Source organism: Silene latifolia, chromosome 9, assembly GCF_048544455.1.
Source record: "Silene latifolia isolate original U9 population chromosome 9, ASM4854445v1, whole genome shotgun sequence".
In the NCBI taxonomy this organism is placed as follows: domain Eukaryota; kingdom Viridiplantae; phylum Streptophyta; class Magnoliopsida; order Caryophyllales; family Caryophyllaceae; genus Silene; species Silene latifolia.
In genome coordinates, this window is record NC_133534.1 from 35,457,669 (window position 1) to 35,529,757 (window position 72,089).

Genomic DNA, 72,089 nt, shown 5'->3' on the forward strand with positions numbered 1-72,089 from the left:
TTCAATGTCTCTCCCTTGCTTATGTGGTACGTCTTTCATAAATTATAGAATAAAACGGTTTAAATTTTGAGACCGCTCTTTTATGCAAAAAGTCATTCATTTATTGATATTAATAAATAAATGATTTTTTTTTATGTAAAGGGACGGTCTCACTGTGAGACCGTCTTCACACAATAATGGTTAAAGAGTTCAGACCTAATTCAAGTGCAATTAAGCTCTTCAAGACGGTCTAGTCTTATGATAATAATAATAATCAGTCCGCTAACTTGAATAGCTACTCTATTGAATTCTCGTATAGCTGTCTCATGTTAATATTAACACGAGACGATCTCATACGAGAATTATATCAAACATTGAGGCCGGTTTTCTGTTATCTCGTTTCAGGCAGATAATATTTCAGAGAGCAAAAGAGGAGCAGCCTTCGGCATTCTAGCAGGGGTTAGCTCTGCTGCATTTGTATGTGGTACTGTTTCCGCCAGGTTTCTTTCCACTGCTCAAACATTCCAGGTACTCCTTTATTCGGACCAACAATCATCTCATTGTAATAACGAAACTACAGGCTAACTATTACTCTTAAGTCATAACCCATAATTACTGCTCGAATAATCTTTGCAGGTTGCAACACTTTCAGCCATGGCCGCCACTGTTTATATGAGAATATTCCTAAAAGAGACGCCCCAACAAACTGACAATTCAACTCAGCCCCTCTTGAAATCCGAGCCTGGCAAATCCCAGGAGAATGAATCGTCAAATAACATTCAAGTTTTCAAGCATATCCCTTCCATCCAAGATATCAGAAACTTGCTTGAAAGCAGGTCATTTATTTACCACCTAATTTCCATTAATTTTCGACTTGACAAAAGTCAAAATCCATATTGACTGTTTAAAGTTTCTCTGTATGCAGCAAAACATTCTCAAGAGTGGCTGTCATAGTTTTATTCAATAGCCTAGCAGGTGGAGGCCTTCATGCATCTTTGATGGTACTCCCAGTCTCCCACAATTTACACCGTCATTCAACACCTAGTAGCTCTACCAGTTACGGAGTAGTACTCTAGACGCAGCTTTTACTTCGACACACACACATGTACACAAAACAGCTATGTCCAACAATTAAGCCAAGGCAGAGTATAAATCCTTTCCACAAAATAGCCACGACTGAACAACACAGCATAATCATTTCTAACAGACCAAATCACCAAAGATGCTCCATTGCAAGTAACATAATCATGCTACCGGCTAACATAAAACTTTTCCACAAAATAGCCGTTTCCAACACTTGCAGCAAGACAGAACAGCAGAGAGCATACTCAGTTCTAACAGGCCAAAACACCAAAAATGCTCCATTGCAAGTAACATAACCACGCTACCAGCTGATATAGTACAATTGAATCCCACATTCCCTTTGTGAACAATTTAATAAGTTCTCTAACATAACACATAATCATGCTACCGGCCAATATAGTACAATTTGAATCCCACATTCCCTTTGCAAGTAACAATAATCATGCTACCGGTTACTATCAGTAGAATTTAGTAGAAGCCGACGGCAAAAATATGATGCATACAGTGTCAACACTATCTTCTTTTCATTATACTTGAAGCTAACAAAAATCGGTCTGAAACTGTGAAGTTTTTTCCACTTAATGCAGTATTTCTTAAAAGCACAATTTCACTTCAGCAAAGATGAGTATGCATACTTGATGCTTATTATTGGTATCGCTGGGATGGTCTCGCAGGTATAAGCCTAACTAAATGTTCACATGTTGAATATACAATAATTTCTCTCAAGTAAAACACAAACATGTCCATATTTTGCAGCTGATTCTCATGCCTGTTCTGTTGCCCCTACTGGGCGAAGACATTTTGCTAAGAATTGGACTGTTGGCAGCATGCACAAGTGTTTGTACCTCTGTCTTTCTCTATTCATTCCCGTTACTCGGGGAAAAAAACACTTCATTGTTTGCAAAAGATGCCACATTTACACAATTATGCTAATCCTTGCCACTAAACCTTGCAGATGACTCTCAACAGTATCGCTTGGGATACATGGGTAATTACTCTACACAGCCAAATGTCTAGTAATCATGAAAATTATTACTTCAACCTTAAATTTAGAAAACAATGTTAGTGACACCAGCTTTTTTATATGAATTTTTTGAGCAGGTCATATATGCTGCATCTGGGTTTCAAGTAGTTGTCACATTTACATACCCATGTGTTAGTAACTATCTCAACTTTACTTGCATTCATCTCTTTTATGTTTGCTAACAAATAATGGTAATTCTTAACAAAGCAGTTGCGTAGCATTGCTTCCAAACAAGTCGGGGCTGATGAGCAGGTAAGCAGCTAATCATCCTGCTTCGCAAAACTCGTATCATCTTGATAATTTCTCAATTTTCTAGTGCTTATGAATCAAATACCCTTTATGCCTTTATCACTTTTCCCTGTTTAATGAGTATCTAAAAATGCAACCTATAAATCTATCATAATGAATCACCCTAATTTCTAAAGGAGCCAAAAGTTCACTAGTCTTTGACTTTGGAATATAATGGAATAAAGCAAAATGACTTGGTATATTATATGATCTTATATGGTGAAATAGCAGTTGATCGATTCAATTCTTGGCGCAATTTTCATTACGGGCTAGGTAATGTTGTTGTTGCTACTTTTTTAGGGCAAAGCGCAAGGGTGCATTTCAGGAATAGAATCATTAGCAAATATCATCTCACCATTGATTTTCAGTCCTCTAACTGGTAAGTTAAGCACACACTCTTTGATCCCTAAAGAAGGAAGAGTAAACTTACTTAGCTTATCTCTTTGCCAGCCATTTTCTTATCAAAGACGGCGCCGTTTTATTTTCCGGGTTTCAGTCTGTTGTGCACTGCATTATGCATGGTAAGGATCCCTAGATTCCCATATTTCAAAAGTCCATAAACAAAAATAATTTGCTTTTATAATCAATAGCCATAAAGAAATCACAAAAGAGAGCTATTTAATGCAGGTAATTGCTTTCATTCTAAGTTTGATGATAAAGGCAACTCCTGACATTCCAACCCACAAGGCCAACAACAAATGTATAGAAGCCTAGATGGTCCTAGACAGCTCAACCATGAGTTTGAAAGATTGAAGCAGGAACGACATCTACATTCAGTTCTCTTCCCTTGGACGGCATCCCCAAGATTGTAGTATCGTGTTTATAGTAAGATGTACTGCTTGATTTCGCTGCAGCCGATCACCCAAAACCAACCATGAAAACCTTCTTCAGGAATGGTTAGGACTAAAACAAAGTTAGACCTTACAGGCTTCTAATGAATCCCAAAAAAGTGTAAATGACTTCTCTAAAACCGTGTAATCAACTTCTCTTCTATAAGCTTTGGGATTGAAGCAAGGGCAGTTTTATAAAGGCCCATAGTATAGCTCACAGCTGGATCTGTAGCATATAATTACCTATTTCAGACCTTCTTCTGCTAGCATCTCTTGTCTATAGTTGTCAGACGTTGTGGCCAAAGACTCAAAGTAACAAGAATGAAAAAAGTTAAGTTCCCTGTTTGCATTCTACAGCAGAAAAACTGACAAAGAACACATTCAGATACAGTTCTAATCTATTCTGGGCTTCTGTCGACAAAGAAAATTCCTAACCTCACAATCGCTTTTTCGTCAGCAGCAAAGATCTAGCTTAAGATACGCATTAAAATGACTAGCTTTCGAGAGATTGCCCAATGCGGCATTAATTTGCCAGATGACCAGTAGAAGGGGGATATACAAAGTAACAAGGAGGTTCATAAATAAGATGCTGTTCATCTCAATCATCTAACTAACTAGACAAATTGTCATTGTAAATTACCACATGAGTACACGTATCGTGAGACTAGTTCCTACCATATATTTTACCATTTACAATCATCTAAAATACTTCCTGATCAGACAACTGACTACTTAATAGTTAATATATATACTAACTTCTACCAGTCTCTGATGACTGATTGAAATGTCGACGTATATCTTAGCTCTAAGAGGCAATGAGGCAGAGGGAGAAAAGCTAAGCACACATCATGCACACAAGGTGCTAAACAAATTTATATTTTTCAAATATAAAAAATTCCCATTATAGGTTTTCATGGTGGCTTATAATGACACAAAAGGAACGGATAATAACAGACCCGTGAGAAAAATGGAAACTGTATAGTAGTATGCCACTAGTTTAAAAAGGTGCACTTGAGGCGTGCCTAGGTACAAGGCAGACACAGGCTTCAGTCAAATTACCGCAGGGTGCCTGAAGCGCACGAGGCACACACAAGGCACGCAATTATGTACAGCATGACAAGGTGTCTTGGCTATCAACTAGAATGCTAGAAATGCAACTACATTGACAGAATGTTGCGAGCCCAATCAACTAGAATTCATGCAACAAGAAGTTGGCCCAAGTTAATATTCTAAAACCCAGTAGAGACAACTTAGAACTTCAAGAATGCTATTTCTAGACATTGACTGTTCCAACTAAAGTAGTCATTATTGAACTGCAATGATGGGGTAGGTAATCCAAAGAAGAATTGTGATTAAGAGTTTAAGGACAATAAACATGCATCATAAATGCAGAGATATAGATACATAGATACAGGATGTACAAACTATGATTAAACTTAGATTTATATACAGACCTCCATTTCCTTAGATACCAAAGAAGCTATCATCACCATCATAATCATCCCCGTACTCAAAGTTAATTCCTGCTCCATCCCCTCCATATTTGAAACTTGAATTGAGGTAGCATTTCATGCCATCAAATAGATTAAGATTATCAACTAACTTGTGATATGCATTGCAGCCACAGCACTGAAAGTAGACATAAAATTACACATGTCAATGTGATTTCAGAATAAGGAAAAAGAAATCATATACTAATAAATGATTTAGTTGTATATGACTTTTGAAGAAAAAAAAACAAGCTTAATTAAACAAATATTCGAATCTACATGAGTGAAACACGTGGATCTTTGTTAGCTAAATGAATGAAGCATAGTAATTAAAGCAGCTGAAAGGGTGATAACAAAACTTAACAAATTGGAAAACCCATAGACATGAAGAAGGCTGAAGCCGGTATGAAGAGAAAAACAGAAAAGGATTCACTCATATCAAATGATATTCATGACCAGAAGCAACAGATGGTTGGAAGTTCATGAAAATAGCTGCAACAGGTTGAAACAAAATTGACTATTTCTAAAGTTCTTGTTAAGTTGTTTCAGAACGACAATTTGTCAAGCATAAAATATCAACAAATGTCAAGACATACAACAAGAAATGACCACATTACCTGAACAAATACTGTACCATCAGTATAAGCATGCGGATTGATGGCACGGGTTGTTCGCTGGCTACAAATGTTACAGGTAAATGCAATAAGCATTCTTCGTCTAGGTGATTTGGTGAACAGAGACCATGGGAAAGTAGATATCTTTGCTGTACTTGATTCCGCATCCCCAGCAGATTCAGGTGGGCCCTCCATTCCAGAACCGGTTGTCCATCCTCTGCCAGTGACAGCACTCAGGACCAAGCCCATTGCCATATCCTGAAGGAAATTTAAGATACATAAATAGACTATAGATAATGATGTAAGCATATAGGAGAATCTATCAAGTCCATCCATCCATAGTCCAACAGCAAAAGAACTCATAGTTTCGAAATTAAATTTCCAATAATTACTCTTTACATCTCTTTTGTATTTCCTCATGATGTAGAATAGTTACATTTTCTCATGAAGTATAATACGAAAATATCAGTTTTGATAAACCAAAGTAACTCCAGCTTTAAACAAAACATTCACATAAACCAAAGTAACCCCTTCTTTTACACTCTGGTTAAAGATCAAATCTTTAAAAAAGCCTAAAGTGCTAATCTCAACCGCAAACAAATTATCCATTTCATTTTAAGAAACTACCTTCTCAATACAATACTCTTAACTTCACCCAACCTCGTCAAACTCAATTCTCATTCACTCATTTTCCAAACAATCCAAATGATCAAACACAACCACATGTTTAAAACAACCAAAAAGAGACTTCTCCCACCTAAGTTGACATTCACTGACTTTTAGATGTTAAATAATTATAGACTAATTTTGATGGGCCATTTGAGTCTTTTCCTTTCATTTCATTCTTTCTGCTCATTATCTTACCTATTACTGACGCTTTTAAGCGAAACTCATGTCAGCCGACCCCAAGTTATTGAGATTAACTACACCAACTAACGAAATAATCAAATTTCTATCTTTAACTGCATATCAAGAAAAAAAAGGATTCCAAAAAAAATAAACTAATACTCCGTCCGTCTCATTCATTTGTTTACCTTTGATTATAATACTTCTCACAGAAAATATTAAAAGGTAAACAAATGAACAGACGGATTAACTAAAACAGGGATCATACGAATAAGAAACAAATAATAGTATACCTTAGACAAAGGGGAGAGAAAACGAGGGTGATTATCAACAAGAGGAACAATTCTCATGTCATCGGAATTCGATCGGATCTCAGAATCATCATTTCCAGCTGAATAAAAATACTCAATTTGATTAAAATTCACAAATTTTCGCGAAAAATTGAATACAACAAAAAAACGAATTAGTGAGTAAATTACCTTTGGAATTGGAAGCAAGAAGAGGACGAATAAGAGGTTTAGAAGAAGGTCTCTTGGGAGAGAAGATAGAGAGAGGTGAGATTGAAGGTTTGATGGTTGAAGTTGTAGAGGAGATGGTTAGGGCTTCCATGATCGTAGTTTTAGGGGAGAGAGTGCACAAGCTAATTGATGGTGCGTAATGCAAATGGACAATGTTGACAAATATCATTTCTACAGCAGATTAATTTTAGCATAAGTAGAATGCAAAAACAGATTATAGATGACAGATTTTATCAGAAGGTTTGATTAGCATATTATAATTAGCAGAATTAATTTGAGCGTTTGGTAATTCGCAGATTACGATTAGAAAATTTTTACTTTTCTTTGTAAAATGGAGAAAAATTTTCTATTTTACAATATGCTAACCAATATGCTGCTAACAGCATATTGACCCCAAATATGCTATTTTAATATGTTGTTTACCAAACACTAAAATTAGCATATTAATTGGTCAAACATGCTAAAACCCTTGAATATGCTAAAAATTGACCAATATGTTGTTTACCAAACAGCGCCTAAATTATTACACGAGACAGTTTCACCTTATGGGATGGTTTTTATTATGTAAAGATAACTTATTTATTACCAGCATTAAATGAATAATTTTTATTTTTATTTTGTAAAATTGGACTGGCTCATGTCATCTTATTCTATAACTAAAAGTTGAAAACGCGTTTGTTTGGAACACCCTAGAGCAGGGGCGGATCTAGGCAATGGGCTATATGGGCTTCAGCCCTACATAAATTTTGGTTAAGTAGAATTTACTTTGTTAAAATGTCAATGTTCTAGAGTGTCACAGGTGGTCAGATGGAAGTTTAAAGGAGTTTGTTAATTTAGGAGGGCGTGGGTTCAAACCCCCCTTACAACACTTTTTGTGATTTTTTTATACTCCATATTTTGTATTGTAGTAAAGGTGTTAATTGGACCTAAATACGTAACAATGCAAGTATGGTTACATTGGGCTGCAAATACTTTATTTTCACGCTTTATAATAAATTTCGAATCATATTTTAGTGAATCTTAAACATGTTTAAAGTAAAACTCTATTTCATAGTAACCCAAATATATATCGTTAAGTTGGGAAGTTAGTTTTTCTTGGTATTTTATAATTTGTAAGTAGCATATACTCCGTATAAGTGATCGTATGTACGATACAAAACATGCTCATAAGCTGAAAATACCTTATATTTATGTAAAAAATTGCTCCGCATAGGAACTAAAAAAAAAAAAAGCTTGTCGGGTTTTAGTAAAATTTAGCCCTATGTAAATTCAAATCCTGGCTCCGCCCCTGCCCTAGAGGTAGACCTGACAAAATTAATCCGGTCTCGATTGACCGAACTCGATGGGGCTGATTCGAAACTCGAAATTAACCCGAACTACATCACCCGAATATGACTCGAAACCCGAATTGACCCGACCGGACCAGAAAATAACCCAAGCCTTCTTGACCCGTAACAGACCCGATCCGAAACCGCTCAACCTGAAAATGACCCGACAAAACATAACTCTAATTAACCAAAAAAAGGCTTGAAATGACTTTTTCTCTCTTAATCATTTACCCGAAAATGCCCAACCCGAAATAACTCAACCTGCTTGACCCGAAACAGACCCGACCAACAAACCCGAAACAGACTTATAACGCGACGCGACCCAAACTAACACGAAAATGTGAAAAAGCCGAAATGTCCCAACCCGAACTAGCCCAACCCACCCCAACCCGATTGACTCGTTTGCCAGGTCTACTCGGATCTTGAAAGTAGACCTGGCAAAATCAACCCGGCCCGAAAAGGTTGACCCGAGTCCCGAAATCGACCCGAACTGCCGCACCCCAAGCTCGAATCGACCCGACCCGAAAATGACCCGAGCTTTCATGGACTCGGAACACACCCGACCCGAAATGCCCCACCCAAAACCACTCGATTCGAAAATGACCCGACAAAATATAACTCTAATTGACCCCCCAAAAGACTTGAAATGCCCTTTTCTCTCATAACCATTGACCCGAAAATGACCCAACCTAAAATAACCCGATTCGCTTGACCCGAAACAGACCCGACCAACAAACTCAAAACAGACCTGGAATTCGAAATGACCCGGCCCGACCCGAGCTAACCCGAAAATTTGAGAAACTCGAAATGGCCCGACCCGAACCCAACCCGTTAACTCGATTTGCCAGATTTACTTGAAAGTAGAGTTTGGTTCATATGGCTTACATAGTTGTTTCATGTTAATGTCTTGGACAGTTCTAATCAATAAATAACTGTGGAGGTACAAGATGTGGGTACTGGACTACTTGTGAGAAATTATGTGGTTTATGGATTGTTAGGGGGAAAATTTACAATTTTTACCAAAAGACACGTGGCAGATACTGAGTGGAGAAGGGCAAGTGTGATGAGATTGGTGACTTGGCAAAATCAGGACCACAAAACAAAAAGCAAACAAACACACTTAAGAAAAGATAAACGTCAGTCAAAAGAGGAAAAAGTCAGGGAAGTTGTTTCCTTAAAAATAGGTAACCGTCCCAGGAAGCTCGCAACGGGCGTTCAGGGCCCTGAAAAGAGGAAACCCTAGGAAGTCAACTATAAAGGCAGAAGAGCACGCAGCAGCAAGGGGATCGACTGGGAATTACTTCCACATAGCTTACTAGAGAAAATACTATAATACTTCCTTACTTGCGAATCACTTTCGATTATAGTGCAATTATTGGCGGGATTCCGACTCCCCCCGCGGTTGTTCCCACAACGGGTTTTCCGCGTCACCAAAATTCTCTCGTGTCACACTTTTTCTTTCGTTACTTTCTGTCTTTACTTATCAAATTCGTTATTCGCTTAAAACCATAGACGATCACTTTGACCTCACACATTGATATATAACCGGTAAAATTTACCCAAAACAATTTGGTGCCCACCGTGGGGCCTCAGTGATCAATCTCTCATAAAGTCGAAATTAAGCAATCCGTCCGTCATCATGTCTGGAGCCAGCGCAAGTTCGTCCAGCACCCAGGGGGTATCTTCTCAATCTTCTGGAGGAAGACCTCTTCCAGCGAGCACGGGATCAGTCACCGCACCGTCAGCAGCCAGTCAGATGGCCCCGGTCAGCGCCTCCCCGAGAGCCATGCCGCCACCTTTCAAGCCACCCCAAGCGCCTAAGGCGTCAGCAGCACCCGGTGTTACGAGATCTAGCAGGGAAAGCAGCCCCAGCAGGACCCAGATTCAGGAGACTGCATCAGGAGGAGTCCCGAAAAAGTCAAAAGCCTCATCACCTGACCCAATGCGAGTGGTGTTGGAAGGGATGGATACCCTGCACCGAGCCATCGAAAGCCTGAGGAAGGACAACCAAGACCTCAGGAACCAGATTGCCACAGTAACAAGGACCTCGTCAGCCGCGCTGCCTCCACCTTCTGAGGCCCCAGTTTCGGTCACCAGCGCGGGCCCCAGACAGATTCCATCGGAGCTGATCACCAGATTGGATCTTGAAGGAGTACCACCCAGAGGAGCCATCGAGCCCAGCGGATTAGGATTCCTGTCTTTTGATCGACCGTTCAGCTTGCAGCCAACACCAGGTAGTGTTTTGTCTAATAGTCAGCCAGGAACTAACTCGCAATCTTTTGCAGGAACACCCGTCCAGCAGGTGGCAGGATGGAATCCAGGACCCAGCATCGACATGATGAACCCAGCAAGCGGACATCTCGCTGGAGGGACCTGGGTGGGAGGAATCTCTTCTCAACAGGCACCAGAATGGCAGCCAGGAACCATCATCCATGCAACACCTTTGGCAAGCCAGCCAGGCAGTCAGTTCCCAGGAGGAGCCTGGTTTGGAGGTACATCTGTTGGCTCTTTTCCGCCTGTCTCTAACCCTCTTGCAGGAGCAGGCAGCTTGCTGGAACAGCAATACCAGGAATTGAGGGACCTGATGTACAGGATTCTGGGTGTAGCACGACCCCTGGAGAAGGTGACACGAGATAGCTACGCGGACTCCCCTTTCATGGATGACATAGCCTTGGTCGGTGTCCCGAAAGGATGCGTGCCGCCAGCCATGACACTTTACGACGGAACCACCGATCCTCTTGACCATATTAACCACTACAAGCAAAAGATGATGGTGATCACCGCGACAGGCTCCTTGAAAGAAGCATGTATGTGTAAAGGGTTTGGATCCACCCTGTCCGGAGCAGCCTTGCAGTGGTTCGTCAGCCTGCCCAACAGGAGCATAACCTGCTTCGCCGACTTAGTCAATGCCTTCCACCACGGTTTGCCGTGACCGCAGCACCGAGAAAAACAAACCAAAGTGACTGTGCACCGAATAGTGCGGGGACCGAGGAGGCCACGAGAGATTTTTCGAACAGGTTCAAGAGAGAAGGTGGCAATCCCTCGGTGCGACATATCCACAGCCATAGAAGCTTTCCGCCAAGGGCTCCGCCAGGATTCAGACTTGTATAAAGATCTGACCAAGTATCCATGCACTACCTCGGAGGAGGTGCAGACAAAGGCAATTGCAGTCATGCGGCTGGAAGAAGACTTAGGGCCCAGGAGGGCAGCTTATGGCACAGATCCTACATCCAGAAAGGCACCAGTGGAGAAGCAGAATGAAAGAGCTAAACCCTACAGCAAACCTGTGAACAAAGTATCGGAGGGCCCAGGAGGAAAAAATAACTCAGAGCCACCTCCGAAAGTGAGTGAGTATAAATTCTCAACCAATCTTGCAGGTGTACTCAAGGCCCTAAAAGAGATCCGGGGAGTCAGGTGGCCCAGGAAGCGGGTTGACGAGCGTCCTAACGACAAGATAGACTCCAGTAAAAGGTGTGAATATCATGATGACATCGGCCATGACACCGACGAATGTTACACCTTGAGAAAGGAAGTCAAGTTCCAGTACGATCGAGGAAACCTGGACCACCTATTGCCAGGAGGTTCCACCAAAGTTCACTCCGCTGACCAGGTTCTGCCTACCCCTCCACCTGTGTGCACTAGAATTGTAAATGTTATTACAGGAGGCTCGGAATTGTGCGGCCTGACCTATTCAGCAGCCAAAAGACACGCCACACAAACCAAAGGAGATAAGCTAGAGTTCTCCTGCAGAGTCAGCCGCCAGGACCTCCCTGCAGTCACCTTTGATGAGACAGACGAACAAAATGCCCCAGAACAACACCACGACGCTCTGATCATCACCCTCCCCATAGGAAACTGTGAGGTACGGAAGATCCTGGTGGACACAGGAAGCTCCGTCAACCTGATTATGCTGGAAACACTGAAGGTCATGGGGTTCAGCGAGAAGGACTTAGCAACAAAAGAGGTACCTCTAGTCGGTTTTAGTGGCGAAACGAAGCACTCTCTGGGAGAAATCGTCATCCCAACCTATGCCAAAGGAGTCAACAAGCAGGTAAGGTACTTGGTTATCGATGGGCCCTCTACTTACAATGTGATTCTTGGCAGGCCCTGGATCCACGAAATGAAGGCGGTACCTTCAACTTACCACCAATGCCTGAAATTCCCAACGCCTTGGGGAGTGCAAGAGATACGTGGGGATCAAGAGGAAGCTAAGAATTGCTATAAGATAGCCCTAAAACCAACAGCCAGACCGCCAACATAGCAATTACAGAGCCCGAGCATCCAGGAAGAATACGTCAAGCCACCTCAGGCAGAGCTAGACGAGATCAGCCTGGATGAACTGCAACCAGAACGAACCATACTCATCGGGTCAGAATGCACAGGTAAAGTCCGTCAGGAACTTATTCAATTATTAAGAGCTAACATGGATTGTTTTGCTTGGTCCCACAATGACATGGTAGGTATAGATCCAAGTATCATAACGCACAAGATGAGTGTGGACCCAAGCTATAAACCTATCCAGCAGAAGAGGAGGAAGATTGCCCCAGAGAGGAACCAGGTCATAAACCAGGAGGTAGACAACCTGCTCGCTGCTGGAAAAATCAGGGAAGCAAAGTACCCGGAATGGCTATCTAATGTGGTGGTAGTTCCAAAAAAGAATGGCAAATGGAGGGTTTGTGTCGATTTTACGGACCTAAATAAAGCTTGCCCTAAAGACCCGTTCCCGCTGCCGCACATAGACGCTATGGTGGATGCCACAGCAGGCCATGAAATGCTCACATTCCTGGATGCTTGGAGTGGCTACAACCAGATCAAGATGCACCCTGATGATCAAGAGAAAACGGCATTCAGGTCAGAGCGAGGTATCTATTGTTATAACGTGATGCCCTTTGGTCTAAAGAATGCAGGTTCCACCTACCAAATGGCTGGTAAACACTATGTTCAAAGAGCAAATAGGCCGCACCATGGAGGTATACATCGACGACATGGTGGTGAAATCAAAGCAAGCGACCCAAAGACGTTGAACATCCGGCCGACACTTTCAAAGACTCGAGGAAATATGAAATGAAGCTGAATCCCTCGAAGTGCACTTTCGGAGTCTCCAGTGGGAAGTTCCTGGGGTATATGGTCACCCAGAGGGGGATAGAAGCCAGCACTGATCAAATCAAGGCCATACTCCAGCTAGAGTCACCTCGAAAGCCGAAGGACGTGCAGTGTCTGACGGGACGGGTAGCTGCTCTGAACAGGTACATAGCAAGGTCCTCAGACAGATGCAGGTTATTTTATGACATCCTGAGGAAGAGCCAGAAGTTCGAGTGGACGGAGGAGCATTAGGCAAAGACTCGGCGAAATAAACGAAACGATATCTGAGCACTCCACCACTCCTATCGAAACCAGAACCCGGAGAGCCCTTGTCTCTGTACCTCTCAGTAACGGAGGTGGCTGTCAGTGCAGTGCTAGTTCGAGAGCAAGAGGGTGTACAGCATCCAGTATACTATGTCAGTAAGTCTCTGCTACCCGCAGAGACCAGGTACACCTCACTCGAAAAACTTATACTTGCACTAGTCACAGCCTCCTATAAGTTGCGACCTTATTTTGAATCTCATACTATCTCTGTGGTAACTAACTACCCTCTTAAGACTATAATGAAGAAACCAGAGTTATCAGGCAGAATGGCCAAGTGGTCCATACACCTGAGTGGCTACGATCTGAAATTCGAACCTCGGGCCGCAATCAAGTCCCAGGCTCTAGCAGATTTTGTCTCCGATTTTCCCCCTCCCTCCAGGCGCAGGCCGAAAAGGACATTCTCACCCTGGAGGAGGACAAAGGAGAGCAGATGTGGGAGCTGAATGTAGATGGAGCCTCAAATATGAAGGGAGCAGGAGTTGGTCTGGTCCTTAAGTCACCCCAAGGGGACCTGCTGGTCCAGGCAGTTCGGTGCGAATTCAAAGCTACCAATAACGAGGCAGAATATGAGGCCTTGATCTTGGGTCTGCAGCTGGCTCTGGACCTAAAAATCAGGCACCTCTAGGTATACAGCGACTCCCAACTCATCGTGAACCATGTAAATAACTCTTATGCAGCTAGAGACCCCACTATGATGGCCTACCTGGAAATAGCGCAAACACTGAAACTTAGGTTCCAAACCTTCAACATTAAGCAAATCCCCAGGGACCAGAACGTGGAGGCTGATGCCCTAGCTGCCCTAGGGGCAACATTCAAGGCAGGTACAATCTCCACCGTACCTATCGTCCACGTACTAGAACCTGCAATATCAAAAGCAGAACAAGACAACGAACTCATAGCTGGCTCACCACAATCACAGGAAAAAGGGGTGTTAGCAAACACCACCAGCCAAGAAGAGGCTGTAGATTGGAGAAAGCCTTATCAAGATTGGTTGCAGAACGATACACTTCCAGCAGACAAAAAAGAGGTAAGAGGCTTTAAAATGCGAGCTTCCAGATTTGTGCTGATTGATGGTGTCTTGTTCAGGAAATCCCTCGCAGGACCCTACCTGAGGTGCCTGGATAAGGGTGAAGCCCAAGCTGTTTTATATGCTATCCACAGTGGTGAATGTGGAAACCATGCAGGGGGCAGGAGCCTGTCCAACAAGGCCCTCAGGCAGGGGTACTTCTGGCCCACGATGCGCAAGGATGCTATGGAATACGCTAAGAAGTGTGATGCCTGTCAAAGGCATGCACCACTCAGCCACCAGCCTGCAGAACCTCTGCACCCAGTCATTTCTCCCTGGCCCTTTATGAAATGGGGAATGGACATAGTGGGACCGCTGCCCAAGGCACCAGGAAACAAGGTCTACATGTTTGCCATGACGGACTACTTCTCCAAATGGATAGAGGCAGAATCATTTTCCCAGGTTACCGAGGCCCATGTGATATCTTTTATTAAACGCAACATCATCTGTAGGTTTGGTATTCCATCTGAAATAATATGCGATAATGGGTCTCAGTTTATTGGCAATAAGACAGAAGCATTTTGTGCTAGTTGGAACATTTCATTGCAGAAGTCTACTCCCAGAAACCCTCAGTCCAACGGTCAGGCAGAGTCCAGCAATAAAATCATAGTGGAAAACCTGAGAAAGAAGCTGGAAGAAATTGGGGGCAAATGGGCAAAGGAGCTGCCACTAGTCCTGTGGGCTGACAGGACCACCCCTAAAGTAGCAACAGGGCAAACTCCCTTCAACCTGGTATTCGGGGCTGAAGCAGTTATTCCTCCAGAGGTTAAGGTTCCTACCCACAGATACGGGTGCCTGACAGAGGAGCGAAACCAGGTGGAAATGGCAAGCAGTCTAGACACGGTGGATGAGCTCAGAACCAGCGCCCAGATCAGGATGGCCTCGTACGGGCACACAAAGTGGCGTGAAGCTACAACAAAAATGTAAAGGTCGGGACCCCGCAAGTAGGAGACCTGGTCCGAGGAAAGTCTTCCAGAACACTAAAAACCAGAGAGCAGGCAAATTTGCCTACAATTGGGAAGGACCGTACCAGGTGGAAAGTATCGTCGGAAATGGAGCCTAAAGGCTCATGACAATGGAAGGGCAAATGGTCCCCAGATCGTGGAATATCATTCACCTAAAGAAATATTACATCTAAAGCGACTAGAACAGTCAGCAACCAGACATGCAGCACGACCCCACCAGGTTCCAGGTTTTGTTAAAATGTTCTTGTCTTTCTAAGAGCCTCAATTTTCAAATAGAACTTTAAAATCTTTTTCAGAGCTTCCAAATTAAATCTTTTGACTTTAAATTATCAGACTATAATTTTCAGTATGCTTTAAACGAATTACTTTAAAATCTAAGTTTTATCAACAGTACACTTCGAGCCTATTTTAAAAAGAATTTTCTGCACGCTCTAGAAGATAGGAGTCTGCAAAAGCTAATCTGGTGGAGTTTCTATGTCCCTACACAGAGAAGCATGGACTTATGGCTAAGTACCCACAGATCGGATGAACTAGGCTCCTGCAGTACTCAGCATCCATGCAAGCGAGGTTCCTCTGAATAGAGGGGCAAGTAGATCCCAGAGCCTCCAATCAACGAAAGCCGGCAATAATACAACGAAAAAGGTGCACGCACGACAAAATAAAGGTACGCCAGAAAACGGCAGAATATTAACTAAAACGCCCGAAGCGGCAAAATATCAAAGTACGCCTTGCTCCCATGAGCAAGGCCAAAACACACCGAAAATTATCCAAAAGATTAACAAAGTTTTATGCCACACAGGGCCCAGAAAACATATACTAAAAACCAAAAGAAGCTGGTCCAGGAACCTCATTAATCCAGAAACACATGCTCCACCCCTGTATCCGGAGTAGGAACAGTCTCAGGAGCAGATTGAACAGTGGAGTCACCCACAGGAGCCAGACCTCCATCTGGACAGGTTCCCCCTTGCACCTCTTCTTCTTCAGCAGCTGAAAAGTCGTCATCCTCCAGGGAGTCAATTTCAAAGTCCGACAGAATCCCCAGATCAACCTTCTCAGGAAAGGAGTCAGCAAACAGCCTCTCTTCTTCCTCCAGGTCCCAGGACAGATGCTTTCCCTCGTTGAACTCCCTGATGCAAGCGATCTTCATCTCCCAGGAGGAGCAAGCTGCAGCATCAGTCAGGGCCTTGGACAAGTTGGCCTTCTTTTCTTTCAAGACCTTGTTTTCGGCCGTCAGAGAGTTGTTAGCTTCCAGAACTTGAGCCATCTGCATCTCGGATTCCTTCAGACTGTTGCGAATGGAGCCCGCCTCCTCCCTGAGCTTCACCTTCTCCTTCATCTCGGTATCTAGCTGACGGAGCAGATCCTCTTCTCTGATTGTCGACGGCACACTTCGTCCTCAAGTTGAGCGAGCCTCTCACGGAGGAGGAGCGATATTTGCAGCGACTAGGAAAAATCAGCAGGACAACAGTCAAAAAAAAAAAAAAAAAAAAGGGTCTTACCTCAAAAGCATGTTCAGCATCCAGGTCTGACAGCTCCTTTGAAGACCTCTTCTCCAAAGATGAACGGGGACCAGGAAGCATCAGCCGCTCCAAATAGGGCCAATGCCCCAAAGATCGAGAAAGACCGAAACCCTCAGGAAGTTTCAAAGTCATCTCAGCAGGATGAACATTGGGGGTGTCATGGGTAGGAGGCCTAGTGAGTTCAGGGGGCAAAGACGCCAGGGGAGTAACCTCGATGGGAGAAGGCTCAGAGAAGGAGGCAGGCTTCTTCGAATGAGCGACCTCAAAGATCCAGGGGTGGAATCGGCCTTCCTCTTGGAAGCAGGCTTGGGCACACCTCCTGTAGCCCTCTTCCTTCTCTGAGCTAAGATCATTTGTAGGGTAACCTTGGGTCTGACAGTTTCTGAGGATCCTGGAGAGGTAAGGAAAAAGAGTAAGGCCCCAGGAATAATGCAGGGTCCTGAAAGTAAAGAAATCAGGAAAAACATGCAAGGGAGAAGCCTACCAGTCATTGTTGCTTCCTCCTCCTCCTCTCCGTCAGCGGGCGGTGTTCCACCTGGAATAAGGCCCAGTAAGCGATTGAACGACCTCTGATCAGGGGGCAGACCAAACAACTTGGTAAGAGAAGCAGTCTCGTCAGGTGAAGGCACTAAACGGTTCAAGCCTGCACAAAAAAGCAAGTAAGGAAAGTAAGAAAACAAAGAGCAAGAGAGAAAGAGGAAATCCTAAATACCGGAAGTGGATCGCCACTCAGAGTACAAGTAGTCAACTGGAGGAGGAAGGGAGTTAATTTCTACAAAGATAAAACGGCGGAACCAGTCGGTGTCGTTGGGCTTAGGAGGAAACACTATGCAGTGCTCCTCATTCTCCTGGACTCGCAAGGTCACTTGACCATGGCCCAGGGACCTCACAGTAAAGAGATGACCCAGATCACCTAGGATGATTCCGGAGTCATATAAATCGTTCATAGCACAAAGAGGAAGCAACGTACGCCAAGCGTACGGAGCAACCTGACACACAGCAAGCTTGTTCAAACGGAGGAAATCCTGAATTAATTTTGGGAAGGGGAACCTTAAACCCAGAGAGAACGGATAGAAGTAGAAGCATGTCCACCCCGGCCTACGAAAATCCGCCCTTTGGCCAGGAAGAGGAATATGCACCACCACCTCATCGGAAAAACCGAACCACTCTCTAATCAGGGCGATGTCCGACGCCTCGAAAGTGGAGTCACATGAATGCGTCGGAGCAAGAATGGAAGCAGAAGGGAACAAATTGGAAGGGTCAGAAATAGGGATTGGCATAGAAGAACTAGAAGAACGAGTATTTTTTCGAGCCATTACGAGAAAAAAGGATAGGGTACCTGGGAAAGGAAGACGGAAGAGACTGAGAAGGAAAGAAAATGAAGAAGATGAAAGAGACTGAAAAAGAAAGAGAATGGAGAAAGTTATAGGGAAAAGAAAAGAAAGTGGACGGTTGGGCAATTAATAAACGCGGCAGTTGAGGAGATAAAAACGAGTATCTGAAAAGACGTGGGAAACTGTACAGACGGTTTTTTGGCGGCTGAGACAGTTTGGAAATTCCCGCCCAAGTGTACTTGCACGAGAATTTGGGGGCAATTGTTAGGGGAAAAATTTACAATTTTTACCAAAAGACACGTGGCAGAACCTGAGTGGAGAAGGGCAAGTGTGATGAGATTGGTGACTTGGCAAAATCAGGACCACAAAACAAAAAGCAAACAAACACACTTAAGAAAAGATAAACGTCAGTCAAAAGAGGAAAAAGTCAGGGAAGCTGTTTCCTTAAAAATAGGTAACCGTCCCAGGAAGCTCACAACGGGCGTTCAGGGCCCTGAAAAGAGGAAACTCTAGGAAGTCAACTATAAAGGCAGAAGAGCACGCAGCAGCAAGGGGATCGACTGGGAATTACTTCCACATAGCTTACTAGAGAAAATACTATAATACTTCCTTACTTGCGAATCACTTTCGATTATAGTGCAATTATTGGCGGGATTCCGACTCCCCCCGCGGTTGTTCCCACAACGGGTTTTCCGCGTCACCAAAATTCTCTCGTGTCACACTTTTTCTTTCGTTGCTTTCTGTCTTTACTTATCAAATTCGTTATTCGCTTAAAACAATAGACGATCACTTTGACCTCACACATTGATATATAACCGGTAAAATTTACCCAAAACATGGATCTAATTCAGAGGCAGAAAGAGGAAAGATGTGAAATCAGCTGAAGTATATGAAATATATTTGCAACAAGCTTTGGTGCATCTGTAGTGATTTCAATTCTGTGGACAAGTTCAATAAGAGATTAGGTCGTGATGTTCTTTGGAGTGAAATTAGTGACGTTTGGTAGTGTACGGAGTACTCTGAAGTGCGGAGCACTCTGCAGTTATAGATATCAAAGCTCAAGGATCTTTACAATAAACATGACCTCACTCTCTACTATGGTTTTTCAAGAATAGCTAGATTCCTTGTGAATAATGACTCGATGCTTCTTTATCATGATAGTTCAACAAATTTTATGAATAAGTATGCCTTGTTTTTTTAAACTAAATTTCATTTCGTATATAAGTTCAGTTCAGTTCAGTTTAAGGTGATTCTATTTAATTCAGTTCAATTTTGTATTGCTTAATAGTTCAGTTCAGTTTAGGTCCATTCAGTTTAAATCAGTTCAGCCAGTTTCAGTACAACAAACAGAGCGATCACAACCCTTGTATTTACTAGAGGAGAAATGATTGTCTTAGTAGGAAGCCCCTAATTCAGACATTTAATTAATATGTGGAGAATGAATCCTAATTATAGTAACATAGTGCAACATGAATGGAGGAAAAATGTTGTTGGTGTTTGTTTAGGTATTTTTTACCGAGTTGGATGATTCGGGTCAATGTGGTCTTACTCGTTAGATATTCGATTGATTGTTTGAATGTCGATATGTAAATAAAGAAATAAAGTACGGAATGTAAATTAACACGTGAGATTTGGTGACGCGGAAAACCCAATATGGGAACAATCGCGGGAGGGACGGTATCCTTCCAAATATTGTACTATGCTTGAATAGGAGGATGATTACAATAGTAACGTAGTGCTAATCTTGCTGGAACGAGGTATCAGGCCTGCAAGATCTTGGACGAATGGATGTGTATATGTGAATGTGAGAATGTATGGATGTGTTGTTGAATGTCCTTCCTTGATTGCTTCCTTGGCTATTTATAGGGTAAGAACCCTAGGCATGTCCTACCTTGATTATGGAAAGGGAATATAATTTCCATAAGAACTCTTTCCATATTTGGCCGTCTTCCTCAATTCTCCCTGATCTCCCTGAATTCTTCCTGGCTCTTCGTTCCTTAATCTGGACGTCTCCTCTGATGGGCCCCTGGTCTTCTTCCCGCATACGCCAGCCCGTTCCCCCTTCTCTAATTACGGGCTTCCTTCCTCCTTATCACTTCTCCCATAGTCTTTTATTTTATCAAGTGGGCCTTCCTTTTATTGCCCTATTTTTAGCCCAAACAGTTTGCCCCAAATTTCTTGTGAAGTACGCTACGAGGTGTCGAGCAAGGAATTTACGTAATCGAATGTTAAAAACCCTAAGCCGTCATTTGCACTTCTTTTCATGCAACTCCATCATTTCAGCCGCCCATTTCCTCTTTACTCTCACTCTACTCCCTCTCTCTTCCTTTATAATCTCAACCTCAACCTCCACCTTCCACTTCCATTAATCTCAAATTATTTCAAAAACTCTCCCTCTCTCTAAACCCTCAACCTTCCCCTTCTCTCATCTCGCCGGCTTCATTTTTCCACTCCCCTCCGTCTCCTTCCTCAGGTACTCTTCCCCTTTTTCTTCTTAATTTCCATTTTCTCTTTCTTCACCATGGGCAAAACCCGACAATCTTCATCAACCCCCGCATCCACTGACCGCAACCCTGACCCAATCTTTCCTTCCCGGGGACTCTTCACCTACCCCCACGACTGTGACTCCGCCCTGACTTCTGCGGACCTTCCTACGATTAAGGGCATGCTTGGTCTTGGTGACGGGGTGGATATTGCCATCCCTGGACCAGGACAGAAAGCTGACGCCTTTCGTCTAGGATGGGTTTGCTTTTACCTGTATCCTTTTAAATACGGCCTCCGTTTTCCTTTTCCCAAACTTATTCAAGACTTCATCTTTACCAACAATTTCGCCATGGCACAAATCTCTACTACCGTCTGGAGGGTTCTTCTTTACTCTCTAGCTGCTGGTCAAAATATTGGCAACCCTCTTTCCCTGGGTGATTTAGCCCACATGTTCAGCATCAGGTCCCTGGGTAGGGGCCAATTCTCATTCTGGGGATGTGGGGAGGCTCCCTTCAAGCATGTATCCAAATCTCGAGACGAGAAATGGTTTGAGGACTTCTTCTTTGTGAGGAAGGACTCCATCTAGCCGCCTGCTGACTATATCTTCGAGAAATGGGTTATAACCTCGAGTAAGTAGTCTCCCTATCACCTGATTTATTTACCTCGCTGCTTACTAGCTTACTTCATCATCTTCTTGCAGGCCCCTGTGACCTGACCCGCATTGGTGCCAAGATCCCTGCCTGCAACAAGCTGTTTAGCATTTCTGAATCCGAGAGAAAGTTCATTGACCTGCAATATAAGGTATCTGATGGACACAACTGGCTAAGAACTAACTATCCTCGATTAAGTTGGAGGCATGTGTGCTGGAATGCTATGAACATCGCTAAATCTTCTTTCATCTATTGGTCTGTCATGTTTGGAAGATTATCAATTAGGGAGATTAGTACGAACGGGATATAGTCAGGGGAAGTTATGCTATTTATGTAATGTTGCTGATGAGAATCATTTTATATTAGAGTAAATTATCAATTACACCCACGCGTAATCCACTTTTTTACATTTACTCCCACGTCATTTTTTTTTAAATTACACCCAAATTAATAGCTCGGGTTATAAATTGCACCCAATGCTATTCTCAGGTAAAAAAAAACTTTATGAAATGACGAATTTACCCCTGTGTTTATAGTTCTCAGTTTTGCTAATCTCCACAAATTAATAGCTCAGGTTTTCGTTAATCTCTACAAATCCTTCAACAACTGAGAGCTCACACATCTACTACAAATACACAAATGCCAAACAGTTACAATGTAGCTGAAGTTAAAATGTTGCCGCTTAATTAAGGGAAAAAGGTAATAGACTGAGGCAGGAAATTCGGACATATGTTTATGCTTCAAGAATTCATGTAAATAGAAGAGAAACTAGAAGCCCACATCCAACCATAGTTTGTTACTGCATTCTCATAGGAGTCATAACTTGTACTTTCTTACATGATCGGCAACCCAATGATGCTCTAAACATAAATTTCTGAGCAATCAATAAGATGTCATGCTTACCTCATTTAATCTCCACTTTCCACTAAGATAACTTCACATGAATCCATTCAAGTTTCAACAATGAAGAACATGGTATGAGTTTGGATTTCTGGCAAATTTATAATTCTTTTTTGGCCTTCTTTTTTTGTTGTTTTGCCTAATATGTCTACATCTTCACTGATCACTCCACAACTTACTATAAAAGGGCGAGGATCTAATGACACACGAGGCAAAGGCAAACGTCTGATAACACAACATGCACTATTTTTCCCAGACAAATTTGTATTTTCAAAATATAAATTTGTGGGATTATAAATGCTGGCCATTGAATTTGGTTAATTTTTTGTCAACCTAATTTCCGGGTTACCTTGAGGATGAGGACCACAACGAAGGAAATCAAATTGGGGGAAGGTGAGAGAGGGGATGAACCACAAATACCATCTTACAACCAGTTGTATATTAGCATTGTACAACCGCTTCAAAGTTGTTGAGTTCTTTACACAAAGTTGTCGAGCTATTTTATAAGTTATTGAGCTAATTTAAAAAGTTATTGAGTTTAATAATTATTCCTCTTAAGCTCAATAACTTTGTATTGTAACTCGACAATTTTGTTAGTAAAGCTTGACAACTTTATAACAAAACTCGACAACATTAAAAAGGTTGTACATAAACTACATACAACCAGTTGTATAATCTACTAATTGGGGATGAAGATGGGAATGAATGAGGATTTTAAACAACATACACAAGCTTAATAAAGGAAGAAGGGCAAAATCGTCCTAAAATAAATGTTTTAATAACCCAAAAAATTTTAAATTTGACGGAAATGTAGTTAAAACCGATATTGAGTGCAATTTATAACCTGAGCTATTAATTTGGATGTAATGTAAAAAAAAAAATTGACGTGTTAGTAAACGTAAAAAAAAAAAAGTGAATTAAGCGTGGATGAATTACTCTTTATATTATGACTATCCTTTCAGCAAATTAAACTCTGGATTACTTTAATGCAACAAAGGCTCAGAGTAAGTTTTAATCCAAGGGCTTTACATGACAGAAAAAAAAAATCTTTGATAAAAAAATGAAGAATAAAGAGTAGCATGTCATTTCTTTCTTGCCGCCTCCTTCAATTTTCACAATGTTACAATCTTTAATTTTTCAGCTACTATTTACTTAAAAAGTTGCACTAAACTCAAAAATTTCAAAGCAACCTATAACAAATCACTGTACAGTATAGGACACCTGAAAGGCAAATGAAAAATCACCTACACAACTGTAAATTAGGTACAAAGATGCATCACTCGATCGACAAAAAAAAAACAAGTGTATGTAGTGCTTAGTGATGGCCTCGTCTAAGAGCTGAAAAGAATCCCCCTTGTTTGTCTCTGCTACGATCTTCTCCACACGCAACCTGTTTAGTATACAACAATGTAAAAATTAAGTGTAATGACTTCAAACTCTAGCAGTTAATAGAAAATATAATACTAAGCAACTAGGTTTCTCAAAATTGGTCGGAGTTCATGGAATAAAGCAAAATGGCTACATCCTCGTTGTATTGAGTTAAACTAATAGGGGAAGGTTAGAACCCTTGAGACCATGGTCTGATGATGGCGTAAATAAATATAGGTTACTATACCTCTTGGGCTATCTGTTGTAAAATTGGTATGATCTCAGAGAAGTTCGGTCGCAAAGCTGGGTCTTGTTGCCAACATTTCACGAGCAGCTCAGCAAGCTTAGGATGACAGTTCTTCGGGATAGGAGGTCGTAAACCCTGACCATAATCAAAATACAAACAACTTCAATTCAAGTTGACTTTGGCATCAAACTTTTCTACCAATTAGATAATACCATCCCTCTTTTTCATAAGTTTAAAGCTCCCTTTTCTTTTCGACACGAAAACCACCATGATCCCAATTATTAGTCTATTACGCTACGAATAACGAGGGAAATATCATGTTTACCTTCTGCACTACCCCCACAGCCGCTTGTAATGGAGTCAAGTACTCATACGGAAGCTGCAAAACGAAAATGACAACAACAAAACAGCGTCAATTATAATTGAGAAACAAAATCAGGGAAAGTAGTAACATATAGATAAAAACTGAACGATTCACATACCTTCCCTGTCAGCAACTCCCACAGCACAATTGCAAAACTAAACACATCGGCTTTGTGATCGTATGGCTTATGTTCAATAACCTACAATTCAAGACAAATGGTTGCCCTGGTGAAATTGGCCTTTACACAAAATACAAATCAATATGTACAATGGTTCCATCATGCTAAAGTAAATCAAGCGTTCCAAATGCTCTTGGTACATTTGTATCAAATAATAGATCAATGCTAAATCAGCTCGTAGGAGTATAGAACCCCATAACATGTTCAGCTCTTTTTTTTATACTCGAAAGTATTGGAATCTAGATGCAAAAGACATACTCCGTAATAGAATGAGATCAACTAGATCCAATAGGTTAAAGAACTTCAACTATATATGCGAGATATAAAATGACAGCAAATAAGTCCATACTTGTGACGTTGTGAAGTTGTTGGTTTCTTTCAAGGGAAAATTCTTATCCTCCATAAATGTATATTCTACATGAGGAGGAAAGAAGCGATGATATAACTAAATGTATGTGCTATACACATAAATTATTGGGGGCTGCAGGGTTATACAAGTCACTAAAACTCAGGTTCTGAAAAAGGAGCGCACCTCAGGAGCCATCCAACGGTAAGTTCCAGTTTCTGCAGTCATGACGCCTGATTGAGCCTTTACTCTTGCCACCCCAAAATCAGCAACCTTGACCACCTGAGGCACATTTTACGAAATATATAAAATAAATTCTAGGTTTTCAGAAGCAGTTTCTGTCTCATACTCTCATTCGATATATATGCCTTCACGCAAAGGTAATGGTCCAAATTACACCCCAATGTAAAAGATACAAGTACCAATTAACAACAGAAAATCAAAATATGAAAAATAATTGTGTGGGTTCATCGTTAATCTTGTAACTGCAAAACTGATGCTGTTACAAACCATAAGTAAATATCTGCCTTCTTACCTCATTTTCATCCATGAGGAGGTTGGCTGCCTTCAAATCCCTATGAATGATATTATTCTGATGCAAAAAGTTCATTCCTTTGGAAATATCAATGGCTACTTTTAGGAGAGACGGAAGCTTGAATGTGCCTTTATGTTTGTGGAGATAGTCGTAAACACTTCCACCAGACATAAACTCTGTGCAGTTAACCAAAGAATAGACATAAGTGTGTTGTTGACTGATGGAAACAATGTAACAAAGAAAGAAGATAAATGAACATTGCATGTTAAGCAGGAAAAGTAGCAGCTCAATAATAGCTGCAGGAAATGTGGCCTAAGCATAAGCAATCAAATAGATACGGAGTACAAATTAAGAGCGCTGTACATTGGACTTCAGATTCCACTAAAGATCAAAGACGAAGAGGCAAACAGGTTACCTGTGACGATGCACAGACTAGGAGGTTTTGTACAGGCACCAATGAATTGAACAACATTCTTATGGCGGATTTTCCTGCAAAAAAAAAAAAGCAAATGCTCTAGCTCAAATATACCATAAATGCAATTTTAGGAAAAGCAGACAATCACATTTCATCTGTAGAATAAAAGTAGCCAAAGGCACACAAAAATATCAAAGTTGTTAGGTCAAGGAACCAGACCTCATAATATACACTTCCTGACCAAACTCTTTCTGTAAATCTGTATTTATTCGCTCAGTTTTGAGGACCTTGATTGCCACATCCTGACTGCAGTACGAACCCTTATATCTGTTTTTTTAAGAAGGTAATAGATAAGTTAATCACATATTCAGAGAAAGCAAGAACGATTACATAAAATGCCAAATCATCAATGACTTACAAATCACCGTATGACCCAGAAGCAACTTTCTTCTCAAATTTTAAGAGCCTTGCATCAATTTCCCAAACATCAGTGCCATCGTTTGGTATCTCCACGTGGTCACACTTAGATTCAACTGGTGTTAGCTCTTCCTCATCTAAAGGAGATGATGACTGCTGACTACACCAAGATGAGTTCTGTGATGCCATAAAAAGAGCACATTTTTTATAAGTAAGGTATAATATTAATTAAGAGACAGCGTGACGCCCATGTACAAAAGATTTCATAGAGGTGCGCCCTTCTACAAAAAGACTCAATGGACAATTTGAGAAGTATAATCACGCTCTTAAGCTTTCACGCGTAATCTTTTCTACAAAGAAAAAGAAAGACAAGACTACATTTTGTATGAGCAATAGAGGGTTGGTAACTAACTAACCACATCTGAAGAAGTACATGATTAAATGAAAAGACATGAAATTTAAAAGCAACAAAATACCTCAATTCGTTTGAGTTCTTTCTCTAAAGCAGATCTGAGCCTCTGAGTTTCCTAGATGATCAATATGAAAAGTAGAAATCAACATGCTGATCGATAAACTCCTAGTCGTAACTTGCAACTTCTAAGGCTATGATGTGAGACAAGTCGGAGAAAAATCTAAAATACTTACAGCTTCTCTTAAACATCATTGGTATTTAAAATTAACATTGTAAAGCATTAATATATTCACATTGATCAAATCGTATGCTTGATGACATTGACGCCATCAAACAATATCCCATTTTGATTTAACAAAAGACATAACTCCGGAATTGACAAATTAAAATTGTGAACATCTAATGCTACTTAAACCCCATATAGATGGAATTCCGATGTGTACTGCATTGTTACTTGATATTGAGTTTGTGACAATATTAAGGGAATAAGCATTAGGGTTTCGTATCTCAGTCAAACACATAACAATCGAGCAATATTCTTTTTAATTAAGTAAACCCTGAACAATAGAGAACACCGAAAAGGAACAATATGACACATTCCACATGTTTAATACAGGAAAGGCTGTAGAAGTAGTGCACATGAACCATCTTTAGAGAGGATGAAAACATGATTATGAAGTATATTTATGTTTCAATTATAAATAGAAGTCAGGATCAACTTATTCGTAATCAGAGAAGGAAGTAGAACCTCGTAAGGCCATCCATCAACAACAAAAACATCTAGAGAGTAACCATCTGTAGAAGAAAAGGCGTGTGCTTCCTGAATATTCAGCCCTACCTCTGCCAGCAGGGATGTTAGCTGCAAAGACAAGAGATTCAATCAAGCAACTGCCCACTGACTGGGGGAAGGAGAAGGTCTAATCAAACGGCCAAACTCCGAGTCCACAATTATTTGTATAGAAAACAGCTTTACCAACCTGACTAAGAAGTTTCGGTTTGTCATCTGAAGAAAATGTGATTTCATGCATAGGCCTGCATAATCATCAGCTGCAATTGTAAGCGTATGTAAGCAGAAAAATAAAATAGGATGCATAACAGATACGGAAACCGTTGAGGAAACTGCAAGTACTAAACTGGTAGAATGTACAACTATTTTCTAAGCTGCATCTGATAAGTAATAGTAACATTTGGCAAAAATTGGTAAGGCTAACATATGAAGATCAGTTTTCACCTTTTCTAAGTTGTACCCCTCTTTTGGAACAAAAAAAAACTTTGATTGGCTATCACTCTTGGCCACGAGTTCAGATGAAAACGTTGATTCTTTATTCAAACAGAAGATGATCAACCGAATCTGAGAACGTTGATTTTTTATCCAATTACTCCCACTGTCCCGCTCATTTGTTGTCCTTTTCCATTTTTGGGTGTCTCAGTCAATTGTTGTCCTTTCTATTTTTGTCCTTTTTATTTTAAGAAGGAACTTAATGAGTAATTTGATCATTCACACTCAATTTATTCCACTTGTCATTTAATAATTGGCTCCCTCCCATTTCCTTGGTCTTTGTACCAAAATCAAAGGACAACAAATGACCGGGACGAAGGGAGTATATGTTACAAGACATGGAGGGAATATTAGGATATTAGGCCCATTAGGGCCGGCTACCGTTTAGGGTTTAGAGTATCGTCATCTATTATATATATCGTCTATGTATTCTCATCAAATCACAACAATCAATAATACAGTCATTTATGAATTCCTCCCTCCTTTATAATCTTATCATGGTATCGGTATCAGAGTCTCTCGCTCTTGAGGCCTAAATAAATTCCGCTACCCTGCCGGTGGGTGTTTAACCTAGCTACCATGCCCACCGGCGGGATTCGCTATCAATTTAACCGTACTTTTCATATTTAAAAAAAAAAAACATACTGGTATCATTGTTTGCACTTTGCAGCAACCGGATTTCAAGGATTTAGATCCAAGGAAACCAGGTCACAATTGATCTTCATCTCATGTCATGCCACGTTATGGTGCAAATGACAATTTGTCAGATCCCCCAATGATCTTTTGCCGTATCGGATCTAGAAACAAAGAAACAATTTCTTCCTTTCTTTGAAATTTGATTTATCGTCTTTACTTCGTTCAAGGTGGTACAAAAATTGACTGGCGAGTTACGCAATCATAATCACCATGATGGTGGTTCAAATCTATTTGGCGTTTGAAAAACTTAGCGTTCTCCAAATATTGAAATTGACGGATAATTTTCTGTTTTACAGAAATTTGTTTAGGTCCGATTAGTGTTCCTAACAAATTACCTAATATTCGACAAGTTCGAAAAGCTTAACGTTCTTGTTCGAATAAATTTTCTGACGAGTTTATACTCGTTTATCTTGTCAACCTTGCGGAAATGAAGATGGAGAAGTTGACGAAGAATATTTTTTCTTATGTTTTTCTTGTATTTCTCCAATCGTAAAGTTCGTATTATGTACTGCCTTTACGATTGCGGGAGGGTATTAGGGTATTAGGCCCATTAGGGCAGGCTACCGTCTAGGGTTTAGGGTATCGTCATCTATTATATATATCGTCTATGTATTCTCATCAAATCACAACAATCAATAATACAGTCATTTATGAATTCCTCCCTCCTTTATAATCCTATCAGGGGAGCCTTGGCGCACCGGTTAAGGTGTTGCTTTGTCACCGTGAGGTCACGGATTCAAGTCCTTGGAGTGGCCTCTTGCCAAAATGGCAAGGGAAGGCTTGCCACAATTACACCCTTGTGGTGGGACCCTTCCTCGGATAGGGATGTCATTGGGACGGGGCGGTGGTGGATATAGGGTCCCCCGTACCCGTACCCACCAAGAAAAACTCGTACCCATCCCCGCCCCACCACCTGTGGCGGGTACAAGTTTCCAAAACCATCCCCGCCCCAATGGACGGAAATATAAAACCATACCAACTCGCTTACCCATTAACCTCCTATACCATAATTTTATTCGATAATTTTTTTCGCAAAAGTTAGATTTATCACTATTAATTTCCATTTTTTTTGAATTTATCTTTATAATTTTAGTTTTTTACCAAGGAAATTAGTAAAAAACTTTATAAAACAGCTATTATTAACATTATATCTTAATTATAAATAAATAAGATTTAAAAAATTGTCATAATCGTATTAATGTTTTTAATGATTGGCGGGTAGGCGGGTATGAGGCGGATAAGATGCAAAATCCATCCCCGCCCCATTACCCATGGCGGGTACAATTTTCGTACCCGCACCCGCCCCACCGGCCGCCAAAGCTCTACCCATGCCCGCCCAAACTGGTGCGGGGCGGTACCCACTTGTACGCGCCCCGCTAACATCCCTATCCCCGGAGCCTCACCTAGCGGGGACGCCATCGTGCACCGGGCTGCCCTTTTATATGTTACAAGACATGAAAATTATGCACACACCAGTGAACAAGAAAAACGTGAAATTATGCCTACTAGGATTTACCGCAGAAGCTTTGAACTCGCATGTGCATCATCCTCTTCCACATCATCAAGTCGTTTTCCTTCAAGTGCAAGGGCTTCAAGATTAGGAGATGAACCAAATGAAGGAGGTGGATGACTATAAACAGTAAACACATCACAAAAGAAGAGACAGTAGATCAGCACAGTGATAAGATCAACAGAATTGAAATGAAACGATAGAGCTCGTTATAAGCAATCAGCAAGTGCACCTTTTCCGTGCAAAAGGAGAAGATTCCAGAGTCGTATCATTTGCTGTTGTATCAGACGCATTAGGAACCTAATCAAAGTAGCGACAACATCTGTTAGTACATGTACAACCAAACAAAAGCATACTAGCAATTAAAAAGCTGAATAGCCCAGAATTAACAGAATTCCAAGGCCATTGTCAACCTGATAAGAAACTGCCCAAGATTTTACGTGTTAGGATTAATTTGCAAAATCAATTATTAAAGCGACAGACAATAACGCCGATTAAACAAAAAAGCTACACCAGATCAACTGTTTTTTACTCCCTCTATCCCTATCATTTATTTACCTTTGGTTTTTACACAAAGATTAAGAAGAGGGGAGAGGACAGTTTAATTTGCAGATATGATTGTTGGGTGACAAGTAATGTTGTTAGGATCGGGATTCTACTTTGATTGATGGAAAGGGTAGGATCGAGTCGGTAGAATCAGATCGTAGAATCGTAAGATTCTATAAACTCACTATATATATATATATAGTTTTTTATTTGGTAAAACTATATAATTCAAGATCAAAACACTTATTTATTATATTTATTCATAAAATATTGATAATTAATGATTTTAGTATCGTTGTATGAACATATTTTTACAACATACACGAAATTAGGGATTATTTTATAAAAACATATATTAATATTTTTACTATGAAATCGGATCGTAGGATCGTAGAAACGTATAATCGTATTATGATTCTACCTCTAGAAATTTTCAAATTAGTAGGATCGTAAGATTCTACAATCACGATAGAATCGTATGATCCAGGATCGATCAAGCATTTTTGGATCGTAAAATCGTAAAATCGTTGAATCGAATCGGGATTCTGACAACAATGGTGACAAGTGGGTCAAGATGAGGTGGAAGATCAAATAACTCTTGAAAAATATTTTCAAATTAAAAAGGTAAACAAACGAGTGAGACATCCAGGAGGAGTATTCAACAAGGGAAGATTTTCTATACACTAACTACTTAACATTCATGATTCCCCACGATCAAAACAAAAACACAGTAGCTTTAATACATTATTTAAGTAATGCTCATAAATCCTAAACTTTGCATGTTAGCCAACAATTCCCCACACACATTACACAAGCAATCAAAATATTTACACTAATTTTCGAACATGCAACATCAAAAAAAGATTTACCAAACAAGGCAAGCACGATGTACACAGTCTGATCCTTGTGTTTTCGAAAAATACAAAATGAAACAACAAAAAACAACAAACCTGAACTAATCGGACGTCAAATGCAGGTCGATTAGTAGGATCATGAGCAAGAAGCAACAATCTTTTATGCGTTAATACATCTTCAGCTCTCTCCACATTCACATCCAACGCATACCTATAAAACATCATCACCACCAAATAAATAAACAAATCGTGCATGCAGATGCCTGCTAAGCTAGCTGGTAAAATCACTGAGGGGTGGCCGGGTGCTACTCATGAATTCATGATTTGGGTTCAAACCCCGTCCACATCATATTTAGCCTTATGTCTCCATCCCTTTACACCCAAAAAAACATACAAATCGTGTATATCCAAATCCAAAATTATTTAATAAAAGTGTCCTACAGTGTGTGGGACGATCCGTACTGTGTATTAGTTAAAAACACATTTCTCACCGTCAGTAAATAATGAGCGTTTTACACAATAATTATGGTTAGGTTAACTAGTATACCTGACGGGAAGACGGTGAAAGTGAGCCCAAAGTTGGTCATCAAAACCAGGAGTAATAGCTTCAGAATGATTTAATTCCTTCAACTTTTCAAGCACTTCATTATATACCTCCATCTTTTGTCGCTGCTTCTTGCTAATCTGCGCCATCATCAATGGCGTTACCCTACTGTTATTATTGCAACTTTCTTCATTATTATTTTCCACCACCATTTTCACTATTAACCAGCTACTCGCGAAAAATTGTACGAAAAATGATTTAGATTATGCTTAAATGAGGGAAGATTTGGGTTAATTATAATGCAAGATTATAGTTTTGAATATTAGGAGTATGGTTTGAGGTTCGTTTTTTAAAAAGAAATTGTGGGGTATATTTATATAAGTTTGGTGGGAAAGTAGGAAAAAGGTGCTGATCTGAGAAGGAGTCGACATGGATTATGACTTAATGCTCATCCAATTAACAGAAAGAAGGCTGGATTTAGCTGGTCAATCTTTTTTATCATCGACTATTTCTTAATTATATTTAGGATTAGTCTAAAGTTTTTAGGACATGTTTCCAATTATGCCTATAATACTTAAGTGCAACTTATAATAATGGATTATAATTTTTTTTCAAGGGGTGTACTAAAAATAATTGGGGTCATGCAAAATATTTGTAGAATCACATAAATAATTAGATTTGCACTTATGAATAAACTTTGATTTTTTTTTTATGTGAAGTGTTAAGTAAAGTTATCAAATTATGGATGTTTTGCTTTTAAAGGTTTTAAAAAAAAAATCATCGTATTTTTTCTAATTAACGTTCCTTTTTAAACTATTTCCCGCTTATGAATCCACTTTATTAACTTGACTTTTTTTTAGCTAAAATAAAATCACTATCTGAAGAAGCGGCTTTACTCCTTTAGTCGTTCAAAATTTGTTAATATTCAACGCAGAAGGTGTGATAAATGATACGATTGTGAGACTATGATAATTTTCTGCTATTCTTGCTTGTAATTGTAACGAAAAAAATACTTGTAATATCTTACAACTACCTTTCATTTTTATCATTACAACCTTATCATACAACACAAATGAGAATATGTGGATAATTTTGTACTTCCTCGAGAGTCAATAATTTACAAGGGAGTAGCTCATTCAATCAATTACAAAATACTACTTCCTCCATTCAACTCCACTCTACCTATTTCATTTTTGTGCACTATTCACGATTGTGTATTCAATTTCGATTTTCTATCGATACGTAAGTGGCAATATATTCATGTGGGATCTTGTTTGATTAGTCTTTACGAGTAGATTAAAAATATCTAACTTTTATAATTTTTGCAAATATATAGCTAACGATATTTAGCGCGTAAAACACGCGTTGACAAACGTGAAAAAAGAAAGTGGTAGAGTGGAGTTGAATGGAGGAAGTATGAAGTACTCACCTTTTAGTAGAGTTATAACTCATAATATAATGAAATGTGTACTATATGGGTTAGTATATAAACAATAATCAGTTAGTCTTGCTGAAGACGGGTCGGAGCAAGTGACGGGTAATGTCACTCATAAAACGAATAGGGGGGACAAGGTTGGGGCACCCCCATGTGCTTCCCTCTCTCCTCTATTTGGGTCATTTGTGAGAGGAAATGGTATCCGTCACTCCAAAATGACGAATACGTACCGTCTTCAATAAGATTTTGTGAACAATAATCTACCGACGCGAGTACATTGTAAGTTGACATGTAGAGAAAGTAAGATTGAATTTTGAAAATGAGGAAAGTTGAAGTAGTATACAATGCGACCTTGCTCGTGAAAAGCACGTGAAGACAACAAGGCATAACACGTGGCAAGTGAGTCAAAGTGACCTTTGAAGATGGGATAGAGGCAGATTAACCTAATGTGAAGTGGCGACATGTCCTTGTTGGAATTTGGAAAGAATATGCGATCGAATACATTCCCATAGTAGTAGTAATAAAGAAAAAACACCACCAATTATAATAGCTTATCCTACACTCCTACTTACATTGATACATAATGATGCATACATTAGTATTTTTTATTAGTCTTGCAACAATTATACAGTAACAGGAAGTTTCCCTTATGATGATATTATATGTTTTAAGTTTAAAGCGGGTCAAATATATACCACTTGTGTGTATATATATATATATATATATAAATTATATATATATATATATATATAAAAGCTATCGTCAGTGGTCAGGTATCTTAGGTGAGTCTAAAGATTTTAATCTCAACCATTAGATCTAACATAAATCAATTTGGGATTAATCCTCACAAATCATAACCTACCTATATAAACCTAATTATACGCTTCCCCTCCTCATAATTCACAATCAGTTTCTCTCTAAACCAGGATCTCTTCTATCTCACCTTTTTCCTCTTTTTACGATTTCGCATAATTTAATCAGCAAATCAACAATCGCAAATTCAATCTAACATTCACAATCGATTTTGCTAGAAACCTTCAATGATATTACACGAATTGCTCGCGAATTTAATGAACACGCTCAATTGAATCAATTGAATTCAATTAATTATATGTAATCAGGTATGTAATTCATTACTCCTTTACTTTTGAGATTTTTTTTTTTCGTTTGACGATTTTATGTTTATTAGTCCTGCGATGTTAATATCTTCAATTGATTTCAGATCTTGCAATTTGTAGTCGCATCTTCCAGTTTATTAGTCGTGTGATGTTAATTAATTGCATTATTATGCGATTCCTTTGCGATCTTTTTTTGCACTGTAATTTTGTCTCTTATTCGCATTAAGCGATCAGATCAGATTGACTTGTTTGTTATTATATCTTGTGTATTATATGTGTTCTTAGTGTTTGTCAAAAAAATTAGGGTTATGATATTGTGAAATTCATACCTGGACTTTATTCATGAAAATTGGGGTAATTAATTGTGACGATTGAATTAGCGTTCGCAAAATACTCGACACATAGCGTTACTGTAACATGGTTCTTTGTAACACTCTTACTGAGAATAACGTTATCAGAATATGTGATGTTCTTGTAACACTATTACGATAATAGGAAAGCGTATTCTAATATCTTTATAATTGTATTATGTTAATTTAGCACCTTCTTTTGATGAAATTGTTTCATTATAATGTTATCATTTATTATCGACAAACATTAGAGATGTATGTTTTGTCGGTTCAATCTTTGCATCTACGCCATATGAAAAAGAGTTGAACTCCGTATAAATAATGAGTATTATTATATCATTGTAAAGTTTAAGCTTGTAGGAAGAGGATACCTTTATTGTTATTCATTTCATTTGAAAGTTTGAGTCGTTAGTTTAAAGGTTATTAGCTCAAATGGGAGAGCAATGTGCAAAGCTTGTACAAAGGTATGGGTTCGAATCCCATATAGCCTATTTAGTTATTTTAAGAATGTATTGTCAACTTTTCAAACAGACCATGCATATAGTCTAATGTTGTTTATTGTATGCGTTCCTCATATTTTTGATACAACCAATCCTTGTTCTTTCGCGTTATAGTAATAGTGTTACTGTAACATCAGTCATTCATCAGATTAATACAGTGTTACTGTAATATAAAGTTACTGTAACATCATCGTTTCATTAATTGATTTATCAAAGGCGGATCAATATTAATGTAACAATGTTACTATAATAAGTGATTCATTAAAATAACCTGGCAACAATGTTACAGTATTAATTTAGTTTGTTTACAATATAAGACGGTGTATAAAGTAGTTCTAAAATGTAAAGGTAGGAATTATTTCGTTTTTTAATTTTAAAGTAACGGTACATTTAACGTCATTACTCAAAAAGTAACAATGATCTTGTAATGATGTTTCAGTAACAACATTGATTCATCAAAGTAGCACGAAAACAATGTTAAAAGTTCCAACTTTAATTATTTCAACAATAAAAATCAAGTGAATGCGGACCAGTCATATGCTTAAATGATTTGTAATACCACACTGATAGCAATGTGAAATGTTTACAAGATGTATACATCATATTCACACATCAAAATCTGACTACAATGTTATTAACAGTCTCAAGTAGCATTTCAACTTCAATAACTATTTTGCCTTCTTCACGCCTATCTTCATGACTCGATTAGGCGGTGTCTCCTTCTTTTTGTATGTACTATCTCCTTGCGCGCCTTTTTTATCTTACTTGATTTCCCAAACCTTCTTCTTCAAATATTCTAACATTCAAGACAAAACATTCAACCATTACTAACTAAAACATATGCGAAAGCGGTGGTCAATCATTGGTTATAATTTAAAGAACAATTTTAAAGTATAATCATTTGTGAGTTTTTGAAAATGTTAAAACCATCAAATTTAATTGGAAAAACTACACAACATCAAATATACGATGTTGTAACAAAGATATCAAGTTCGGTTCTATCATGTAGTAATAATGTTCTCGTAACGACATTACAAAGAATCGGTGTCGAGTATTTTACGAAAGCTAATTTAATCCTCGAGTTACTCGGTTTCAACAAATCAAGTAACCTAATTTTTTCAAACATGCCATATAGTCTAATGTGGATCAATATTTGAACGAGTGTAGCATAATAATAATACAATCTTAAGGTAACTAGATAACAAAACATTGTAGCATTAATAATTAAAATATATGTGAAAACTGATGGTCGATGATTAATGATCAACATCTCTTGTGAGTTAATAACAATGTTATACGAACAAATTTAATTAATTGGGTTAAATCACACAATATCAAATTTAAAATGTTGTAATAATATTTGAAGTTCAGTTAAACAGTAACTGACGATTCCTCAATAATAACTACATTATAGCATGCAATATTAATGTAACAGTAACAATGTTACAGTAATAGTTTTACAGTGTTACAATAACAATGTTACAGTAATAGTTTTACTGTGTTACAGTAACAATGTTACAGTAAAAGATGTCGAGTATTTTACGAAAGTTAATTTAATCGTCACAATTTTTCCCCAATTTTCATGAAAACAAATCCAATTATGAATTTCACACTGTCACGACTCTAACTTTTTAACAAACACTATGAATACATAGAATCAATACTATGCAAAACAAAAACGAACATTAATTACTCAGTTTCTACAAATTATTAACCCTAATTTTTAGGCGAAAAGTAGAATATATATGAAATAACACAAAATTTAATAGCTACGAAAACAAAAACGAGAATTAATTTCTCAATTTCTGAAATCGAAAAGGAAAACATACAATTAATTGACAATTTAGTTATATAATTCAAAATCAACAACTCCAGGATGCAAACTAAACCTAATATTTTGCCAAAAATCAATTACTCAGTTCGAACAAAACATTAGCCCTAAATCAATTAATATAATCATCATCATCAACAACAACAACAACAACAACAACAACAACAACATGCAGCAACATATAAATCGCGACAATTTTTTATAAGAAATAACGAATTAGAGAGCGATCTATACCTCTTCATTAGATGAGAAACGGTTGTTTTCTGAATGTTTTTGAAGATCTTGATTAATTTTTTGTAGATCTATGCTCGATTTTAGAGAAAATTAACTAGATTAGGGAAGATTTTTTTGAAAAGAATGGCGATTGAAGAAACTTTGAATATCTACTGTCAAAATCATTGATGCGCGTTGTTTTTTAGAGGGAGAGACAGACGTTTTAGAGAGAGAAAAGGAAGTGAAAATTTATGAGGAATAATGAATGTGTCGTTCTTAATATATCAGCGCGCCTACTTTTTTTTTTTTTTTTTAAAATTAAGACACGTGTCATAATCAGGACGGTTGGATCAATAAGATCCAACGGTTCTTATTGATATGCTAGACTCATCTAAGATGCTAGACTCATGGGATGCTCACTCATATATATATATATATATATATATATATAAATTATATATATATATATATAAATACATAATATATAGTAATATATTCGTCTTATATACACAAATTATAAAATACTTAACTCATTTTAAGCTTAAGACGAATAATACCGTTTTATACGAGAATTTGTGATTAATACATACACCACTACTACTACGGAGTGCCCATGTTTGAACTGTTAATCGAAACAATGACTTCCTACTTACTCAACATGTTCTTCTATGTTCATGTATCCGGAGGAGTTTTTAATGTACTAGGTCAATCAATTTAGATATTTTTCATATTGAGTAACTTTTCCAATACTTTCTAACATGCATCAGTAAAAAGTACTCGTAAATTAATTACTCCCCGTCTTAAAGTTATTTTCCAAAATACAAAAAACCGAATCAAATGGAGTCAATGTGTAACTGAGATAAAATGTAAGTGGATTGGAATATTATGAAAAAAATCTCTGAGACAACTAAATAATGAAAAATGGAAGATATTTTAGAGACATAGAAAACATCTATACAATAAAGAGAAAATAGTACCAAATCAACTCATTTTATCTTTATCATCATGTATTTGTTTTTGTTTTTGACATAATCCTCATCGATATATTCCCTCCAATTTCCTATTATCTTTCCTCTTTCTTTTTTCGCACTAGTTTGATTATCTTCAATCTTCCATTTTTTGGTAAATTTTATTCATTCTTTAATATTTTCTCTCTCATAAAAAAATCAATAATTTCTACTACTTTATTCATTCTTTATTCATTATTCATTCTTTCTTATTTTTCTCTCCTATAAAATTTACAACTTACACTATTATATTCATTATTTCATTATTTCTTCTCCTTTCTTATTTTTTGTGCCCAAAAAAAGGAGAAGATAATAAGAACTTGGAGGGAGTATTAATTAATCAACGTAACCATAAAATAACTAAATGTCTAATTTAATACTTTCTCTATCTCAATTACTTAGTTTATTTTTTGTAATGTCTTTCGAGAAATATTATAATTAAAGATAAATAAATGACTGAAATATAGATAAGTATAATATAAACTAGTTTTATTTATATACGGAATAATAATACTCTGTAATTGTTATAAAAAAATCCTGCCCATTATATATGCCAATATATAGAAAGACTCCCCCCAAATATGAAACAGTAATATGGGACCAAATGTTTTCATGGCTATCCCATAAAAGGCTTTTATCAGGTCGGATCCAACTGAGGAAGTTAAGATATATAAATATATAATGTCCAAAATTGTAACGGAACATGCTATGACATTATTATCTTATCCATTACCATATCCATCATTTTTTCTTCTTTCAAAAGATATAAATCATCCATATCATTGTCTCAACTTTTTCGATAAGATCCCGTTACTTTGAAAATCTACTCTTAAATTGGTGTATTTAAATTGGCGGTTAGTCTTGCTTCAGACATGTTATTTTAATCTGAAGTAATAAGACGAGATTTTTAATTATTTTATAGTCGAATGTGATCACTATTGAAAAACAAGTTATCATAAGAATCGTTGTGGTTACATTTAACCATAAAATAGCACATATTTTACGTTTTAGACGAAAAGTAACCGTCTGAAATAAGAATTTGCGTTAAATTGGTGGAGATTATATGGTTGTTTGGTTATTTTTGAAAAAAAAAACACATTAGGACTTTATTTTATGAAGATCATCAAAGGTCAATTGAGATTTCGTTGGAATTTTTCTTCCTTTATAATAGAGAAATTTCCACATATCGTCTACTAAGCAATTTTATACAACTTCTTAAGAAACTAGCTTTAAATTTGTGCAAAAATTGCACGGGTTGTATTATCGTAGTAGCAGGCGCTACCATTGGATACAGAAGTTAAATAGTTTAGAATTTAAAATGTGTAGTGATAGAGTCAAATTGTGTCAGCCTAATTAGGTAATTTTAGTTGAATAAACTTGTCACAAAGCCGGTTTTGAGTGTTAATCGTTGTATTTTCCGGTGAATCCACTTTGGTTGTAATTTGGATCATTTGAACTTGTTGTTGGTATTTACATCTCAAGGTAATTCAAGTACTTCATATTGGTAAGTTGAGATGAATGGATCATTTTGTACAAGCCGACTCACAAGTCAAACCCGAGCCACGGTCAACCAAGGTGAAGAAGCAGAGCAAAAGGTAAGCCAAGGGAATAAGTTCAATCAAGAAAAGTAAGCTAATGGAAGATTTGATGCCTTGGCATAGACAAACAAGAGCCAAAATGAAGAATTGAAAACTCGGTTTCACAAGGGTCAACTTCAAATGGATATATCTCTAGTTCTAGAGCTCGTATCGACGCAAGGCCAATTGGAGGTAAAAGCTTGTGATCTTAGCTTTCCAACGGTAGGTCACACGCCTCTTTTGTCCAAGAAACGAGGGAGATATGGCCTTTGAAAGATGCTGCTGTCAGTCTGAAGCGCACGCAGCCTGCGCTCTGCTCTGAATATCGCAACTCTAGTTCCGTGTTTTGGGCTTTCTTGAGGGACTTAACCTAGATTCTCGTGACTCCCTATATATATCTAGAATTTTGAGATCTAAAAACACTCCTACTCTCATCTAAAGATGCTTGTTTTTACCCTTAAGCTTGTAATAATTAAGACAAGAATTCTCTCTAATTTTATATTAATCTTTCTTCAATTTGTGGTTGTAACAAGATTATGGAAAGCTAGACCTTTTAGCTTGGTGTAATTGGGTAGACACTACTTTCCTAAGGTTTGTAAGACTCTTTCAATCTTTCCTCAATAATTATTGCACTTTCCTTGAATTTATTGTTTATGTTGGATGTTATTGTGTTAGGAATGATCAACCTTGCATGTTAATCATCTTACTATTGAAATCCTTGTAGCAAGCTTGCATCTTTATGAAGTTGGATTAAAGTTTATATCTTTGTGAGTGGAATTTGCATGTTAATCTTTGGGGTAGTTGGATTAAGCCTCCTAAAGGATTAATCTTGACTTCTTTTGTTTGGAATTGATCTTAATGCTCTTGTGTGTAAGCCTTGTTGTGGTTTTCAATTGGGTGATCATATAAGTAGGATCAACTACTCTAGCTTAGGAGCAAGTAATCACCATCTTACAAAAGTTGTTGATTAATTGTTGAGGGAAGAAAAGAGAGGATCTTTGTGCTTAGGGAGTAGTTGTTGAGCCTTGTTAAACCAAGTTTCTCCACCTTATTGAATCTTGCATACTAGTTGTTTCTTGAATTGTCTCAATAGGAAAGTCTCCAATTTTACTCTTTCATGTTTGTTTCCAACCAAATGCCTTTTCCATCTACGTTTCCTACAAGTTGAACATTGTTAATAGCCATTGTTTGTGATTAGTTTAATTTGTTGAGTCTAAATTGTCATTAGTGTCTTAAGTAGTTTACCATTCAAGTTTTAGTTATTAGACCTTCTCTTGGGTTCGACCCTTACTTATGTTATACTACTATTCTTAATTGCATAGTGTGGAGTTGAGTTTGATTTTATAAATTTTTAATTTGATAGTTAATTCTACTACAGTTGGTTTAGCCATATAAACTTGATAGCTTAAACCCCGTGCAAAGTTGCACTCATGCATTACAATTAAAACTGTTAAAATTTAACCCGACCCAACCTTTAAACCCGAACGTTTGATCCATTTTACGGTCAGGTTCCGTAAACTATAACATGCAATCCGAATGATCCACAACTCTTAATGACTCGTTATTTCAGGGCCAAACCTAACATGTTCGACCTAATGGATTGAAATTAATAAGATGATGATAAATGTATGTTAAATATCACTAAAATATTAATAATTAATGGTATATATTGTTATGAAAATAGTTAATTTCTATGTATAAAAACTGGAATAATAAATAATAACCATTACTAATTTACGGTTTTTTAAATCATAAACATGATATAAAAAATAATTATTTAAAAGAAACTTTGTAATTTTAATTTTTCAATGTAAGAAGTATGACTTCAATAAGAAGTGAATACGACTAAAATAGTAGTATCAAATATGATTTAATTGAAAAGTATATTTTTATTGTAATGAAGATATTAAAAAAAGGTGTTAGATTGTTTTGACCCGTATTCTAACTTTGGTCTGCCTCTGACCCATATAACATGACAGGTATTATATATGACTCGTCCAATATATTAAACTTATTAATAGGCTGAATACAAAAAATTAGCTTTCCGTTTTCACAAAACCTCATCTGATGACACTTTCAAAGACCAATTTGCTCGTACACGCGTGATCATTTGACAAAAAATAACTTTTATTTTTCATAGTACCGTATAAATGACAATTAAAAGCTGCTAAATACATGATATTGAGACAATTGAGCAATATTAGGTTGCCGAAACTCAATCTAAGATGGCTTAAAATAAGAGGAGTCCTAATAATTTTTAGAAAATCCGTTCAAAAATAGTTATATGATTAGACCAAAAAATTAGGCTTATTGTGGGTATACATCCGTATAATACCCTTTAAAATTAGGACTATAACGTAAATTTAAACATGTGATTATTGTCATAAAAACATAAATACAGTAGAAACGATAAGGAACAAGAAATAACCTCGGGTCCTTTGATGCACGGCGTAAAGAACAGAAATCAAACGAGATTCCCTCCTAATTGTTGCACCCAAGACTTGTCCGAGATATGCCCTCATGCTAGATGGTGTTCTCCGATTGCCTTGCAATATTGGGAGAACTGCTGTGAGTTTATTCGAGATGAGAGATCTCGGTTTTTCAGAGGAGAATGCTCTTCAAAACCCTAGTTTATTTTTCCAAATGAATTAGGTTTCAAAAGGAGAAGAAACCTCTCCTTTTGATGACCTCGGTCCGCGGGTCACTAGAGGGGGGAGTGGGCTTTCCACTTCCTCCTTATTAAACTCGTGGTCCGACTCATCTCGCTAAATGTATATGACGCGGTCGATTATAAATGTTATCGGTTATCGGAAATTTAGGCATCGGCTAATAATACGGGTTAATTTGAATTATTAATACGTGTCCGACAAAAACAGTATTGTATAGTTTATTCAATATACATTAATTAAATATAAAACGCTTATATTTAATTTTACGAATTAACTGGTTAATTCGCCTTAGCTCATGATATTTAATCCGTATTAAATATAATATCTCAACATCACATATTTGACTAATTACTAGTCAAATAACTCGGACTAACTGGTTAGTCAATTTTGGCATCTACATGACAGTATTTTCATACCGTCACATCTCTCGAACGTATCCTATAGGTGTGACTTTTAGGGACCAGTTGATCACCGCCATCTGTATGACAATAACGTCAAACTTATCTAGCAAGCCAACCGTTATTGATAAACGTGGATCAACTGATAATAATACCAAAAGTATGCCCTTTGATCCTTTTAGAGGTTTATAAGTCCTTGCACTAACTGTTAAGGACACAAACCCCAACAAGCTCCCACTTGTCCGTACAAGTGCATGTGCAATGACGTTATCCACACTAACTGGAGGACACAAGCTCCAACAAACTCCCACTTGTCCGTGCAAGTGTATGTGCGATAACCGATTCTCATATTCATTTAAAATTTCTCCCACTCAATGTAAAACAATTTGCAGATCTGGATCCGCAAAGGTCGTATTTTACAATCGATCTGTATCTAGAGTGGTTTCCCCGACTAGAGAGTAACTTAACTGATAAAACGAATCCGTATCCGAGCATGGCCATGCATTTCGATTCTGACTCCTCGAGTGGCCCCGAGAAATATCGAGTACACGATAAAGGCTGAATATTTCCTTCAACTCGACTCCTTCCGATCTAAGCACGGCATGAAATGACCCAGAAAAAATCTACTTGGCCCCCTGTTACGGATGACCGTGAGAAAGAAACCAAAGTCACCCAAAATGCCTTAGTCTCAAGAGACAGTCGATAGTCAAAAGAATCGACTCTTAGGATCACCATGGAAGTCCTATCCACGACCGGGCACGAATGTTATAAAACATTTAGGACTTCACGTCGATGTCACAATTGTGTCCTACGAGATATCCGTATAACTCGCCTCGTGATTGGTCGTCAACCGGTTGACTTATGGCTCGTTGAACCCACCATCAACCAACGTCACAAAATAATTGCCGAGTTATCAGCTCATGTGGGCAATTAAGGACTAAAAAGATATAATGTTTGTTCAGTTCACTTTGTGGTGTTCAAAATTGTCGTACAATTCCACATGAAAACAAAATATATGTATAAAATATCAAAACGATGATGTCATATAGAGTACAAAGGAGAATGAATCTAATCCATAAAAGAGTACTACAACTCAGGAACACGTTTGATTCCCATGGAATTTACGTGCCCTTCATGCTTATCTTGTCGTAATGCTTTAGTGAGAGGATCTGCTATGTTATCATCTGTAGCAATCTTTTCTATCACTACTTCCTTTTGCTCCACGTAATCCCGGATTAGATGAGCTTTCCGTTGTACATGTCTAGACTTGTTGCTAGACTTAGGCTCCTTAGCTTGGAAGATGGCACCACTATTGTCGCAATAGATGGTGATCGGGTCATTCGAACTAGGCACTACGGAGAGTCCATGTAAGAATTGACGCATCCATATCGCTTCCTTTGTAGCTTCAGACGCGGCATAGTACTCGGACTCGGTCGTAGAATCTGTCAGAATGAATCGTTTGCTTGGAACTCTTCCACTGATCTGCAAAGCACCATTAAGAGTAAAAACGAATCAGATCGAGATTTCGAGTCATCTCGATCCGTTTGGAAGCTAGCATCTGCAGAAAAGGTTGCGCATAGCTTTTGTTCGCCTCCATAAGTCAATGCCCAATCTTTAGTCCTCCGTAGGTACTTAAGAATGTTCTTGACCAGCCAATGTGATTCACCTGGATCTTTGTTGGTATCGACTTGTCATACTCAATGCATATGCCACGTCCGGACGTGTGCATATCATGGCATACATGATTGATCCTATTGCCGAAGCATAAGGAATCCGTGTCATGCGCTCTTTTTCTTCCGGTGTCTCTGGTGCCTGAGACTTGCTCAAATGCACCCCTGGAGCCATAGGAAGGAACCCCTTCTTGGAGTTAGTCATCTTTGAATCTCTCTAGGACTTTGTCTATGTAAGACTCGATCGAGAGATAGCATCCTTCGTGATCTATCTCGATAGATACGGATGCCCAGAATTCTTTGTGCCTCTCCCAGATCTTTCATCTGGAAATGGTTTTTCAACCATACTTTCACCGAAGTTAAGAGAGGTATGTCATTCCCAATCAGGAGTATGTCGTCAACATACAATATTAGGAAGACAATCTTGCTCCCACTCGACTTGATATATAGAAATGGTTCCTCGACCGATCGAGTAAATCCATTTTCTTTTATCACTTGGTCGAAGCGATGATTCCAACTCCTTGATGCTTGCTTAAGTCCATAAATGGAACGCTTAAGCTTGCACACTTTCTTAGGATGTACTGGATCAATGAAACCTTCGGGTTGTACCATGTACAACTCTTCCTCCAAAAAACCGTTTAAGAAGGCGGTTTTCACATCCATTTGCCAAATTTCATAGTCATGAAAAGCGGCGATCGCTAAGATAATCCGAATGGAACGCAGCATGACTACGGGTGCAAAAATCTCATCGTAGTGCAAACCTGGCACTTGGGTGAAACCTTTAGCAACTAGTCGTGCTTTGTAGATATCTTGTTGACCTTCCACAGAATGCTTTATCTTGTAAAGCCATTTGAATTGAAGGGGACGAACCTTAGCAGGTAAGTCAACAAGATCCCACACGTTGTTCTCATACATGGAGTCCATCTCGGATTGCATGGCCTCAAGCCATAGCTTTGAGTCAGAACTAGTCATGGCACCTTTATAGGTTGTGGGTTCACTACTCGTTAAGAGTAGAACGTCATCTATGTCATGTTCCTCGACCATACCAATGTATCTCCGGAGGAATATAGACTCTTCCCGACCTCCTAGGTTCCTCAGGAATATTCACCGCAGCCGGGATTGAAGGAACAGGTTCCTCCAATGGTTGCTCGGTGTTTGGTTCTGAAATCTCCGACAGGTCGAAGGTTCTATCACTCTTTGCATTCTCGAGAAATTCCTTCTCTAAGAATGTCGCACTAGCCGCAACAAAAACGCGTTGTTCGGTTGGCGAATAGAAGTAATGACCAAGTGTTCCTTTAGGATAACCTATAAAGTATGTCTTGACCGATCGCGGGCCGAGCTTATCCTCGTGTCTCCACTTGACATAAGCCTCGCAGCCCCAAACCCGTATAAAGGACAAGTTAGGGACCGTTCTCTTCCATAGTTCATATGGAGTCTTGTCATGACTTTAGACGGACTTCGGTTAAGTATTAGAGCGGCCGACATAAGAGCATAACCCCATAATGAATCAGGTAAAACCGTGTGACTCATCATGGATCGAACCATATCAAGTAGTGTTCGATTTCTCCGTTCGGACACACCATTCAACCGAGGTGTTCCAGGTGGAGTTAAGCGTAGGGCAATCCCCGTCTTTGAGGTGATGATCAAACTCGTGAGAAAGATACTCGCCACCACGATCCGAACGTAGTGTTTTAATCTTTCTACCCAATAGGTTCGCACCCTATTCTCGGTATTCTTTGAATTTCTCAAAGGATTCACTTTTGTGCTTCATTAAGTAGACATAGCCATATCTACTTAAATCGTCCGTGAAAGTGATGAAATACCTATAGCCTTCTCGTGCGGTGATTGACATAGGACCACATACATCCGTGTGTATGAGCCCTAATAGGTCGCCAGCCGCGCATTCCAACACCTTTGAAGGAAATCCGAGTCATCTTACCGATGAGACATGATTCACACGTGCCAAATGATTGAAAATCAAAGGCCGAGATAGCTCCATGTTTGATGAGTGTTTTACGCGTTTCTCATTAATGTGTCCCATACGGCGGTGCCATAGATACGTTTGATCTTTGTCACCAACCTTTAACTTTTTATTCATTACGTGTAATATTTCCGTGGTCTGATCTAAAACATAAATTCCATTCATGGAGACCGCTTCTTGTAAATCATATCGTGTAATGAGAAAATGCAAGCATTATTTTCTATTACAAATGAAAAACCAAGTTTATCAAGTGCGTAAACCGAAATAATGTTTTTGGAAAGACTAGGTACATAATAGCGATCATATAATGACAACTCAAATCCGCTAGGAAGCTGGATCACATATGTCCCCTTTGAGATGGCAGCTACTCTTGCTCCATTCCCAACACGCAGGTCCACCTCACCCTTTACGAGGGGTTCGATGTTTCGGAGCCCCTGCACATGATTAGACAGATGAGAACCACAACCAGTATCAAGTACCCAAGTTCCGTAACTTGCGTGGTTAATCTCAATCATATGAATAAAAGTAGAAGAGGAAGAAGACATACCAACAGGTTTAACACGACCTGCCTTTAAGTCCTCATGGTATAATGGACATGTACGCCTCCAATGCCCAGTCTTGTGGCAATGGTGACACTCCATGTTACCATCCTTGCTCTTTGTCGCGCCTGATGAGTTACTCGACTCACCGGGACCACTCTTACCTGAACCCGACTTCTTGAACTTCGGTTTACCTCTCGCTAGGTTTGCTCGAGCTTTGCCCTTACCTTTCCCTTTGTTGGACACAACGAGAACATCCTATTTCAAGCTCCCACTGAACTTCATGTCCTTCTCGCCCCTGTACGAGAAGGGAGTGCGATTCATGGGGAGTCTTCTTCAAATCATTCATATAGTAATTCGCTCTAAATTGCGAAAAACCATCGTGGAGTGAATGAAGCATGCGGTCGATAACAATGTTCTCGCTGATGTTACAATCAAAGGTCTCGACTTCTCGACATTCTCAATCATGCGAGAATGTGTGGGCTAACCGGTTGGCCCTTCGAGTCTCGCATCAAAGAAGCGAGTGGTATGCTCATAGGTCACGATTCTCGGTGCTTTCGAGAATTCCTTAGTGAGCGTGGTGAAAATCTTGTTCGCACCATGGGCTATGAAGCGCGTTTCGCAAATTGGATTCCATTGCAAAAATGAGTACGTTTTTAATCGCACCCGCTTCCATACGGAAATCATTAAACTTGGTGATTTCAAAGAAAGCAGCTCTAGCCGTGGGACTGGATTTGCGGGAGGGGCTCTAATAAATATTTGAGCTTCCCCATCGGCGGGCAGCATTCCGTAATGCCGCCTCCCGGTCCGCGAAGTTTGATCCATCATTCTTGATCGAGTAGACCGATTCATCCGATTCATGAAGATCCGAAGCCAGGACTCACGGTCCAATGTGGCACTTGGCATTGGGTTATCGGTAGAACCAGCCATTTGTTGTTTTAGTTTAAAAAACGTGATCTACTTTGAAAAAGAAAGAAAAACAAAACGAAATAAGCAACTCATCGAGGTGATTTAAGTCTATTTTAAAATTCATTTTAAACATGTAGACTCTCGCACTTGCATAATTGATCTCCCTCAAGAATGATACAAGTGATCCCAAGACTCAATTTCTGTAAATTGATAAGCCAACTGTTTAGCTAATTCTTCCGGAAGAACTCTTGGTCGATAGATTTCCGTAAATCCTATCTATAGTCCACCATAGTCACAGGATCGTACGAGTGACCATAGTGTTGAGATAAAATAGGTCAATCAGTTCCAACTTACCCGACGTAGAAGGGGTCATAGTATGCCTACCGACGAAGAAGGGACTCATTGGAGTTTGACCTATAAAGACCGTTCTCAATTTTAGTTTATACGAGGAAGATCCCATCAACAAAATTATAATTCATTTTAAGTGAACGAATAACTAGCGTCTGACGTGAATGAATATATTTGGAAGATGGCTTTAAAACGTGTGACATGAGAATGTCAATGAAAACTAACTCGTGACCTCTATATGTGTCAGTTTTCATGCAATAAATTAGGTGGTTTGGTTTTTAGGCGGAAAATGATGCATATTATCGTTACGAAAAATAAATAAAGGAATGCAATACGTAAATAAAATTTCCTAGTGTGGCCTATCCTAGTAATATAAAACATAAAACAACTTTGGAATCCACCGTTGGACCCGAGAAGCTTGTCTTGATGTTCCATCTTGATCCAAGTAGCGGGAGTGAGCATCTGGTCTCCATCTTTGGTCTTCTCAAAAATTACAATTTAAAATTACAAAAATAAACCTATTTACATTCTAATTAAAACTGTAATTACAAGTGAAAAATCCAAAACGGAGATACGAGATCTCAAAATACAACCAAGACCGTGTTCCATCATTACGGTAACACGTTCTACTAAGGCCACACTAAGTTACAACTGATTGTAAAATAAATAAATAAATACGTAATAAAAAGCATTCAAAAACATTCATAATTAACGATAAATAGAATGCATCAACTAAAAACAAATTCATTCGTGACATAATTCCGTAATTATGTTAAATTTATCCAAACCACCTTATAATGATTAAAATTCATGTGATAAAACCGCTTCTATCATTTAATTTTAATCTACTACAGTCCGTTACTTTAAATACACGTTAAAATAACTTAATGGTACGTGTGTGAACCGTTTCACAATCATAGCGAGTGTACAATATCCGTATAAAGTACATATTGAAGCCAAAAGAAAATTTAAATCAAAAGAAACAAATTTTCAAAGCTGTTAAAACGGAAATCCTTCGATCCAGGGACATAAGTGCTCGATCGAGGGACAAAAGGGCTCGATCGACTGAACTGCAAGTCGATCGAGAGGGTTGCCAAACAGGAAGTGCTCGATCGACTAAACTGGTGGTCGATCGAGTACTTATATTAGCAAAGCCGCTCGATCGAGTACGAGGACTCCTCGATCGAGCGATGGGGTTTTGAAAATGGTCGATCGAGTACAAGCAAGGACTCGATCGAATGAAAAAAAGAGAAAACCACTCGATCGATTATAAACATGGTCGATCGAGCATAAAACTTTTCTCAAAACTTCAAACCCTCGAGAAAACAGTTTTGTTGAAGCAAAACAAATGCAATTTTGATTAAAACTGATAAAAATCAATTCTACAAATTTGCAAAACTTGACATATTGTTATAATCTCCGTATAAAACAACAATATGCAAAAATCAACGAAAACAACATGAAATAACCGTGTAAAACATGTCACGGTTTCATAAAAAAACGCGCATGACCAAATCAAAAAAAAAATTTTACGCCGTGAGAAAAATTGGTGATGCCGCACGGTTTTTAAGACAAAAACAACCGTTTCAAAATCGTTTTATGAAAAACACATAGAAAATTTACGTGGCCTCGCTCTGATACCACTTGTGGGTATACATCCGTATAATACCCTTTAAAATTAGGACTATAACGTAAATTTAAACATGTGATTATTGTCATAAAAACATAAATACAAAGATAGAAACGATAAGGAACAAGAAATAACCTCGGGTCCTTTGATGCACGGCGTAAAGAACAGAAATCAAACGAGATTCCCTCCTAATTGTTGCACCCAAGACTTGTCCGAGATATGCCCTCGTGCTAGATGGTGTTCTCCGATTGCCTTGCAATATTGGGAGAACTGCTGTGAGTTTATTCGAGATGAGAGATCTCGGTTTTTCAGAGGAGAATGCTCTTCAAAACCCTAGTTTATTTTTCCAAATGAATTAGGTTTCAAAAGGAGAAGAAACCTCTCCTTTTGATGACCTCGGTCCGCGGGTCACTAGAGGGGGGAGTGGGCTTTCCACTTCCTCCTTATTAAACTCGTGGTCCGACTCATCTCGCTAAATGTATATGACGCGGTCTGATTATAAACTGTTATCGGTTATCGGAAATTTAGGCATCAGCTAATAATACGGGTTAGCTGAATTATTAATACGTGTCCGACAAAAACAGTATTGTATAATTTATTCAATATACATTAATTAAATATAAAACGCTTATATTTAATTTTACGAATTAACTGGTTAATTCGCCTTAGCTCATGATATTTAATCCGTATTAAATATAATATCTCAACATCACATATTTGACTAATTACTAGTCAAATAACTCGGACTAACTGGTTAGTCAATTTTGGCATCTACATGACAGTATTTTCATACCGTCACATCTCTCGAACGTATCCTATAGGTGTGACTTTTAGGGACCAGTTGATCACCGCCATCTGTATGACAATAACGTCAAACTTATCTAGCAAGCCAACCGTTATTGATAAACGTGGATCAACTGATAATAATACCAAAAGTATGCCCTTTGATCCTTTTAGAGGTTTATAAGTCCTTGCACTAACTGTTAAGGACACAAACCCCAACACTTATTTCACTGACGATATTGCTCAGAAAAATAATTTCATGTATATGTTAAATTGCCATAAATATAATTCCATTATGGACTCATCGCTCAATTATTTTTCTTAGCGCATGATACATATAACTGTTGTTGGGTTCCTTTGATTGATGATAACATGCCCATTTAATGTGTGCTATCTTAGTTTACCTTTTCAGGATTTATGATTAAATCAAGCTTGGATTAAGAAGTGTTGAATTGTTGATCACCCAAATGTATTGAGTCCTAGGCGTCATCTAATGTACAAGTTAGAAAGTAGAGTATTTTAAAGAAATAGAAACAGTCAAGACCACTGTTACTTTCACAAGTAACAGCAGCCTGGACCGTTGCTTTGATTCGTAACACTTGGAACTTCTTCTTATCTTTCAAAAGTCATTTACGTGTCTTGTATTTTAAAAGATGACTTTCAGATTTTTTGCAAGGATTTGGCCTTCTAGAAAAAGTGGTTTGAGTAATTATCATTTCAAATTGTTTCCTCTTTGTGCAAATTTGACTCTTTGGTCTTTCATAAAATAAGGATTGCTTTTTGCCATTTTTGTGAAAGCTTGTCATCATGTGACTTGTTTTCCACCCTTTGTTTTCTGAAAACTTATGATCTATTTTGGATAATTTCAAACACTCTTTCTCTCCTTTGCCTTTTAAATAAGAACCCTCTTTTGTGCAAGTTTGGGAAGTTGTTGAACCTCATCACATGTGATGGTCTTTGATCTTTAAAACCCTAACAACCCACCTTGCTTGCTCTCCCTATAAAAGGCGTGCCATATCCCCTCAAAACCTCAAGACTTTTTCTGAGATTTCATCTAAGTTTGCAAAATTGTTTTCAAAGCTTAAAAACCGAGTCTTTATTTTGCAAAGCTTTTAAAAGTCTTCAAGTGTTACAATCATAGCTACTGTTACTTTAATATACTAGACTCTCTCACTTATGAACCGTTGATCTTGTAAAGTTGTCCATCTCAATTCTTTTTAAGAATAAGCTAGTGGAAACTTGATCCTTATAACGTTCTAAGTTTGTGTGTAGAGTTTAGGACGGAGTAGTCTTTAACTCTTTGGCAACCGGAGTAGGTTGCGAGTTGACTTGTTCTAGAACGGAGTAGTTCTTGAACTTGTGTCACAACCGGAGTAGGTTGTTATCTTTTTATTGTACGGGTTTTTAGTAGTCGGAGTAGATCACTAAAATTAATCAATAAAAAGTAGATTGGACGTAGGCACTTGAGTTCTTGCCGAACAAATTCAAAAATCTCGTGTTTGATTTTATTTGTTTTATTCCGCTGCTCTTTATTTCGTTTGCATTTCTTTTGCTTAACTTTTGAAGTAACAGTTCCACATACTGTCACATTTGGTCTGCAGTCTGTACTTCATAAATTGAGACAAATAGCTACAGTCAGAACAATTGTTACCTTCATACTTCAGCAAACGTTCATTTTAATACTTGTTTAATTTCTCAATATTATTCGAAGTATTCTCCTATCTCTTTTCATCCTACAACTTACTTTAAATCAATAAAGTTGAAGTTGAATTTTTTAAATAGTACCTAATTCACCCCCTCCCCCTCTTAGGTACTTGAATCCATAAACTCAACAATTGGTATCAGAGCCTCGTGCTCTTGATCGAGGCTAATCGCCTTAGAGTTTGATTCGTGGGTAATGGATTCCGAGAAACACTCCAAGATCCCGGTCTTTACCGGTGCGAATTTTGGATGGTGGAAACTCAAAATGGAACATTACATCAAAAGTATAGACTATCAATGTTGGAACATCATCCAAAATGGACCTCTTGTTATTGAGGAAACCGATATCTTAAACGGTTTCACCAAAACGAAAGAGGAAAAAGATTACAATGAAAATGACTTCAAACTTTCCGAAAAGAACTCCAAAGCAATGTCGATTCTTTAACGTTGTGTTGGTGAGGGGGAAGTTAGTCGAATCTCTGGATGTCCTACGGTAAAATCTATTTGGGATTCTCTTGTACTTGCTTATGAAGGGACATCTCAAGTGAGAAAACACCGTGTTGACCTTCTCATGCAACAATATGAGATGTTTAGAATGTCAAAGGACGAGTCCATAAATAGTTTTTCTTCACGTTTTTCTTGTATTATTAATGAGCTAAAGAGTCTAGGAAGGAATTTCGAGTCCGAGGACATCATTCGAAAAATCCTTCGTAGTCTAACCTCTAAGTGGCAACCCAATGTCACCGCCATAGAGGAAGCTAAAGACTTGTCAACCCTATCTCTTCATGAACTAATGGGATCACTAATGGCTCATGAGTTTAATCTCGACAAGCATTCTAGTGAGTCCTCAAAGGGAAAGAGTCTCGCCCTCACATCCTCTCCAAGTGATGGAGAAGATGAGGAGGAAGACGAGTTTGCTATGTTCTCAAGGAATCTAGCCGGGTTAGTCAATGGTCAAGGGAACAAAAGGTTCACTAATAATTACTCGAAAAAATGCTTTCCTAAGAAACGACCTAATTCCACCGTGGGATGCTTTAAATGTGGTGATAAAACTCACCAAATTAAAGAATGTCCCAAGTGGGATGACATCAAATCAAAGGAAAGAAGAGAAAAAGTTAAAAAGGACTATAAACATAGAGTCATGAGTGCAATTTGGGGAATGTCCGACTCCGAGGAAGATGAGGAACTCATCGAGGAGGAACTAGAGGCTAAAATGTCTCTTACAAGTTATCTTAAGGACAAAGTCTCAAAAACCTCAAAAATCGAACACCTAAGATGCCTCATGGCTAATCCCGATGACTCCGAATCCGATTCCGACAACGAGGTAAATCATCTAAAGGCCAAGACTAGAACTTACTCCAAAGAGAAATTATGTAAGCTTCTTGACCAACTTTTTGATAAGTGTCGGTTTCAAAATGATAAGCTTGAGGTAATGCAAAATGAGATTGAGTAAATTGATCAAGAGAACTTTAACCTTAAAAATGAACTAAAATCAACAGACAGCGTCACTGTCACCTCTGAGGCTTATGATGAAGTTAAAAGAGTCAACAAGTTGAACAAACATTTGACTAAAGAACTAGAGCGTCTTAGGATGACCCCCACGGACGTCTCTGACCTTAAAAATGTCAACACTACCTTGGTGATGCAAGTTTCCTCACTAACAAGGGAGCGTGATGATCTTTTGAGGGACAAAGATGCTCTCGAAAATGAAGTCTATGACCTTGTGGTTGAGATTGTAGACCTAAGAGAAACAGTGTCTGGGACTGTTGCTTCTGACAAACATTTAGACAAGTCCAATGAGAAAATTGAATGTTTGGTCAATGAAAACAAGTGTCTAAAAGGTGAGGTGGTTAGTCTCAAGAAAGAAATAGAGGTTCTTCATGAGAGGCTTACCTTTCTTCAAAAGGGTATGCCCGAGTGTAGCACTTCTAGATCTACTCCTCATCATAGATCCGATGAATTTGTTGATCTAAACAAACGTCTTGATGAGATGACATCTAAGTATGAAGAGTCCAAAGAAAAGATCGGATATCTCGTGTCTAAACTCAATAACCACACCCATGACTTCATAGTTGAGAAAAAGGTTGTCTATAGAAAGTGTAAACAATGATGAACTCAAGAGGGAAAAATAAAAGAATTTGCATCTCCTCTCCAGAGTCAATGACTTGACTAATGAACTTGTAAGTGCTAAAAACATCATTGAAAAATGGGAAGGAAGTCAAACTGTGTTAAACTTTCTCACAAGTCAAACCGAGAGATGTAGCAAAGTTGCTGGTTTGGGCTTCAAATGGAACAGTCAGACAGACTGTTGCATCCAGAAGCCTGATGCGTGTCCTTAATATGATATTTTACACCCTATTTTACACGCATTCCAGAGCTCATTTGTGTAGTTTAAGCTACTATTTTCCCTATTTCCGTCTACTTTTGTGTTTTTGTGTAATATTGCAGAAATGTGAAGAATTCAGCGGAAATCAAGCTGAATCCGTCCCCGACTACTAGGCATATTATTTGACATGAAATATTTACTCGGGAAGCAAACTTGGTGCGCGTATCGAGGCTCAAAAGACGAATTCACGAAGCTTTTGGAGCCAAGTACCAGCTAAAGCAGTCGATCGACTAACACACCTGGTCGATCGACCAGTGCGCGATTCCTAAATAAGATCAGAAGTTACTGTTCAGAAAGGTTCAGTCGATCGACTGGTCCTTGTGGTCGATCGACCAAACCGTGATTCTGGCGTGAGTTAAAAGGACGAGAATTAGAAAGCCCATTGTAATTAGGTTTGAGGAATAAGAGTTACGTGACATTCCTATATAACGTAACCTCTTCCTGCTCTTTTAAGGATTCATTCATCCATATTGGGTATTCAATTCACATACCTAGTTTGATAGTTTTCATTAGTTCTAAATAAAGTTCTTCTTTTGCAATTCGGATTCGTTTCTCTTGCCTACTCTATTTCTGGTAATTTTTGCTCTAAGTTTTATTCCTTCTTCGTAATTTAGAACTGCTAGTTTAGGTTTCCCAAAAGCCGAATTCTCGTTTCATGTCAGTTATTTATTTAGTTAATCCAATTATGAATTCAATTGCTTTATTTGTTAATCTTATTGCCGTTATTATCATCATCATGAGTAGCTAAATTCAACGTGCTAAGATGTAGGGAACCTGTAGTGTAGGCGGCGTAGATTTTGTAAGCTTGAGTCGCGCCATGGTCGATCGACTGCCTACCCTGGTCGATCGACCGGTTCACGTGAGAATAGCTTTGACTTAATTAATTTAATTGCTATTTTTGACGAATTGAGTGAACGCGACTAATTGAATGCTTAGGAATTGACCGACCCGATAGATCGAACGATAGGGGAGGGAAATAGACTACCTAATTAAGACGACTAAATTAATAAGATCGAGAGATAAGTTAATTTAGGCTTTTAAGAATCACTTTTCAGGGCAAGAGTCAGTACTAGTGATATTAGGGACCCGTAGCTAGATCGGAAGATGCTACCTGTTAAGAATGGACCGAGAGGACTTCTTATTTTCCCGTCTCACGTGATTATCTCAGACTTACCTAGTATACTGTCGTCGAAACTACAGTGAACCGACCATCTTAGCATCCTTTTAATATTTGATTTTATCCATTTTCTTTAATTGCTCAGTTATTTGCCTTAGTTTAGTTTTGATTTTATTGCCATTAGTTATAGAACTGTTCAAATCAACCCCCCCTCCCTCACAACTGTTACTTTAGACTAAAATTAGACAACTATTAATTGCATCGCCTCTCTGTGGTTCAACCTTGACTGCCGCTATCTATAGTAGTAGTTTGGATTATAAATTTATCTTTGGTACTCTACGACGGTATCAAATTTTGGCGCCGTTGCCGGGGAGGCAATTGTTTAATTTTTAGTTGTTTTTATTTTAGTCTTTATCTTAGTTTAAGGGACATCTGTTCCTTAAACTTTTCTCATATTCTACTTGTAGTTTCCTCTTATGCGCAGGTCACAGGGTGGTGAATTACGACCGTTAGATCCTGAGATCGAAAGGACTTTGCGTGAGTTGAGAAGATCATCTAGAGTATTGCCGACAGAGGAAGAGCTGAGTACTCTGTCTAGTTACTACGAGAATGAGCTATTTGAGGAGGATCCACCTTTGTCTCCTATTTCTACTTCTTCTGTTGAGACCGTTACATCTCCAGATATGGCTGAAGAAGCAAGTATAGCCAGTCACTCCGAGCCAAAAGCTGAGAATCTCTATAAGGGATTCGCGTTGCCAGCCGGGATGGAAAGAAAATTCAAAGCAAAACCGTCCTACATCAATTTGGTTGAGAGAAACCAATTTGGGGGAGCTGCAAATGAAGATGCAGCTAAACATATGGAGATATTCATTGACTAATGTTGTTCCATACCCCCACTAGCAGGTGTGACTCAGGACCAGATTAAGGAGACGATGTTCATATTCTCGCTCCATGATGCTGCTAGGGAGTGGTACCGAGATCTGGATCGAGCGACCAATGGGATTATTGACTGGAATTCGCTGGCCCTAGCATTTTATAAGAAATATTTCTCTGCATCGAAGACCAATGCAATTAGAGCTCAGATCACAAGCTTTAAACAGGGTCCTGATGAAAACTTTCATGAGGCATGGGTCCATTTCAAGAAGCTGGTGCGATCTATTCCGCACCATGGGTTCGAACAATGGTGCCTGTGTAATCAGTTCTATAATGGACTTTATGATGATCAGAGGGCTATCCTGGCTGCTGCAGCTAACGGTAGATTCCAGGGGAATGTTGGAGAGACAAAGGGGTGGAAGATTATTGAAGATATGGCCATCCATAAAGCTGAGCATGGGAATTCTAGAGGAAATCAGAGAAGATCAGCTGAATCTCCTGTTGTAGCTGCAATAGAGGCCCTTACTGCGAGATTTGACAAGCTAGATTTTGGGGGATCCCAAAAAGGTGGGATATATAAAGTTAATACAGTTTCAGACGGTCCCTTTACATGCAAAAGATGTGGAGGGGAGGGACATGTTTCAGAGTTTTGTACTAGTTCGAATGAAACATGTGCTGCCTTTCAACATTATAAGCAGACGGGTACTTATCCCGATTCCTCTAATGTCCACCCCAATTTGAGGTGGACTAACCAGAATGTCCTTAATCCGGGCCCGCCACCGCAGCAGCAGCAAAGCTATGTGCCCCCTCATAAGCAGCAGCAGTATCAAAAGCCTCCCTATGTACCTCAGCAGCAGCAATTTCAAGGTTCTGATATTTCTGAGTTGAAAAACATGGTTCAGAACTTGTCGGGTTTGCTGCAAAAGGAGTCTCTAGCTAGAGAGACTTCTACAAAAATGTTGGAGAGTCAAATTGCCCAACTGGCAAGCAAAAGTGCAACTAGAGCTCCGGGGCATTTACCGTCGCAGCCGGATCAAAAAGAGACCCTAAATGCGATCACTTTGAGGAGTGGGTCTACCCTTGATGGGCCCGCTATGGTCGAAGATGTTACTGAAAAAGATGAGGCGGAACCGAGCAAGAAAGAGGCCGGAGTGAACAGTAGCAAGAAAGAGGCGATCAGCAGGTATGTCAGTCGATCGACTGACACACCTGGTCGATCGACCAACTCGCGTAACAGTGCAGTTTCTGTTCCTGAGGAAGCCAGTCGATCGACTGACCTACATGGTCGATCGACTGAAAACACTGCTGATGTTGAACCTTTTCGTCCTCCAATGCCAGATAACTTAAGGGACCACTTATTTCGGGGTACGACGGCTCCGAAATTATTAAGGCAAGATCTAAATGCTGATGGGTCAGTTCCGGTTCCAAAGTATGACCCTATGACGATTAATGGTTCATTCTTGAGACGGTCTGAAGAAGGTTCGAGCTACAACAAGGACAAAGTAGTGGATTTTCAGCCTAAATCCACTGATGTCGGTATGAGAGACCTAGAGGAGAGGGCTAAGTTGCTTCTTACAGCCCCGTATCCAGAGAGATTGGTGCCGACAAAGGAACAGGTATCGGTTAACAAGTTTGAAAATGTTATTCGTAGTTTAAATGTGCAAGTTCCTTTCTTAGAATTAGTTAATCAAGTGCCTGCTTACATGAAATTTATGAAGTAACTGTTGTCTAAAAAGAAGTCACTTGATACTGTGCAATCTGTCGCACTAACTCAGGAGTCATGTTCTTATTTGACTCATACTGCACCTCATAAGCTAGAAGACCCAGGTAGTTTTTCAGTCCCATGTAATATTGGCACCTTTTCTATTGAGAAGGCCTTGTGTGACCTAGGGGCCAGTATTAGTGTTATGCCTTTGAGTCTTGCTAAGAAATTGAAATTGACTAGGTTTGCGATTACTAACATGACAAGATGAGATGGCTGATCGTTCTGCGGTCCAGCCTATAGGAGTCTTTGAGGACATTCCTGTGCAAATAGGAAAGTTCTTTTTCCCAGTTGACTTCGTTGTACTAGATATACCCGAGGATGCTCACATTCCTATCATTTTGGGTAGACCATTTTTGCACACTGCTGGTGCAGTTATAGATGTTGGCTCAGGGACATTGACCTTTAAAGTTGGGAAACAGTCCATTGTTTTTGCCCAGACCGCTAAGAAGAAAGATCCTATGTGGCCAGTCACTTGTAATATGATTTCTGAAAAGAAATCTTATTTTGTGCTTTCTGACATGCCTGCCCCTATACCTATTACTGCTATAACACCTCCGCCCCAGATTGGGAGCAAATTGGAGGAAGATTCTTCTGTTTTGATTATTGCAGGAGCTGGTTTGGGGAAGTTAGAGCCGCATGTTGCTCCAGTTTTGAAGGAGCCAATCGTTCAAAGAGGCGGTCTAGGATGTCTTAGCTATGGCACATATGAGGAGCCAGATGAGGAGCTAGTCAAGGTGATGGAGTCCGATTTGGATTTTGACGAGCCAGACGAGGTCATTGATTGGGAAGATGTTAGAGATGTTGATCCGTTGAGTTCTGCGGATATTGGAATTGATAGGAATGCAGCTGAGAAGATGAGCACTGTAGAGGCTACTTCTTGTAGCCAGAAGCCAAGCAAGTGGGCCATTCCGTAGCCATTTTTGATCAACTATTAGTTGATTAAGACTTTTCTAAAAGACATTTTATTGCTTTTGTTAGACTTTTTATTGTTTTGGTTTGCGCGAGACTTCGCTTTAATAAGTTTGCTTAGGATTTAAAGACTTTAGACGGTTACTTTGGGTTTTGCGCAATTTTGGGCGCGTTATTATGTGTATTTGCAGGTTCATAGACCATATTATCTCAATTTATTGAGCTAAATCGAAGAAATCAGAAACTTACAGCAAGTATTTCAGTCGATCGACTGGCATTGGTGGTCGATCGACTGTGCCGCGACTCTAGGAGCTTCTGTTCCTGTCACCCTGGTCGATCGACTGGCTACTATGGTCGATCAAACGCCTTCCGCTGCTGTACTTATTCACGACCATTCCCGTGCTGTGTTTGGTCTATTTGCGGAGTTAAGGGAGTCTTTTCTCCACTTTATTCTCCGATTCATTTCTGTTTCTTCCGTTTCCTTATTTTGCACATAATTTTGCGTTTCGTAAATTGTTTTCTCGGAATTACGCACGGTACTTTTATTTCTTTTCAGGTACCTATGGTAGCACTGCTGGCTACTGAAATCTCCTAGCTTACGCTGGTTTGGGGAGGTTTCCTGCTGCGCTTAAAGTCTTGTGAGTTTCCGAGTCCTTTTCATGTCTTATTTAGTTATTATTTATCGCAAAAAACCCATTTCCCTTTTATTTTCTTATATGATTTTGCACAATGGGGACATTGTGTGATTTGGTTTGGGGAAGGGTTTTGCGTTGCATTCATTCTGTTTTGCATTCACGTTTACATTTTTGTCTTGCATTGTTGTTTATTTTCCTTTTATATACCAAAAAAAAAAATTGAAAAATTTCTATAAAATACAAAAACTGCACGTTTACTTTTGCATATTGGTCGAGTCGGAACGGTAGTATTTCAATGATGACATTGCATTTGCATTTGTTTGTGCCTAAGTCGTGCTTAATTGACATGTTATTAGTAGAATCATATGCATAGTCTACGAGTTTTCGTTAGATATCTTACTGGACTTGAGACTTGACTTAGATTTTTGGCAAACTACATTATATTCTGATATTTAGAGCCTATAACTGGTGACATCCATGACCAGTTTATCTAGGAATATGAGTAGTACTCCTTATAAGACATGTTACATAAATATGCATAAATATGAACTTAATCTGCTTAATACCTGTATGCATTCGGGTTCGTGGTTAGTTGGCACATGTGGAAGAGGCCACCCTTTTATTCATTCGTCCCATGAGCTCCACACTGCCAAAAATAGCCTTTTTGTCCCGTTACTACATCCTACATTTAGCCTGCCCTTGTCAAGCTAGTAGTTTATGTTCTTGGGATTGTTATTTCGTTTTTGGTAGCCAATGCTCATTTTGAGATGATGTTAGGAAGATGAAAAAGGAAAAGAAAAAGAACAAAAAAAAAAAAACAGTGTTCGACAAAAGAGCAAAATCCAGGCGATCGACTGACCGTCTTGGTCGATCGACTGAAGCCCGAGAAAAGGAAATTCGAAAAAATCACATGGTTGAAGTTTTGAGTTGATGGTGATTTTATTCCCATGTTTTATTATTATCATTTGGGGAATTACAGTTATTATTGGAGATTGTGAGATTCGTGCTTACTATTAGCACCGCTTTATCGTTTAATCTTGAGCAAGAAGTTGGAATGAATTATTAATTTGGTTCCCTTAGTTACTAGCTTGGCTTTTAACTCTGTTTTTACCAAATTCGTCTTAGCCCCTTCTTACCCATACCTCACATATCCATATTTACCTCGACATGTGTAATGGTCTTCTATGGTTGGAATGCATATGTACGGTTGTAGAGATTATTTTCATATTAGAATGCAGGCATGTTCTTATAGGTCGTAGTTAGGTGAGTGTCATTACAAAATTACTTCTTTCTATCTTTTACATATATTCACCTGTGCTTATGTGTGATATGAGCGACCCGTGAGAGTCCATAATGATAAGTCTCTATAAGTTGACGGTTCAGCAGTTTTTGACGACTACATAACTCGTTTGCATGATTCATATCGCTAATTGATTGTTAGTTGTTGCATTAAACTGGTTTAGGCTTTATTGTTGCATTTCGCTCTGAGATTGGACTCGTTCCATTAGGTTTTAGGATCGAGTCTAGTTCTTGCTTGGGGACAAGCAAGGGTTTGGTTTGGGGAAGTTTGATGCGTGTCCTTAATATGATGTTTTACACCCTATTTTACACGCATTTCAGAGCTCATTTGTGTAGTTTACGCTACTATTTTCCCTATTTCCGTCTACTTTTGTGTTTTTGTGTAATATTGCAGAAATGTGAAGAATTCAGCGGAAATCAAGCTGAATCCGTTCCCGAGTACTAGACATATTATTTGACATGAAGTATTTACTCGGTAAGCAAACTTGGTGCGCGTATTGAGGCTCGAAAGACGAATTCACGAAGCTTTTGGAGCCAAGTACCAGCTAAAGCAGTCGATCGACTAACACACCGGGTCAATCGACCAGTGCGCGATTCCTAAATAAGATCAGAAGCTACTGTTCAGCGAGGTTCAGTCGATCGACTGGTCCTTGTGGTCGATCGACCAAACCGTGATTCTGGCGTGAGTTAAAAGGACGAGAATTAGAAAGCCCATTGCAATTAGGTTTGAGGAATAAGAGTTACGTGACATTCCTATATAACGTAACCCCTTCCTGCTCTTTTAAGGATTCATTCATTCATATTGGGTATTCAATTCACATACCTGGTTTGATAGTTTTCATTAGTTCTAAATAAAGTTATTCTTTTGCAATTCAGATTCGTTTCTCTTGCCTACTCTATTTCTGGTAATTTTTGCTCTAAGTTTTATTCCTTCTTCGTAATTTAGAACTGCTATTTTAGGTTTCCCAAAAGCCGAATTCTCGTTTCATGTCAGTTATTTATTTAGTCAATCCAATTATGAATTCAATTGCTTTATTTGTTAATCTTATTGCCGTTATTATCATCATCATGAGTAGCTAAATTCAACGTGCTAAGATGTAGGGAACCTGTAGTGTAGGCGGCGTAGATTTCGTAAGCTTGAGTCGCGCCATGGTCGATCGACTGCCTACCCTGGTCGATCGACCGGTTCACGTGAGAATAGCTTCGACTTAATTAATTTAATTGCTATTTTTGACGAATCGAGTGCACGCGACTAGTTGAATGCTTAGGAATTGACCGACCAGATAGATCGAAAGATAGGCAGGGGCGGACGCAGAGATTTCTAACAAGGGGGGCACCCAAAAAAAAAAATTAATCTGATAAATAATATTTTAGATTTCCCCCCCATAAAACTAATGTTTTACTTGAAGTAAAAATGAAAAAAATATTTAATTCAGGTAATTTTGTAATCCCATAAATAATATTTTATTTTGAATTTAAAATAAATATACTTATGGACTATAGGTAATCATAAGATCTCGTATTATATGAAATATTAAATTTTAGTACTAATATAAACAATAAATACAAGTGGCTCATTGGTTAAGAAGTTGGTGTATTAGCTTGAGGTCTAAGGTTCGAATCCTATAACAATCAATTTTTCCCTACAAATGATCATAACAAGCAGCAAATGAGATGGGCCTCGGCCCAAATTACCAAAAAAAATTACTTCACAAAACATAAGCACTAGGAATCGAACCTGAGAACTTGACTTACAAACAGAAATCCTAACCAACTAAGCCACATTAAACTTGTGACTTATTTGATCCTTATAAATATTTATTTCTATATTTTCATGGTGGGCACGTGCCCACCCGGGCCAACCCCTGGATCCGCCCCTGAAGATAGGGGGGGGGGGATAGACTACTTAATTAAGACGACTAAATTAATAAGATCGAGAGATAAGTTAATTTAGGCTTTTAAGAATCACTTTTCAAGGCGAGGGTCAGTACTAGTGATATTAGGGACCCGTAGCTAGATCGGAAGATGCTACCTGTTAAGAATGGACCGAGAGGACTTCTTATTTTCCCGTCACACGTGATTATCTCAGACTTACCTAGTATACTGCCGTCGAAACTACAGTGAACCGACCATCTTTGCATCCTTTTAATATTTGATTTTATCCATTTTCTTTAATTGCTTAATTATTTGCCTTAGTTTAGTTTTGATTTTATTGCCATTAGTTATAGAACTGTTCAAATCAACCCCCCCTCCCCCCCCCCATCACAACTATTACTTTAGACTAAAATTAGACAACTATTAATTGCATCACCTCTCTGTGGTTCGACCCTGACTACCGCTATCTATAGTAGTAGTTTAGATTATAAATTTATCTTTGGTACTCTACGACGGTATCAAAGCCTAAAACTAATTTTAGAAGAAGGAAATACGTTGGTCTTCCCGAGTACATTATTTGCAACTATTGTGGTAAGAATGGTCATGTCTTCAATGTTTGTAGAAAAAGATTTGATGACATTAACAAGAACATCAAAGTAATAAAGCAAATATGGATTAGGAAAGACACCGTAAGATATGTTGATCACAAAAAGGGACCCAAGTTTGTTTGGGTTCCTAAACTTAAAGTCTAATCTTGTGTAGGGCTTGGTGAGAGGCGGCCGCAATTGGTACTTGGATAGTGGATGCTCTCGTCACATGACGGGTGATAGAAGTCAATTCCTCTCACTTAAAGCATATAATGGTGGCACGGTAAGGTTTGGTGACAACAAAAAGGGTGAAGTAATTGGCATTGGAAAGGTTGGTAAGTCACCATTACTTTGTGTCGACAACATGCGGCTTGTCAAAGGTTTGAAGCATAATCTCCTTAGCATTTCTCAACTTTGTGATAAGGGTAATATTGTAGAATTTAGTGCTAATGTGTGTCGGATAATTGATGCAACTACTCATGAATTAATCCTCGAAGGAAGACGTGTCAAAGACGTGTACTTAACTAATTTGAACACTCTATCCGGTCATACCATGTCTTGCATGAGTGTAATGAACAATGATCCTTGGTTATGGCATAAAAGGTTTGGTCATGTTAGTACTAAAACTCTTAACACCCTTAAAAGACTCGACTTAGTTGAAGGCATTCCCAATATGAAGTTTGATTTTGATAAAGTGTGTGATGAATGTGCTAGAGACAAACATGTTAGAAGTTCCTTTAAATCCAAAAGAATTGTGAGTACATCTCAACCTTTACAACTTCTACATATCGACTTGTGTGGACCAATGAGAACTAGAAGTAGAGGTGGTAGTCGTTATGTGTGTGTCATTGTTGATGATTACTCTAGGTTTGTTTGGGCACTCTTCTTAAGCTCTAAGAATGAGGCATTTGATGAGTTTCTAATTTGGTTAAGAAAGATTCAAAATAAACTTAATTTAAAACTTGTTTCAATAAGAACCGATCATGGAACCGAATTCGAAAACTCATCATTTGGTGCTTATTGTGATGACAATGGTGTAGACCATAACTTCTCGGCTCCTAGAACCCCACAACAAAATGGTGTGGTTGAAAGGATGAATAGGACCCTTGAAGGTATGGCTAGAACAATGTTATTATGTAGTAAGTTTCCTAAGAACTTTTGGGCCGAAGCGGTAAATACCGCTTGCTACATTCATAATCGTGTCATGATAAGGAGTATTTTGAATAAAACTCCCTATGAATTACTACGTGGAAGAAAACCCAACATTTCATATTTTAGATGCTTTGGAAGCAAATGTTTTGTTCATAACAATGGTAAAAACAACTTGGGTAAGTTCGATCCACGTAGTGATGAAGGAGTGTTTATTGGGTACTCCGATCATAGCAAGGCCTATAAAGTTTACAATAAATGAACCATGTTAATTGAAGAAAGCATCCATGTCATTTTTGATAAATCTAGTGTGCTTGGACAGGTACAAAACGTGGAAGAAGATGATGATGATGATGAGTTCGAGATTGGTCTTGTTCGAAAAGATTTTATGTTCGAGGAAATAGAAGCTCCCAACGCTGATTTGCAACAACCACAGGGACTGTTACCTTCAAAGGAAAGCTGCAACTCATGGGGAACACGTGGTACACCTGCTTGTAGATACCTCATTTCTGCACCTCCCGCAAACCACCCAGTGATGATTGGACCGCATGTTTGGTATGCGGAACGATTTGTGACAGTTCATAAGTTTATCGTCAAGTGATTGCCCAAACACTGATGTCAACCTCTTAATTGTCATCTACGCGCCGATACGGTCGTTTTGACAGTAATTAGAGTACATTTGGAGTCCGGGCCTAAAACCGTCTTCATTTTCTGATAACCGCTAAATCCCGAGTCAGAATGTTCTGGAATGTTCCGGATATTTCTATGCCATATTTCACAATCTTTTAATCTTTGGTAAAGAATTTCCCGTAATATTCATACAAAATATTAAGGAAAATAAGATTATCCCCTTATTCCATAAATTAAACACGGAAATCTTTCTTCCGCAGGAGGAAACCACCTGGAAACAGACGCAGCAGGTGCTGCGCCTCTTCCAAGGGACGCAGTGATTGCTGCGCCTCTTCGCAGGTCCTTTTCTGCGTATTTTTCGTATCTTTTCATATCTTTTCGAGATTCACTTCCGAAGTCTCTCCGAAAACCTTACTTCCTTCCGTGATTAGTATAAATAGGAGCCTTCGCTCCTCATATTTCTCACGCGAGTGTCCGCCCTTCTCTTCTCCCTTTGCATTCTAGACCACGTTCTTACTTTTTGGCGTCTACGTGCTTGAACTTTCGACCACGTAAGCTCGGATCTTTCCGAGTACCAGCCTCGTTTGCATGACCGACCAATTTGACCAACTCCACCATAATCAACTTAATTAATCTTAATCGTTTTCCTCTCATGAGGGCACTTTCGTTACATTCGAGTCGAGCATCACTAAACATAAACTTAGTTCATCTCATTTCGTCAAACATGTAAGTCTGAGGGTGTAAATCTTTTTTTATTTATTTTTATTTACTTTTTGTATCATTAATGTAAGATTTATTTCGAAAGTACTTCTAAAACCGATTTATAAAACCATGTTTAAAACCTTTTTTTCACGGTTATCAGAAGACAGACGTCGAGAAAGGACGCAGCAACCGCTGCGCCTCTTCAAAGGGACGCAGCACCTGCTGCGCCTCTTCGTGAGGCTGCCGCAGTTCCTGCTTCCTTTCTTCTTCCTTCGTCTTTTGTTAATTCGTTTGTTTTTATTTTGTTTTCATTCGTTCTTCGATTCTTTGATATAACGATTTAAACATAACAATTAAACACATTATTTATCATCATTAGTATTTAATTCGTCGTTAAATCCCGACTTAAATCCCTTATAGCCAATATTTGCGGGTTTTCGTCATTAAAATCAATCCGGGTTGTAGAGATTCGATTCTTTCATATCGAGTTTCTGGAATTCGATCTTTGATATATTCCAATCTGTTTATCCGTCATTAGTTCTTCATTAATTCATCATATTTAACCTATTTAGTTCACCCATGTCACTAATCAATCTTTCATTCATGTAATTAATTCATCCACATTCGTTTCATCCATGTTTTATCGCTTTTATGACTCATCCACATGTAATTAATGTATTAAATCACTTTCATCCGAGTCGAATATCATAATCAATCATTAAATTCACCCACGAATATTAACGATTTGCAGTTCCGGCTTCACAGCCAGAACTCAGCTTAGGAACGACGCACGCTGATCGTTGCGCCTCTTCCGCAGGGCGATCTGCTGCTACTGTTCCAGGTTGATTTTTGTCTCTGAACTTTCGTTCTGCCTTGACCTAGTTTAATTAGTTTACGTATATAATTAACTACTATTCGTATTATCGCCTAATTCCTGTTCGTTTATTTGTTCATTCTTTCTTTCTCAAATTATCAGTTTTAAAAGTATTTTCGACATAAATCAATTAAATCCGATGTAATTATTGTAATTTTCATTATTTTATTTATTGTATTTCTTTTATCATTGCTTGTATGCCTTCGCATGTAATTGAACCTAAATTCCCGATTCGACCTAATTGCATGATAAATTAATTGTTCACCGACTTAGTTTTAATTAACATGCTAGGATTAAAACTTGGATGTTGCATTGGATGCATATAATCGACAATATATCGAGTATAGACAACTTCCCTAATCATTAGTAGAGGCCGCTATCGAGGCGGGCGGGATTAGGTGTGCGATCAAAAGAGCTTCCTAATACGTACCCTCACCCCTTACTCCAAATCTCTGTGAACATCCGTGTTCATTGGCATCCACGAGAGTCATTCTAGACATAGAACGCTAAGGGTAACGAGTGCTTAGTATTCATGTCATTACTTTGTGTCTTGACGTGGCACGAGGTATTCGAATGGTTTCCAATTTTCCACAATAAATTGGTGGCGACTCCACAAATGCAAACGCTTGTTCTCTCCCCCAAGCGCCCCTTGGGCCCGCGTCTACAGTTTGGCGACTCCGCTGGGGATAATACACTTACGTGTAGCCAAGGGTGAAACTTGAACAAGGTTAGGGAATAGTTTGTACAAGACAATTGTCGGTTTTCATAACTCGGTCTTCCTAGATCGTTTCATTCGGCCTTCCTAGGCCCAACCCAACCCATTCGACCAATCGTCCCGTCTAAACGATCCTAATTCTTATTTGGGCCTAAGGATGGATAGCGATTGACGTCATCCATACCATGGTACTTACTCTTGTTTGTATCAAGGACTTTCACTACTTGAGGAAATGGACTAGGAATCGGCCTTACTCTTGTTTGGTACGAGCCTCTCCATAGACTTCGGGTTTGATTGTTCGGTATGGCAACCCACCCTTTAAACCAAAACCCTTTTAAATGCACTCAGCATCCCGTTATAATGCTTGTATAAATGTTTGTACCTTACGTGATCACCATTTCTAAACGAAACCATGACGATTTTTGTAAAATCAAAATCCCTTTAAAATGTAAATTTCGAAAAGGCCAATGATTAGCGCAAAACCGAGTCAAAACTCTGTCCATTTGTTGAGTCAAATTCCGGGCCCAAGCCCATTTCAAAACCTCACTTCGAGTCCACTCCTACAACTACACTATAGCTGACTAGGGCACACATTTTCAAACTTTGTCATCTTTTCAAAACTCACTCAACACAAGTGGCACACACCCACTTCACAAGTCAAAAAATTTCTTTCTTAGTAAGTGTGTTAGAATGGTCGATCGTGTTTTGATTCGTCGTCGATCTCTTATCCAGTTTCCAAGATGCCTGAAACAAGCGACGTGAACTTCAATCAACTCCAAGATAGTAATGATCAAATCCTAACCGCGCTAGCTCAGCTCCAAGTTACTCAAGACCAAGTGTATGATCGCCTTGACACCATCGAGGGCCGGATCTATGCTGTAGAAACGAGGTTGCCTCCTCGGGAAAGTGAAATCGTTGATGACTTCGTGAATGGATTCGGGGACGAAAACCCTCTCATGGGTATGAATGCAGCTGAGAAACGACTCCAATACTTAGAGGAGCAATTGATGTATCTTAAAGGGGATGACATTTATAGGAAGAATAATCGCAAGTATGAGGCCATGAGTTCCAAGTTGCCAACCAACTTCAACATGACGGATATCCCTAAATTCAAGGGGCATGAAAACCCTTTGAATCACATCCGTGCCTTCAAGGATTATATGTCTATCAAAGGCATTAAACCCGAGATGTTTTTAAGGATTTTTCCTTCATCTCTTGACACCATCCCAAAGAAATGGTTCTTCTCTCTAGAACATAAGAAAATCGCTACTTGGGAAGACGCTGCGATCGAGTTTGCTAAGCAATATGCGGATAATGCTGGGATCCAAGTTAACATGCGCACTTTAGAGGTTCTTACCCAAAATGACAAAGAAGGTTTCACCGACTTCCTAAGTAGGTGGAGGAAGACTAGTACCCAACTTGTTGAACGCCCGGATGAGGCTACTCTTGTGGAGAAATTCGTGGACAACCTAAAGCCCATCTATGCAAATCATTTGAGATACCAAAACATCAAAACTTTCAAAGACTTAACCGTACTAGGAACGAGGATTGAAGATGACATCCGTAAAGGGCTCTTGTCCAAAACGGTAGGCCGAGGATATCAAGGCTCAACAAGTCGTTCTTACGGCTCCACTAGCAAGACTGATGAAGTTAACCTCCTCGAGCCATCCAAGAAGAGTACCCCACCAAGGAAATTTACAAATCTTGGGGACACTTACTCTAATGCTCTAAAAAGGTTAATGAAACAAGGCAAACTCCAACCCATAGGCCCTACGCCCGAACCTGAAAAGAAATCCAAGTTCTGGGACGAGAATTCATACTGCGAATATCATAGGGGTAAGGGGCATGACACAGAAAAATGCTACAAATTGAAAAATGTGCTTCAAGACATGATTGAGGATGGTCGACTACCAATACCGCCAGGAGGTAAGCCCAACAACACTCAGAATCCTCTTGGAATTCTAGTTATCACAAATGAAGAATCTACCCTAGATTGTTCACACCTCATTTCTCCAGTTGAAGATGAGATCCACGCGATCGAGAATGAAAGGTTCTACTCTACCATTTCCCCTACCATTGCCGACTTCATCGCATGGGCAAGGAGTGTGGATAGGCAAGTTTCAGAATTGGAAAATGTGGTGACAACTTTACATGACCCCAATGCAACACCTAAAGAACACGCGCCACTAATTTTCTCCCAAAATGCTACTATGCAAGAAATAGTCGCCGTGGTTGATAAACTAGTCGACCAAGTCACACGATTGGAGGACGAGATCATGAGAATGAGGGAACTAGCTACAGTCAATGGAGTATGGGCCGATGATGATGAAGACGAGTATCTCATTGAACACTCCCTAGTCAAGGAAATAGTCCAAAATGGTGAAGACCAAGATGTGGACCACCTAACTCGTTCGGGGCGTCCATATCAAAGCACTACTCAAAATGGTCCAACCAACGTTATCGCACCAAATGATAATGAAGATGACTCTACTGATCATTTGTTAAAGCAATTACAGAAGACAAAGGCTGATCTTTCAGTCTGGCAACTAGTAGCAAGCTCGTTCCCACATCGCCAAGCTTTACTGCAAGCTTTGGCCAAACTAAATGTAGCACATAACTCCACACCCGACGATGTAGTCAACTTGGTCTTCCAAGAATCACCAAAGCTAAGTAATCCTATTACTTTCTCAGATGAAGATTTACCGCCCTTTGGCGCTAGTCACAACTTGGCTCTTTACATCACTGTCGTTTGCTTAAAGAAGAATGTGCCAATGACCTTGGTGGATGATGGCTCCACGGTCAACGTCATACCCCTGAAAACGATATACAAACTAGGCATGAAAGAGTCGGATTGGACCCCTACCAATCAAGGTGTTCGCGCATATGATGGTACACAACGAAAGGTAGTAGGACTCATTAACATAACCATAGCCACGGGGCCAATTGAGCGAAAGGTTAACTTCCAAATAGTGGACATTGAAGCTTCCTTCAACATACTTCTGGGAAGACCTTGGATTCACGCTTCCAAAGCAGTAACATCCACCCTTCACCAAAAGATCAAAATCCCACTAAATGGCAAAGTGGTGACGATCACTTCGTCGCCCATCAAGGCAATAATCGAAAAGAAGTCAAATAATCAAGTCCTTGCGGATCCAGTATATGAACTTGGGGGCCTTCAAAGCATAAGTGTCATAGAAAGTGAGTTGGCACCCATATACTACGATCTCTACTCCAACTTAGTGGTCAACCACATACTCAAATCCCAGGGATACTTCCCTAGAATGCCTTTGAACCCTGCCCGAAGAAACACCTTTGCACCCTACAAGGAAGGCAACTCAAAAAGAATACCACTTGGGCTAGGATACAAACCCACTAAAGAGGAAGTTCTCGAGATGCTCGCTCAAGTTCAAAGCCGTAAGCACGTAGGAGTCCAAATGCGACCATATTTCCCTACCCTAAATGGATACTTTATTAGGGAAGGAAGTCAAGAACTCTTTCACGGATTTCCCGAACCTTGGCACTACCTCGGAAGGAAGTTAGCCGGAATCGAGATCTTTCACGATTGCTACTTCATTCCTCCAGAAACAGTTCCTACCGTCAAGGCCTGTCAAGCACCTTGCTTAGATGAACAAGCTGTTAGTCTACTATTTGGAGAAGATTGATTTGTTAGAGCCGCGCATGACGAGATCATTACCATGATACTTCAAGACAACCACTTCAACCCTACCGCGTTAATCACAGAAACAAACGCGAACTAGCGGAAAGGATGGAGAAAATCAATCAAGTGGACCAACAATCAAGGAAGACTCTTCAAGCTCACCACTGGAGAAGGAGAGATGTTTAAGGGAGAACCAGAAGACGATGAATTCGAGTCAGAG

At 39.1% G+C, this 72,089-nt stretch overlaps 4 protein-coding genes across 4 annotated transcripts in view; 2 read left to right on the forward strand and 2 right to left on the reverse strand.

Moving 5' to 3' along the window:
- LOC141599563 (uncharacterized) overlaps positions 1-3,556 on the forward strand; it is a 9,365-nt gene extending 5,809 nt beyond the window's left edge. The window contains exons 3-14 of the mRNA XM_074419607.1: positions 1-26; positions 385-507; positions 616-815; positions 905-980; positions 1,650-1,736; positions 1,819-1,899; positions 2,018-2,050; positions 2,164-2,217; positions 2,297-2,338; positions 2,675-2,753; positions 2,825-2,895; positions 3,002-3,556. The exon at positions 1-26 is cut by the window's left edge and continues 87 nt beyond it. Coding sequence (XP_074275708.1) covers positions 1-26; positions 385-507; positions 616-815; positions 905-980; positions 1,650-1,736; positions 1,819-1,899; positions 2,018-2,050; positions 2,164-2,217; positions 2,297-2,338; positions 2,675-2,753; positions 2,825-2,895; positions 3,002-3,088 — 959 coding nt within the window. The 3' untranslated portion in view covers positions 3,089-3,556. The remainder of the gene's footprint in view (positions 27-384; positions 508-615; positions 816-904; positions 981-1,649; positions 1,737-1,818; positions 1,900-2,017; positions 2,051-2,163; positions 2,218-2,296; positions 2,339-2,674; positions 2,754-2,824; positions 2,896-3,001) is intronic.
- Positions 3,557-4,512: 956 nt separating this feature from the next.
- Positions 4,513-6,839, reverse strand: LOC141599564 (uncharacterized). The gene is made up of 4 exons (XM_074419609.1): positions 6,634-6,839; positions 6,448-6,545; positions 5,312-5,566; positions 4,513-4,833 (listed from the first exon to the last, which is right to left on the reverse strand). The coding sequence occupies exons 1-4, from the start codon at positions 6,761-6,763 to the stop codon at positions 4,669-4,671; spliced, it is 648 nt and encodes a 215-aa protein (XP_074275710.1). The 5' UTR covers positions 6,764-6,839; the 3' UTR covers positions 4,513-4,668.
- Positions 6,840-11,172: 4,333 nt separating this feature from the next.
- On the forward strand, positions 11,173-12,261 carry LOC141600856 (uncharacterized). Its single transcript, XM_074421112.1, has one exon. The coding sequence runs from the start codon at positions 11,173-11,175 to the stop codon at positions 12,259-12,261; it is 1,089 nt and encodes a 362-aa protein (XP_074277213.1).
- An 11,125-nt stretch (positions 12,262-23,386) lies between these two features.
- Positions 23,387-32,763, reverse strand: LOC141599565 (serine/threonine-protein kinase STY46-like). Its single transcript, XM_074419610.1, has 16 exons — positions 32,040-32,763; positions 31,589-31,703; positions 30,325-30,392; positions 30,099-30,212; positions 27,585-27,639; positions 27,356-27,466; positions 26,672-26,722; positions 26,197-26,372; positions 25,998-26,105; positions 25,779-25,852; positions 25,364-25,539; positions 25,015-25,110; positions 24,423-24,503; positions 24,266-24,319; positions 23,941-24,075; positions 23,387-23,715 (listed from the first exon to the last, which is right to left on the reverse strand). Exons 1-16 carry the CDS (start codon positions 32,246-32,248, stop codon positions 23,641-23,643), a joined length of 1,698 nt encoding a protein of 565 aa, XP_074275711.1. The 5' UTR covers positions 32,249-32,763; the 3' UTR covers positions 23,387-23,640.
- Positions 32,764-72,089: the final 39,326 nt, after the last annotated feature.

What these genes read in the sequence shown, in the direction of transcription:
- LOC141600856 (XM_074421112.1), top strand. Translation starts at nt 11,173, where the DNA reads ATGCGGCTGGAAGAAGACTTAGGGCCCAGGAGGGCAGCTTATGGCACA.
- LOC141599565 (XM_074419610.1), bottom strand. Translation starts at nt 32,248, where the DNA reads ATGGTGGTGGAAAATAATAATGAAGAAAGTTGCAATAATAACAGTAGG. An exon ending in GCGAGTTCAAAGCTTCTGCG is followed by an intron (nt 27,640 to 30,098) that starts GTAAATCCTAGT and finishes ATGATTATGCAG; the next exon opens with GCCTATGCATGAAATCACAT. An exon ending in GGGAGTTGCTGACAGGGAAG is followed by an intron (nt 24,320 to 24,422) that starts GTATGTGAATCG and finishes TTCGTTTTGCAG; the next exon opens with CTTCCGTATGAGTACTTGAC.
- LOC141599564 (XM_074419609.1), bottom strand. Translation starts at nt 6,763, where the DNA reads ATGGAAGCCCTAACCATCTCCTCTACAACTTCAACCATCAAACCTTCA. An exon ending in TCTTGCTTCCAATTCCAAAG is followed by an intron (nt 6,546 to 6,633) that starts GTAATTTACTCA and finishes ATTTTTATTCAG; the next exon opens with CTGGAAATGATGATTCTGAG. An exon ending in ATGGTACAGTATTTGTTCAG is followed by an intron (nt 4,834 to 5,311) that starts GTAATGTGGTCA and finishes GTCTACTTTCAG; the next exon opens with TGCTGTGGCTGCAATGCATA.